At 41.1% G+C, this 72,089-nt stretch overlaps 3 protein-coding genes across 3 annotated transcripts in view; 2 read left to right on the top strand and 1 right to left on the bottom strand.

Moving 5' to 3' along the window:
- Window positions 1-11,543, top strand: part of LOC308168903 (kinesin-like protein KIF20A) — a gene marked incomplete at both ends in the record, with an annotated part of 12,037 nt that extends 494 nt beyond the window's left edge. Inside the window, 17 exons of the mRNA XM_080543545.1 lie at window positions 3-25; window positions 574-666; window positions 1,065-1,184; window positions 1,436-1,574; window positions 1,670-1,854; window positions 2,346-2,454; window positions 3,230-3,397; window positions 3,653-3,764; window positions 4,255-4,317; window positions 4,531-4,677; window positions 5,585-5,750; window positions 6,190-6,366; window positions 6,767-6,906; window positions 7,276-7,441; window positions 9,355-9,487; window positions 9,613-9,683; window positions 11,361-11,543. Coding sequence (XP_080399671.1) covers window positions 3-25; window positions 574-666; window positions 1,065-1,184; window positions 1,436-1,574; window positions 1,670-1,854; window positions 2,346-2,454; window positions 3,230-3,397; window positions 3,653-3,764; window positions 4,255-4,317; window positions 4,531-4,677; window positions 5,585-5,750; window positions 6,190-6,366; window positions 6,767-6,906; window positions 7,276-7,441; window positions 9,355-9,487; window positions 9,613-9,683; window positions 11,361-11,543 — 2,195 coding nt within the window. The remainder of the gene's footprint in view (window positions 1-2; window positions 26-573; window positions 667-1,064; window positions 1,185-1,435; window positions 1,575-1,669; window positions 1,855-2,345; window positions 2,455-3,229; window positions 3,398-3,652; window positions 3,765-4,254; window positions 4,318-4,530; window positions 4,678-5,584; window positions 5,751-6,189; window positions 6,367-6,766; window positions 6,907-7,275; window positions 7,442-9,354; window positions 9,488-9,612; window positions 9,684-11,360) is intronic.
- A 33,113-nt stretch (window positions 11,544-44,656) lies between these two features.
- LOC308168902 (thioredoxin domain-containing protein 6-like) lies at window positions 44,657-54,899 on the bottom strand (the record flags this gene model as incomplete). The annotated part of the gene is made up of 15 exons (XM_080543544.1): window positions 44,657-44,876; window positions 45,117-45,261; window positions 45,695-45,846; window positions 46,152-46,259; window positions 46,779-46,923; window positions 47,221-47,411; window positions 47,707-47,846; window positions 49,867-49,959; window positions 51,140-51,216; window positions 51,471-51,552; window positions 51,880-51,999; window positions 53,355-53,426; window positions 53,588-53,691; window positions 54,332-54,389; window positions 54,867-54,899. The coding sequence occupies 15 exons, from the start codon at window positions 54,897-54,899 to the stop codon at window positions 44,657-44,659; spliced, it is 1,740 nt and encodes a 579-aa protein (XP_080399670.1).
- Window positions 54,900-59,160: 4,261 nt separating this feature from the next.
- Window positions 59,161-68,699, top strand: rgs9bp (regulator of G protein signaling 9 binding protein; the record flags this gene model as incomplete). The annotated part of the gene is made up of 3 exons (XM_080543543.1): window positions 59,161-59,250; window positions 67,324-67,630; window positions 68,344-68,699. The coding sequence occupies 3 exons, from the start codon at window positions 59,161-59,163 to the stop codon at window positions 68,697-68,699; spliced, it is 753 nt and encodes a 250-aa protein (XP_080399669.1).
- Between the last annotated feature and the right edge of the window lie 3,390 nt (window positions 68,700-72,089).

Below are 72,089 nucleotides of genomic sequence, written 5' to 3'. Positions count from 1 at the left end.
AGGTACTCTCACTTTTGCCACGAAAGTGTGTGTGTGTGTGTGTGTGTGTGTGTGTGTGTGTGTGTGTGTGTGTGTGTGTGTGTGTGTGTGTGTGTGTGTGTGTGTGTGTGTGTGTGTGTGTGTGTGTGTGGGTGTGTAAAGTTGGTATTTATATTGTATCACCAGGCGCCTCCTAAACAAATGTTTAAACTGGATTGTATTTGTATGATTAAGGATTAATGTTTTATAAATTACGATCTGAGGATTCTTTCAAAGTAGTATGGAAATAGAGGACTTCTAGTTCACAATGAGGTATTGCAATCGCAAATTGAATAATGTTAAGATAACCCATAGGACAACTTTGTGCCATAGTAAACAATCCCTTCGGCAGCCACGATATGGGGAGCCTCTAACTCCACATAATACTGTAATGGCCCATTGATGCAATGTGATGAATTTAACTCATTGCAAGTTAATTAATTTAAACTAACTTTTTCCATTGTGAACCACAATTTTAACTGACCGCTACCCTGATGTGAGGTGATAACTGACATGATATGGACCCTGACTGGACATTATTATCTCTTGGTTTAGAGCAAAGTGTTGGATACCAGTGTGCAGCAACTGAGGGTCTACCTGCGTGTGAGGCCCTTCTCTAAGGTGGAGCTCTCCAACAATGAGGACCAGGTATGACTGACTGGGTTTGTACTTGAAGCCTAAAAGACAGCTCCAAAGACATTTATTTGATGAAATTGTGAAAATGTGGGGGAGAAATGTAACCTGTCTCCAGTGAAACCTACGGCCATTGGTACCTCCCATACTGAGAGGTGGTTGGGTAGTGAGTTGGGCTACAACAGTTCATGTAAGTTGTGCTTAGTGAGATTGAATTCAGCAGAGGCATGTTACGATTTCACTCTTAGCGAGCTACCATGACTACAAAAAGTTTGTTGGACAACATAAGATATGGATGACTGGTATATTGCAATGCCCGTTTAGTGTCGTCTTTTATGAATCAGAATTTCTGAAGTTTCAAACTATTTACAGGATGTCATGATCTATCTGTTAACACACCGTTTTCTCTCCAGGGCTGTGTGGTGCTTGAGGATGCCCAGACTGTATTGCTGCATGCTCCCAAGGGCTCTGCCACACTGAAGAGCAGTGAGAAGGGCATTGGCCAGGCACTTCATAAATTCTCCTTCTCTCAGGTGCGGTTAAATATCAATGTACAACTTTACACCAGGTTGTTTTTCATGTGTGATGGAGGTGGTTGATAGCTTTTCAGTTCAGTGTGACATTTTGGTGCTGTAGGTTGAATATGGAGTGCTATAGATGCACGCAATACAAATGCATGCAATAAAAATGTAATGTGTCTCTATGAAATTTATTCTACAGGTTTTATGATTGTTCAAGATGTTTTAAACCTTTGTTTTGAAAGTCTTGTTGTCATTGCTCCTAGATATTTGGGCCTGAATCAAAGAATGCAGATTTCTTTGACGGCACCATCAAAAGCCAAGTGCAGGCTTATCTGGAGGGGGAGAATGCTCTGGTCTTTAGCTATGGTGTGACTAATGCAGGCAAAACTCACACAATACAAGGCAAGCACACTGGGAACCATTATTCATTAGTTTCTAAGTTAATATGCCAGTACCTCTGCAATTTGGGGCTTCTTCTTAAATCTGGTATGTTGCAGGATCACAGAAAGACCCTGGGATTCTGCCTCAGGCGTTGGATTTAATTTTCCAGCATATCAAAGGGAGGCAGTATGAGGGCATGGATTTGAAGCCCTACCTCAACAATGATGCCCAATATCTTGACCCTGTGCAGGTCAAACAGGAGAGAAATGCCAAAGGAGCCATATTTGCTCAATTCAAAGAGGTGAACATGAAGTTTTTCCCTACTGTTTCTGTTTCTGGGATAATGGGAGCAGCAAAACATATTCTATTAAATGTTATTACTGTGGGAGCAAGTTTGGTAGTCAAATATAAACATTTGAGTGTTCCAGTGCTACACGTTTGTTTGTGTGTCTCCAAAACAATGAGTGTCATTGCTAACTGGCTGTGCACACTTTGCGACAGAGGCTGGAAATGGGTAATTCTCAGGGCAAGTCAGAGACATCTGGAGATATGTGCGATTTGACTGTTGGGCGACGCGACCAGAATAGGAACCAGCTCTATATTATGCAATTCTTTGAGGTGACATCTGCAAATACCACTCGGGAGTGAATGCCACTCTAGCTAGCTGTTGGGTTAGCTTATACCCAAATTGTGTTGCTTAGAAGGATCTTCATGTGGCGACTGATCGATATCTCGAGATAATTCTTGCTTTGTATGTGAACAACAACCCCCTCCCCCCCCCCACACACACAGGAGAACGAACACCTGAGAGATAGTGGAGGTTCATCCGACACAGCTACATCCTCTCCCATAAGCCTCTCCTTCTCAGTCTCCTACGATCACACAGGTACGTCACACAGGTGTGTCATTGTGTGTGTGATCTCACGGGTGCTATAGAATGGAGAACAGAAGAATCTATTTAATGTTTCCTGGGAAGGGGTCTCTAACTCCAGGAAGAACTGCTGGGTGTGCTGGCTTTTGTTCCAGCTCAGCACTAATGCACCAATTTCAATTAATTGTGGTCCAGATTGAAGTCTTGTTTAGTTGATTATTGCTTTATTCCCGCGGGCCCTGCACACCACGTCGTTTTCAAGGATTGATCCCAGTTATCAGGATTGGAATTTCAGAACCCTAGTTTGTAGGTCATCAATGATATTTCATTCCAGTTTCACTGAACAGACAGACCTTTCAGTAGCTATATATGTGACCTCTCTGTCCAATCCCCCAAGTCAGTGAACGGGTACTCTGTAAATGTAGGAGTGGACGTGAAGTTTTTCATTGCAGAGCTGCAATATTAAGAAACGATACAGATCCGTGTTCATCTACCGGAATAATACGGTCCTTCAACACTCTGCTACACAATATCATTACTGTTGTGATGCTTGTAAATGATCTGCAGGTCATTTAGTGGATAGATATTTACTCAAAGTAATCTTTTATTTATTATTGTTTAATTTAAATTGCTAAAACAGTCTATGGCATTGAAATAAACCTAGGAATGCACATTTTGGTTATTTTTGCTTTCGACTACCAGAGGTGGTGGTGTGTATGGGCCTTTTTGTTTCTGTAAACTGGTGTTAACTGGTATACCATCTGTGGGTCCCTGATTTCCCCATCTCATTTAGTTGAGTCGACAGATGCGTCTGCTGAGCGGGGCGGTTGCCAGTTTGCTCTGTGGGTGTCATTCTACGAGATCTACAACGAAAGTGTGTATGACCTTCTGCAGCTCCCAACTAGCTCAAAGTCCAAGAGACGCACTGCACTCAGAGTGTGTGAGGACAGTACAGGCAACTCCTATGTCAGAGGTGTGTGAGTGAAAGGTTTGATTGCACGACTTCTGCATAAATGGCAATGTATACTTTCAGTTTAATTCAGTGTTTGCTGAAAAACATATTCGGTACAATCACTATTGCACTGAAATGAGCACTTGCATGCACACTGTTAAATGTACTAGCTGCATGCCAATGTGTAGTCTAATGCTCACTATATTTAGCAATCTTGAAAGATGAGATATTTGACTTTTTTCCTCTTTTTTTTAAGTCATGTATTTCTTCTTTCAGATCTAAAGTCGATCAATATCCAGAACCCCGAGGAGGCATGCAAAATTATCCGAATTGGAAATAAAAACCGAAGTGCTGCATCAACTAAGATGAACCAATCATCAAGCAGGAGGCAAATACTTTTTCTACTGTCTTTATGATAAAGCCGCCATACTCTAGTTTTACTCTTAAAGGCACCATCCACAGTTGTGAATTAGCTGATCCACCATTCAGGGTAAACAACGTGAAAAGAAAATACTGGGAAACACGCCTCAAAAGTTTAGGTTTATTGCTAATATAAATTAGTGAGAGCAGTGTATAGCGTTACAGTACCTGAGTGCAGTATACATTTTCCTTGCTACTACATTCCGAACGGCTTATAAACAAGTGGTGCAGATTGTCTTTGCTGCTGTGTCAAACATTACTATGACTTTACCTCTGAACTAATTGTCTAAGGGCAGTCATTTAATGAAAATGTCTGTTACTGTTACAAGCAGCAACACAATGCTTTTTGCATTGTAAACAAAGTGGTGGGCCAGCCAATTTGCAACTGGATGGTAACTTTAATGAGGATGTATAAACAAAGTAAATTAAGTATAAAGGCATCTCTAATTTCCCTACAGCCACAGCATATTTACTATCAAGTTACTAAAAATTGATGGTACCCAGGTTCAAAAGATGTCGGAGTGAGTACACATCAGTTCATTCCCCCACAAACATAATTTCTTGTGTCAACTTGAACTATGGTGCTGTATGTACTGCTACTTGCTCAAGAGACCATTTGTAAAAAATTACAATAATAATAATAATAATAAAATAAAATAAAAAGATATGCCGCTTATTTTTGTAAGATTTATACTTTGAATCCCCAAAAAGCATGTTTTTGTATTTCCCCCTAGGCTTTCTCTTTGTGACCTGGCAGGCTCAGAGAGATGCAACAAAACAAAGACATTTGGAGAGAGGCTCAAGGAGGCAGGGAACATCAACACCTCTCTGCTCATCCTGGGGAAATGCATCACTGCCCTGCGAAACAACCAGGGTGACAGGTATAAATACCACTGCAAAAGATCATGACCGAACAACGGTAGAAGGCACTACCGCTAGCTACTAACGGTGTTGAAGTGGTAAATTCACTCAAGTTGAAATACCCTCAATCGTGCCATCAAATTGATGGCTATGCAAGGAAACAGTTACTGTTTTGCAGTAGCGTGACTTCCTGTTACAATAGTACAAACCACAAAAAAATAATATATTTCAGGATTCTTTCAAAGTGAAATCATTTTTTATTTTATTTTTTTATTTAAGGCTTTATGGCAACCATAGTGAAGGTAAACATCTGAAGACGGGCTCATTCATCTGTTCAGTATCTGGTACTTACAGAAACCCTTCAATAGGCTAGGTGCACGATCTCCACTACTTCCTGAAAGGCACCTTGCATGAACATATCCTGTCTCATCTATTGGTTTAATAGGCTAGGTGCACGATCTCACTACTTCCTGAAAGGCAACTGGTATGAACATATCCTGTCTCACTCTATTGGTTTAATTGATTAATCAGTTGTGCGGTAAACCGTTGGAACACACAGTGCACAGCTGATTAATCAATTAAACCAATAGAGTGAGACAGGATATGTTCATGCCAGGTGCCTTTCAGGAAGTAGTGGAGATCGTGCACCTAGCCTATTAAGGCTGGCCCTTATGTTTCGGATTTGTGAAGCCGTTTTGGATATATATATATTTGTGATGAATACTCATTGATTCTTGAATAATACTTATAGATGCCTCATGAGCTTTATGTTTGAGTTTTTTAATTACAGAATGTGGCTTTTGTAAAAACTAACTTTTAATTTGCTTTAATGCCACAATCCACTATTGCTAAAAAGTGACCCCGGTATTGGCACTCCAGCAGCGGCCACTAACGTTGTCCCCTTCCCTTCCCCTCCCCGCTTGTCAGGATGAAGAACAGCTACATCCCCTTTAGGGAGAGCAAACTAACCCGTCTCTTCCAGTCAGTTTTCTGTGGAAAGGGAAGAGCCTCCATGATTGTTAACATTAACCAGTGTGCGTCCACTTATGATGAAACTCTCCACGTCATGAAGTTCTCCGCTGTTGCCAAGCAGGTTTGTCACTCACTCCATATCAACCGTGGTTGTGTGGCTAATAAAGGCTCTCTATCGAACACAATAGCAGGGTTGGTCAGTTTGATTTGAAAGCGTCTCTTTTTCTGTTTGAAATTTCCGATTTAAATTTTTTGAAAATAAATGCCCTATTTGCAGACATTGAATTTAAATTCAACTGACAAGTTAAGCCCTGCATGAGCTGTTAAAGGGGCAATCTGGGATTCAAACAAACACTTTTTTGTAAACAGCAACGGTGGCCCTTGATACATGTAAACTCTCAATTTTACTTCTGCAACTTGAGGTGACACCAAATGATCTTTGCACATGGTTTCAGCACTCGCACCAGTGTTTAGCGGAAGAAAATTAGAGCTCAGAGTGTGCACTTTGAGGAGGAATCTTGGGAATTGGAACACAGCTCCTAACCTTTTGTTGCCTCTAGGTGGTCCAGGTCATTCCAACCAAATCTCTGGAGGCTTTGGCCCCTAGGCTAGTTGGACGGGATGGCAAACCTCTGCTGATGAACGTGATTGCTACCCAGGCTCTGGAGGACTACCTGTCTGAAGAGGAGCTGCTGGATGAGGAGGACGAGGCAGATATGTCCATTCTGCCCCAGGAGGTACTGTACCACTGCCTTCTGTTATTAATTAATTTATCTAACATGACTTTATGCAGTGAAATTGGTTCAGAAAGACCCATTTGAAAGTAATGTTGGCATACGCACCTCACTCTTAGGTTAGGCGAGTCACCAGACATGAAAAGAACAAAACCTGCACTAACGCTCCTTTTACAATGTTTATTGTGACGTGACAAACAGACGTGGTAAAAGAAACATCTGTGTGCAGGCCTTTTTGTTATTTTGTATAAAATCTTGATTTGAGCCAAAGAATGCAACTGACATTGGTTGGCTCAATTGCACGCCATGTACACAGTCAAAGAATTTCCTTGAGATCTGAATGTCTAAGATAACTTGTCTCAGGTGTTGCCAAACCCTTTGAATGAAGTCCTCCGTTTACTAGGAGCTCCTGAATGTGATTGAGAACCTCAGGACAAAGCTCCTGGATGAGCGGCGGAAAAATCTGGTCCAGGAGATTGAGATCCGCAAGGAGATGGGAGACGCCATGTTGCAGCAACTCATCGAGAGTGACGAAATCAACAAGTGAGTGTGCAATTAAGCATTTTGATACTTTGTTAAAGCACGGTATTATTATTATTCCCTGGAATTTGATGCACTCACACAAACACCTGTGTTTCAAGGTTAGGGTTGGTTTTTTCATGGGCATAATACAAGATAAAGGTGACAATAGTATAGGTACGACAAGATGAGGTAGAAATCAGAGGCCAGACTAATTGTAATGAATGGAATGAGGAATGGTATCAAACATACATTCGGTTTCAAACATGTGTTTTGATACCATTCCCTATTCCATTACATGCATTACAATAAGCCCATCCTCCGATCTCTACCTCCACCAGCCTCCCCTGACCTGTACATTCTCTTCCAACTGATGTGTGAATGTTTTCAAAGCTGTCAGGTGGTAAAACTAAAGGAGAGCTACGAGGAGAAGTTGGAGAACACGTTTGACATGTACAAGGACGCACTCAAGGCGCATGCCTACCAGTGTGCTTTGGAGCAGGTGGAGGATGACTATGTGCCACTTGATGAGTTCATCGCTGAGCAGGAGAAAGTGGAGGTACTGTATACACTCTGTAGACCCGTTCAACCAAATTCCTGGATCCACATCTATTTTGGGAAACACCACAATTCATCGGCCCTCCATTTATTAAATGAGTCGCACTCAAATCTGATTGTTAATTGTGAACCCATGTTAATTTCCATGCTCAGTTTGGGATTTATCCATTTCAACGTGATTGTATGGTGTGTTCAAATGTCACATCAACTCTGAGATGAGCATATGCTTATTTTTTTGGTCCATAATTTTAGCTAAATATTTATAGCCAGCAATGGGTTATGAGAGTGTGAAAAACTCAAGAATAGTTAGTCCACAGACATGATTAGCAAGTTTCACAGAATCTGTTTTTTCTGTGCTTTGTGTATATAGGCCTATCTTGCCATCTACTGGACATGGTAATGTTGCATTTTGTTTAGCCAAAAACGCATGAAGAAAGGTAGCAAAGACAACAAATGACAGCTTACATGTCCCTTGGTAAATGTGTTCACTTATCTGCATAACTTGTAATGCATTGACTAAATTCAACATCTCACAACAACTCATTAAATACTATTACTAACCTGTATTTAAGATGGAAATTATATACATCTTCACCTTATTTTATTGGTTATAGTGCTGTCAACTTCTAAATCCACCCTGAATCCAACCCTCTAGTGGGATCAAGATTATCCTGATTTCCTGCATTAAAACTATCCTGATCATGCATCAAGTTTTCTAATACGCAAAAACAGCATTCAATCTTGATTAAAGGTCCGATTGGATTACCAAATCCGAATCCCTATCTGAATGATCAGAATCAAAATATTATTTGTCATGTCCTTAAAAGTGTACTTTAGTAAAATAGTAGAATCGTATGCCAAGCATTTGGAAATGGCTTTCAGGTGCATGTCGCCATCTACTGGTGCCAATACATTTGGCACAATCACTTTACCCCTTAATTAAGTAGGGAAAGTCATAACATTCTGGGTAACAGTTTTGGAATTGGGGGAAGTAAAACATTTGAATGTGCTCATATATTTTACAAATAAGACCTACTTTTCTCTGACTATAGTTATCCCTGCAATATCTAATATTAATATATAAAAATATTACACTTAATCCCTGCCAAACAACAAACTAACAATGTAAACATTTGACAGGTATTTAATTTAGGGGAGTTTAGGGGACTCTCTTGTTCGTTCACTCACTTGACATTTGCTACAGTGGCTTTTCCAATGACAGACCAGTCTTACTCTGACAATAATTGACTTACATTTTGCAATTGCTCTTTAAATAGTACTTTGAAACTACTTAAAACATCTATAAAATAGTAAATTTAAGTTAACACATTTATACTTCAGTATACTATGGGGGTGGGGCTAGAGAAACGTAACAACACTCAAATATAGATGGAAGCAAGGTTTGACAGTGAGACAGAAGGCTGTTGAGCCAAAACTTTGAGGTGAATAAATGTCGCAGCAATCAGAACGACTTTCATTAAGTTGTCCATGAGATGGGTTTAAAAATATTAAAGCTGTAGATTGCTGGTTTACAGAGTAAAACAATGTTATTGAGGTTAGTGTTCTAGAATCAATGGGTATATTAATTGATTTGAAACTATTGTAGATTTTCCCCTTAAAAACCGCATAGACAATCAAATTCTCATGGATATGTCATCCTGGTCAAATCCTGGTCAAACCTTTGTGAGGACTAGTGTTCACTAGTGTGCACACTGCAAATGTGAAACTGCGCCTGTAAAATATCACCCAATTTGATTCCTTGAACAGTGTCTTCTGACTACGTGTCTCCTGATTACGGCTAGATCGGCTAAATGTTTGCGCAAGTGCATTGTTTGTGTGTCTGTTTTCCCCCAAAGGGATGTTACAGTTGCAAGTATTTTTGAAAATCTTGCCCACAACCCTTTTTCCTTTTAGGAACTGAAACACAAGCTGTTGGTCATGGAAAACAAGTTGGCAGGTCCTGGAGAGGGTCGATTTACAGTTCCAACCCAAGACAATTCAGTTCAGACGGAAGTCTCTCAGCTGTCTGTGCAGGATGGGTTAGCAGGTCAGCGCACCCCATCTTTTTACATGAGTACAGTACATCAGTTAGCCATGGAAAACTCATCAATACTCAAGTGTCAGCATGTAGTTATAAAAAGAATAATGCCATTGTAACTACTGTTTTCACAGATGCAGAGAGATGCAAACTTCTTTCTAAGGAAAAATGTGCAGTGGAGAAACTCTGCGAGGAGAAACAAAAGGTGAGAGACCAGGGGCCTCATTTATAGAAAGTACTTTGGATCAAATGTGATCTTACCTGTGTCGTAGGTAGAAAACCACGTCAAAGTAGTGATTCATAAAATGTCAACGTGAGTCAATTTGACCGTGGAAACGATCGTAGCTCTACGTCAGGTATTGACTTGACGTACGCACATTACCTACTGGTTAAGCAGAGTTATTACAGGCATGTGAGCCGCACTCGAACAGCCGAGAAAATTAGTTAAATTAAACTGATGATCAGGTATATTTGGTATTTTATAAATAATGCTTTCGTCCGTTTAGAAAAATGTGCTTACGTGCAAGTCAAAGATGACATTCAAGTACTTTTTTATATAAATGAGGCCCCAGATAGCCTTACATCCATCCTGCATGTCTTGGAGTCAAGTGTGCAAACATTTAGGTTTTGTTTTGGCTATGGCTTTTGGTTACAGATACAGATGTGTTGAAATTACCATAGGCTAAAAGTACTCAAAATAACTTATTTGTGAAATGTCATTGGATCACTTAAGACAAAAGTAATTGTAAAGGATGACGGCAGGCTTAAATTTGCTGAACCAACTAGTGCTACAGCCTACAACTTTGCTTGCTGTCAAACCACAAAGTGAAACAAGGAGGCTTATAATTTCACTGGCAGTGGCAAACCTGGTTGACTTAAACCGTAAACACACTAAATATTTATCATTGGCTAACCTTGTCCTCAGGCTATTGTGCACAGTGCAGATAAGCCTGGAATATCAACAACTCAAAGTTGATTAGTGCGATTGGCCTTAGAATTCTATAGGAGTGACCTTGCAGTAGTAAGTAAGCACATTATTGAATTTTAGCAAATCAAACTACTGCAAGGCGTGGCTCCAAATGGAGGGGGAACCCGGAAAACTATACTAGCTAGCTACAGACCACGGCTATTTCAAGCCTCATCTTCTAATTATTGAATCTTTTTTTAACAAAAAGTGTTATTAACAAAAAACAACTCTGCATGTGTTTTTGTTTCCCACTTCAATCCAGTTGATTATTCATATGGAAAAAAGGTTGGCAGAGCTAAATGACACACTTGAGGAGGCTGGAGAAAGCTTTCATGTGAAATCTGCGGAAATAGAAGCGCTGCAAAAGAAATCTTCAGACCAGGTAATACAGATACTTAATTGTCAATTAACCACTGTTGCAACCACCAATGTGTTGTTGACCAACATACACTTGACAATCAAGAGCTCAGTGGTTTACCGGTGAATTGTTTTCATTCATGATTTGAAGGGCTATAGCTTAAGTAAATGTTGAATTCATTATGTGTTTCCTAATTAGAGTGCTGCATCATTATCAGTGAAAGACCCTTAATGACTAAAATCCACAAACCTCTAAACAACCCTGGCAGCGGCACCATTCCTGGCATGTTGTCTTGCTCGTGCTGTTGGAATTTATTACCAGAAGAGTTCCCCCGAGAATTTGGCACTTTTGCGCTCATACTTTACGAAATGGGCACAGACCAGAGACAAGTTCTGGCTCTAATACATTTTCTTGGAGAGTTACAAGCAATTTTGGCACACATTCCACTTAGCCCCTCATAGGGCAAGATGAAATTAGTACCATCTATCAATTCTTTTAGTGGCTTGTTTTCTTTCTGTATTGAGTCTTGGCCTGAGTGGCATCTGTCTTGTCCCCAGGCACATGCTCTAGATCAAAAGGAGAGAGAACTGACCTCATTGAGGGAGGAGCTGGCTAAGCTTACCCCGAAGACCCCAGTCAATAAACCCAAACGGGGACTGTTGGCCAACATCAAGGAATCTGTGACATCCCCACGTACTGGTGCCATCTGCAGGACACTGAGGAAATCAGTCAGGAAATGAATAATTGAAAAAGAAGCCTTTTAAAGTAGAGGCTGCTCTGGTCTTTCCAGATTTTAAAATGCATTTTTTTCTAGCTGTAAGTGTTGTATTTATATGTGGCTTATGTTGAATAAAATCCAGTAGAGAATAACTGAAATGTTGATTTCATTGGAGGTGTATGTAGAGGATATTTACTGTTTGGGGGATTTCTATCTGGTGCCCTTAAAGTTGGGTCAGAAAGACCTTTTCTATTTGTGATTGATGTGAGTTTTTAAATGAATGATATAGCCATTGACTCTTGAAAATGTTAACTTTATAAATACCTCATGAGCTTCGTTCAACTGTATCATCCCATCAGAACCCAAACGAAAGCTTGTTTAAATAAAAAAATAAAATGTTGGGGGGGGCAAAAGACCCAATTCCCCCATACTTGGTGCCTATGAACATAGACATCATAAAAGACAATGCCCCCCCTCCATTCCTAGACAAATTGTCTCAATTATTAAGAGTCTTTATTCTGACAATAAGCCACCATGTAAAATGTTCAATGCCTATTGGGGTATATCACCAAAAATGAACTTTATGTTGTCCATGGCATGTTGGGTGTTGGATGAGCCGTGAACTGCATTCTCCAAGATGCTCTTGGCAAACTGTGCACGCAAAGAGTTGGGTTTGACTCTCTTGGCTTCCCCCGGATCTGTAGGGCCCATCATTTCCCTCCATTCTGCGACAGCGTTTTCTTTGCTCAAGATCATCATTACAGATGGACCTCTACAAAATACAAATACATATTTCTGCAAGTTATAGGACTTGTTACCTATTGCAGTCAGTGGTGCTACAACTTGGACTGTGATCAGGCAGATCATATGATGCCAATGGCGACATGTTAAAATACAGGCATTAAGATCTGGCAGGAAACTGCAATGTAGTTGACCTAGAACCTGAGCATACAGTATACATACTAAACAACAAACTCAAATGATTGTGAGTCCTGAGTTTCAAAAAACTAAATTGAACTCACTGTGACATGTAGTCAACCAGGTGATTGTAAAAGTCCTTCCCCTTGTGATCTCGGTAAAACTTCTCCGCCATCTCTCGTGTCATGTGTGTTTCTGTGACTTCTGATATGCTAAACCCAGCCTCTTTAATACGATTGATAATAGTATCTGAAATAAAGAACAACATGATTTTGTCCAAAGGTTATAATGCTTTTCATCTGATAAAATAACAGTGCCTTGCAGTAATGGTGAAGCATTTATTTATTTTTTTGGCTCTACACTCCAAAATGTTGGATTTTACATCAAACAACTACTGTGATGTTAAAGTAGAGATTGTCCACTTTCATTAGATGGTATTTGTGTTCATATTGACTTCACCATTCTGAAATCACAACCCTTTTTCAGAGTACCTAAAAGTAATGAAAAATCTTCTATCACGACGACTGCCAATGGCCCCTGGCCTGAGCTAGATTACTCTTCCTGCTACAACTGGTGAATTGAAGACTCAATTGCTTAGTCAAATGTATCGATTGTAAATCGCTTTGGAATAAGGCGTCTGCTAAATGCCAAAAATGTAAATGAATGCGGACACTTGTGTACCTTTGTGTTCCTGTGAGGAGTCAGGTTTGATCACTGCTAGTGTTCGCTCAGTGGGGAAAAAACGACTGAGATCTCTCTGTGCTTCATGAGGAGAGGAACTGCCGTGAAGCTGGTTGAGTGGTACATCATCCATGGCAAACTGGGCTCGCAAACTTGGAAGGAAACACAATTCCAATGAGACTGTTAACACAAAAGTCAGCTGATCCAAATAGTTTTCAGAAGTGTTCAAATCTACTGCTCCTACCAAGTTACCCCCCCCTCACATACAGTAGTTGCTTCCACTTTTCAAAGTAAGAATTGTGTGTACACCACAGTAAGTTGTGATCAAAAACACTGCATAGGTGCGTTCAGTTGAATTCAAGCCTTTATGGGAAGATTATATTTTGTAAAGTAACTAACTCGCAATGAATCCAACATCTATACACCATGTGAAAGTAACTATCCAAACAAGTGTACCTTTCGGGGGATTTTTCTTTGGCTTCATCCAAGACCTTTGGGCCCAGTAAGCCTCTCCAATGTTGTATTGCATCTTCTCGAGTCAAAGCCAAAGCTAAGACAGGGCCACTGCAATGCGATGGGTGGAAACAAAATATATTCTCAGCATGGTCATATTGCACTCTACAAAAAATAACTAGTGGCGATAACTCGTCTCACACTTTTGCAGGCAATGCTACATGAAGTAAGCAGCCATACTTAATTTGCATGGATGCAGCTTCTTGATTGTTTGTCATTAACCCTTAAGTGTTTTTAACTCAAATAAATTACTTCAATCATCTGAAAGCAAACACAATTTGAATGAGCTAACATTGTTGCAACGCTAACTAGTGTTTTGGCGGGTATTGTAAAATAACACAAAATTGTTTTTAATTGACCACAAGGCATTTCGCTGCAGAAGCTGAATATCTTAACATCTTGCTGCATCTGGAACTCAACACTGCCAAGTCAGGCAATTGAGTCACGATGGTGCACCACCACCGCATCCAGTTGAAAATAATAGTTTTATGCCAGACCTCAAATGTACTGTATACTACAGTTTATGTGGACCAGGCCTTAGCTAAGCAAATGATGGTGGGAGAACGTGTCACCTGGTCATGTGGTTTACCAGACAGGAGAAATAGTCTGTGCCCTCATGTTCCTTATAGAACTCTTTGACCTGCTCCTCAGAAAGTGTTACCTCCCTCTGCATGGCTATTTGGAAGCCAGATTCATGTATTGTCTTTAAGATCTCATCTGGTAATGTAAAAAATAAAATAAAATAAAAAGTGACAGGTTTTTGAATTAGAATAGTAGTCTTCACAGAAAGCCACAGTTGTAGCAACCAGACATTTGCTTGAATCAAATTAATAGAAACATACATTGAAAACAACACTGTAAAATGTACCATATTTTCTTTTTTTCAGTATGTAAAACACTGAAAAAAATACATTATGCCTGTCCTATTATCTAAAAAAAACATTCAATAAAACTGGAGGGGAGATAAAACAAAAAATTGTTCTGGGTTCATGTAAAACATAAGAGCAAGACAACCTTTTTTTTCCCTGAGGAGACTTGGACGAATTAGAGCCACCGTTTTTTGGATCCTGGTGTTGGAATCAGCAATTCCAGCTTGTGTCTCTGATGTAAAATCAAAAGTTGGGAAGAAGAAAGCAAGTTGCCTGCTGGCCACCTCTGTGCTGTTGTCTGAGAGGTCTAGATCCATGCCCTGGCCATCCTTTGACCTATGAGAAGTGACAAAATAGAAATATTAGAAGTATTTTAATTTCATTATTCTTTTATGATAAAAAAAAAAGTCATGAATGTCAAATGTATTGCAGCGCATACATCCTTATTCAAGTACTGGGATACATGGAAAATCGAAAACATTTTGGAGTTGGTCAAATTTAAAAAACACATAAAATGTTGGTAAATAAAAGATAATGTGTAATCTGCCATATACAGTATATGCCCATCTACTATAGATATATACACATCTACTGCTCCCCACCACCCCCAATCCCCCCAAACTGCAGTGGGAAGTCAAACCTCTTTGGTTGTATGAGCTCAGCATGGCCAGGATGGATAATATCTCTTAAAGCAGGAGACTTGTCCTCAGTAAGGTTCTTTCCCATTGACAAAATCAGTGCATGGACAGGCCCGCTTGACATTGCCTTTACAAACTCTTGCTAGAAAATGTAAAAAGAGGCAGTGTCACTCTTGGCAGTGTCAACAATAAGTATTTCCATGAATGACAATTATTACAATGAACAAAAGTTGATACATTTTCCTTTTGAGCATCAAACAATATTAAACCATGGAGGTTAGCATCATTTTCTTAAAGAGCAACTCCAGTGAAAAATCGATTGACCTGAGGTTATATCTAGTGAAATGTAGTAATCCTTACCCTAAAATACACACTAAAGAGTAAGAATTATAATTACACTACCGGTCAAAGGTTATAGAACCATTATATAGAACCTACATTTTTCCAGTTTCTATTTACATTTACACAGTTTAATGTATTGATGTACTCAATGAAATTAAAGCACAGAACAAATAAACAATGGGGATGAACCTTGTTTTTGTCGGGTAAAGTTTTTCTCTCTGCTGTTTCTTGTTGCTTGGGGGTTCCTCTTCAAAACACAGGAGGGTGCCCTGTGATATCCCTTGAGCACTGTCAGACATTAACCCCTTCATGCCTGACATGCCAAAATCCCTGATCAAGGTTCATCAAAAAAGCAGGCTTTGGCTCCCAGACTATTTTCCAGTTGGCCAAATGTCTTTTTGACTCCTCTGGAGGTAGACTGGAGGTCTTCATTAAGGCCTCTGGATTGGTTGGGTTGGTTGGTTGGGGGTGGCGGGGTTCTTTGATGAGGGGCGGGGTTACTGTGATGGCAGAGAACACTTATATTAGTGTGTACAGCAATTTGGAATAGCTAGTATCCAACACTTTAGGGATAGAGATCACTTTGGATCCCCGACATCTATAAGCTGTTTGCACGACTATGTGAGTATGTATGCTATCGTCTCTGTACCTCTCTTTCATAGAAGAGACTATGTGAGTATGTATGCTATCGTCTCTGTACCTCTCTTTCATAGAAGAGACTATGTGAGTATGTATGCTATCGTCTCTGTACCTCTCTTTCATAGAAGAGACTATGTGAGTATGTATGCTATCGTCTCTGTACCTCTCTTTCATAGAAGAGTACATAGCCAGTCTGCTCTCTCTTCTGACAGACAGACGCGCCGGTTGTCTCCACGACCTTCATGTCGCTATAGGAGAGCCAGCGGTCCGTCAGGTCCCCAGGGTCACCGTCAGTGTAGACCCCATCACTGACGTAGTGTCCTATAGAATCCCCAGAACACACAGTCAGGATGAGACACACACACATTCATGTACTCAGAGCTCACACAGAGGTGGTCATGACAACAATACGCTCCACATGTCCACACACACGTCACAAACTGCAGAATGGAAACACACCAGAGACACTCGTCATGTTGGGAGGCAGACGTCAGTGTTGTGACTGCTAGCAGAAGGGAGTCAGCGTGGTCGCTAATTAAAGGTAAATACTAATAAATGACTAAAGACAGCTTACCTGCAAGCTTTCAAAAACCTAGAGCCAAATGGGTTTGCTAGCAATCGTAACTGTGAAGTCTGTCTCCAAAAATGAGGAGAATCTCCAGTTATGTTTAGACTTTGTGTGTGTGTTCATCTCACCTGAGGTCGCAGAAGTGCCTAAGTGGCTCAACATTGAGACCATTGAGTACCTAGACTCAGGCTGGGGACAAGATCAATCCAAGCAGTTACACACACACAAACACAGAAACGCTAACACAATTCACAAAAAAAAGTTGACAAACATAGCTTGCTGACTGTCTCTCATCCATCCATCCATTTTTAAATAAAACAACATTTGCTTTCTCTCTTTTGCACTCCTTCTCACCATCTGGCTGCTGCCCTCTCTCCCTGCCTCTTTCTCCACTGTGCTCAGAGTGACTGAATCAAGAAAGGACAGGACACACACACATATATGGACCCTGTTCTATATCAAGTCTCCAGCTCCGACTGTATACTCTATAACCTGGTTTCACAGTTCTGTCCATATCTATTGTCTCTTGGTTAATTCTATCCTAAACTATAATAATAATAATAATAATAATAACTTTATTTGTATAGCACTTTACATCAAAGTGCTTTACAATAGGTAAGCAGCCATTTAAAACAATTTAAAACAACTATTTCAATTTAAAACACACAATTTCGAAGCACAAATACAATAGGTAAAAACAACAATTTTAAACAATTTAAAAACAACTATTTAAAAAAAAAAAGAAACAATTTCGCAGCACAAATATAATAGGTAAAAACAACCAATCTTTAACAATTTAAAAACAACTATTTCAATTTAAAAACACACATAATTACAACAGCACAAATACACAGCCTATGACATGTAGACAACAGAAAACAGGTGGGTCTTTAACTTATTTTTGAACACTTTCACTGATTCTGCCTGTCTGATATCCAGTGGAAGACGGTTCCAGAGAGTTGGTGCACGGAAGGAGAACGCACGCTCACCGATTGTCTAATGGTGTATAGGAGGTGGTGAGAGGAAGACAATGTACCTTTGGCAAGTGGGGGTGTCTGTGGCCCCCAGGCCTGGGTGGCAGGAGGGAGGGCCTGTGGTCCCTGGGTGGGGGGGAGGCCTGCAGTGTCTCCATGGGGGCCGGAGGTCACTATCAGCTCCCTGGAGAGACAGACAGGGTCCTCCACCTTGGCCATGGTGAACTGTGGAGTCACCCTGAACCTTTTCAGGTGGAGGACAAGCGTCCTGCAAACAGCATCAGGGATTATTAACCACTCTATAGTTAGAGCATTTTTTGGGGAAAAAATTTGTATCTTAATACATTTGGCAATTTGGCTGCCACTTTTATCCAAAGCGACTGACAGTACAGTGAGTGAATACGATTGTAGTACACATGATGTGTTCCCTGTGGGAAGCACCAGGCTCCACCAGAGCCACACAGGAGGTGAGTCTCATGTAACTGTAAGTGCAGTGCAGACATATCCAAAGGCCCACAGGCAGCATAGGGGTCACTCACCGAGGCGAGGTCAAGAACGACCACTTCAGGCCAGCCTCGTTACCCCCGCAGTCCTCACACCTGCACTCCAAGTCTGTCTCCTACAGGAGAAGGGAAGTGGAGAATAACACACTTGCCACATCTCATATGTATGACGTTAGAAAATATGAAGACTTGATTATTCAGCTATGGCACTGACCATCTGGTAGAGCTTCAAGCTGTCCTGCACTGAGCCTCCAGGTACCAGATCCAAGGAGAGCTGGGAGAAGTATTCCTGTTTAGAGGACTTCTTACCACAGCTGTGAAAAATAGGAGAAACACACACACACACACACGCACGCACGCATGCATCATAAAGTCACAAATATACGATTTAGACAGTGTACAGCTGGAAATGCAGTTCTGTGTTTGTTGTGTATGAATATTGCTATTCCTGTGTGTGTGTGTGTGTGTGTGTGTGTGTGTGTGTGTGTGTGTGTGTGTGTGCTTGTGCGTATGTGTGTCACCTGCGGCAGGTTCTGGTGCTTTCCATCTGGAATCTCAGGTGAGTTTCCACGGGGCAGGAATAGGTCTCGCCCCCAGCCAATGCCAGTGCCTGCAGTCCTGGGGCCAGAGCTGAGACCTGCGACACACACGAGCTGACGAACTCGTGGGCGTCCTAGAAACACAGGAAACACAAACACATACTGTAGCATTAGCAAACAAGACAGAAAGTTCACCAACAATTGGACAACTGTAGAGGATAGGTATATGGTAGCCCTCTGTAGAGGATAGGTATATGGTGCTCTCTCACCTGCTGACCACTCCCCAGGAACTCAGGTGCGTCGTAGGACACTGAACGCTTCAGTGCCTTGAGCAGGGTCATCTTGCGGCTCTTGTTGTTACAATCTCTGGCCACTCGGAGGTCCACTAAGAACCTGCAAAACCAAGTTTTTAGGTAGTAGGAATTATTAATTATTAATTAGCATGTATTGTTTACTGACCAAATTGAGTTACAGCTATTGTTTATGTGGGTGTGGGTGTGGGTGTGTGTGTGTGTGTGTGTGTGTGTGTGTGTGTGTGTGTGTGTGTGTGTGTGTGTGTGTGTGTGTACCTGAGGATGTTGGGGGCGGGGTCCAGACGCCACACTCTGTGCTGTCTGCAGATGTCCTGAAAGAAGCTGGTCAGGCTGAACAGACACTGCAGGGTGGCGTTCATGTAGCAAGTCTGCGACAGGTTTGGTAACCTAGGAAACAACGTGTGAGGAGGGAGACAAAGCTCATGAGTTGAGAAAACACATATACTTTGTCTGACCACATACTTTCACTCTGGTGTGTATTATTTAGTTATTATTTTGTATTACATAGTTGATAATAATAATGATAATAATAATACATTAGACTTATATAGCGCTTTTCTAGACACTCAAAGACGCTTTACAAACTGAAAAGATCGAGTAGTAATAATAAAAGAAACCAAAAAGAAATAAAATAAAGTATAGGTGCCTAATTAAGGTAGTGCTGGGGACACATGGGGAGGGGAGGGGAGGGGGAGAGGGTTAACTGGTGATGGCGAGCTTGAAGAGGTGGGTTTTGAGGGCCTGTTTAAATGTTGGGAGGGTGTTGGCCTGTCTGATGTGGTTGGGGAGGGCGTTCCAGAGGGACGGGGCTGCGGCTGAAAAGGCCCCATCACCCCAGGTCCAGAGCTTGGTCCTCGTGGTCTTGAGGGTGATTTGGTCGTCAGACCTGAGGCAACAGGAGGGGGTGTGGAGGGGGACGAGGTCGGCAAGGTAAGAGGGGGCCAGATTGTTGATGGCTTTGTAAGGGGTGAGTAGGATTTTGAATTGGATCCTGTATTTGACCGGGAGCCAGTGTAGGTTTTGGAGGACAGGGGTGATGTGGTCATGGCGGCGAGTGGAGGTGAGCAGGCGGGCAGCAGAGTTCTGGACGTATTGGAATTTGTTTAGGATGTTATTAGGCAAACTGTAGAGGATGCTGTGTTCTCCACAGTGTCCGACACACTACTTACCCTAAGCCGACGAGCTGATTGTAGGTGAGACTCCGGGAAGGGGCAAGGGGTCTGTGTCCCTCCTCTGTCTTGCCTCCTGGCACCTTGATGCTGGCCCAGTCCAGCTGAGGCACACTGGTCACCAGCTGGTGCCCAGGGCCCATTGTGGTCCTAAGTTAGGATGGGAGTTTAAAAAAGGATTCACTTAGTGGTGAATTAGGGGAAGAGGAGGACGTGTACTGACAGTTTAAGCATTGTACCTTTTAATCACTCCTGGCACCTTGACGCTGGCCCAGTCCAGCTGAGGCACACTGGTCACCAGCCGGTGCCCAGGGCCCATTGTGGTCCTAAGTTAGGATGGGAGTTTAAAAAAGGATTCACTTAGTGGTGAATTAGGGGAAGAGGAGGACGTGTACTGACAGTTTTAAGCATTGTACCTTTTAATCATCATGGTATGTTATATGTTTAAATAATAGTTCAAGTTAAAAATTAAGTTAAAAGATAACCCTAAGTCCTCAGAAGATGGGGCGTGAAAAAAATCAACAGAAACAAACAACAGTGAAACAAAACAGCTCCACACTCACGTGTCCAGGGAACAGGAGGCCCAGACGTCCCTGGAGAGAGAAGAACCTGGAGGGGAACCAAGAGGAGAGAGACTGGACCACAGATACACCCCATGTATACAACACATGATGACATTGCCTTGTTGTATAGAGAATACTACTACACAGCCTGGCTGGCATTTAAGCAGTATGCAACAACACTAATAGTCTATATATACAAGGAGTGTGAGAGAATGCCAAAACAAAAGACAGGAAGAGAGAAAAGGAAGGGAGATGTGCATACCTCTCATGTGGTGGACCTTGGTGAGGGCCACAGCCTCAACCATCGGGGCAGGGGTGGCCTCTCCTACCAGAGCAACGGTAAGCACTTCCTGCTGCTCAGGGGTCCCCTCTTCCACCACAGCAGTGACGAGCTTCTCAGGGGTCCCCTCTTCCACCACAGCAGTGGTGAGCTTCTCAGGGGTGATCTCTTCCACCACAGCAGTGGTGAGCTTCTCAGGGGTGACCTCTTCCACCACAGCAGTGATGAGCTTCTCAGGGGTGACCTCTTCCACCACAGCAGTGGTGAGATTCTCAGGGGTGACCTCTTCCACCAGAGCTGTGGTGAGCTTCTCAGGGGTGACCTCTTCCACCACAGCAGTGGTGAGCTTCTCAGGGGTGACCTCTTCCACCAGAGCTGTGGTGAGCTTCTCAGGGGTGACCTCTTCCACCAGAGCTGTGGTGAGCTTCTCAGGGGTGACCTCTTCCACCAGAGCTGTGGTGAGCTTCTCAGGGGTGACCTCTTCCACCACAGCAGTGGTGAGCTTCTCAGGGGTGACCTCTTCCACCACAGCAGTGGTGAGCTTCTCAGGGGTGACCTCTTCCACCACAGCAGTAGTGAGCTTCTCAGGGGTGACCTCTTCCACCACAGCAGTGGTGAGCTTCTCAGGGGTGACCTCTTCCACCACAGCAGTGGTGAGCTTCTCAGGGGTGACCTCTTCCACCACAGCAGTGGTGAGCTTCTCAGGGGTGACCTCTTCCACCACAGCAGTGGTGAGCTTCTCAGGGGTGACCTCTTCCACCACAGCAGTGGTGAGCTTCTCAGGGGTGACCTCTTCCACCACAGCAGTGGTGAGCTTCTCAGGGGTGACCTCTTCCACCACAGCAGTGGTGAGCTTCTCAGGGGTGACCTCTTCCACCACAGTAGTGGTGAGCTGCTCAGGGGTCCCCTCTTTCACTGTGGTGAGTGTGCTAGGGGGAAATAGTGAGATCATTTAATTCCAGCAAACAAGTGTGTGACAGTGGAGAGTGTACTGCAGTACTGCAACGTTATACATTATCACACAAGCTTCAAATAGTTCCATATAGCTTCCTGGTTAAACTTCATGATTTACACAATATTGGACTAACAACTGGTTGCTCCATTGTCCTCCTGGAGGGTTGGATAGTGGTAAAAACAGACTACAGAGAAAATGGCCAACCACACTACAGACAAAATGGCCGTCCAGACTACAGACAAAATGGCCGACCAGACTACAGACAAAATGGCCGACCAGACTACTGACAAAATGCCCCCCATCCTTCCAGCATCTCCCCTCCTCAGTCCTCCTGGAGGGTTGGATAGTGGTAAAAACAACCTGCTCCATTGGTAAAATGGAAAAGGAACTATTTGGCATTGGCCAATAGAAAATGGACTCCTTCATTGGCGCCCCTCTTCCTTATAGAACCCCCAATGTACTGTGTTTCCTTACATTTCTTTCCCTCTCTTTATATTGGAGTCTTGAGACCATATACAGTATAGTCATATATTATAGCCAGATATAAGCCAATACAACATTACAATCAGCTTGGATAGCATTAGAGTTAGCATGATAACTGGGGCTGTTTTACTGGTCTGAACAATAAACATACTCTACTTGACATGGTACTCCATACTAAATGAAAGGCTGTGTATGTGTGCTCTGTGTGCTCTATGCTCATTGCTGAATCATTGCTGACAAAGTATTTCTTACCTCTTTGGTTCCTCAGCTACATCCACAGCGTTTAGTGAGTGAACTCGCCGGCTCTGTTTTTCAGGAACACATTTAGATGGTTGAACAATGTAAAGTAAGATAATTACAGTGATAATTTAGGACCTCTTGATAGAGGCTGTAGCCTGTTCCCATATTGTACAGATGCTTCACTACTCTTCCTATTTTGGCCCCATGCACAAACAAATGGATCACTTTGACTGGAAAAGGAAAGTTAAAGACTTGCTTTAACAGAATAACTTATTTGGAGGACATTACCTCGCAATAAGACTGAGGCTAGTTGAGTACAATTATATTGTTTACTCCCTTTCAGTGAAACATAACCATACATTTTAGAATAGGTTTATATAATAATAATAATAATAATAACTTTATTTGTATAGGGTTTTTTCCTGCAAACGTTGCAGCTCAAAGTGCTTTAATCATTAGGCCTATATAATCTTAATTTAATTATTTTGTAATTTAAATGCAATATAAATTAATATCCATATAATATGCTCTATAACATTACCTTCCGGCGGAAACATCTGGGGAAACATCTACTCCAATTACAACAAGGCATCTTTCCTTAGCTAGCTGACAGCATAACCTGACAGCACGACACTTTGTGTAGTTATGAACTAGATACTGAGACATACCGGGACATATTACATAGAATGCCCAATGACATAGAATGCCCCATTATGACAGATATTGCAGGCCTAGTACAGCTGGAACCATGGAAACCTTCAGCTGTATGAAAAGAATGTGCCCCATATGACATCACTGATAGCCTGTCACACATCGGTTTGGGCATTTGGATTTTGTGGTAAAATAAACAAGTATGTTTCAGTCCAGGCAGAGTTAAACCGATGGTTTTCATCGTCAATTGTACGTGTCAGGGTGGAGAAAGTGGAAGACATGTTTGGAGTTGATATCGGACTTCTAGCTAGCCTACCACTAATATAACGTTGCTAGACACACTTTAACAAACAATGCCCTGATTGGGTTGACTGTTGCTAGGGTTAGGGTCGTCCAAATCAGTTAAGAAATAAGGAAGTTATGCCAATATTAGTTCAGTAAAAAGAGCATGGTTTTGTCCCCTGTTTTCAATGTAAATGGCCTAAAAACTGTGATCTTAGGTCAGACACCACCCCAGAATACGATATTTTTTTTCCTTTACTCCTATCATAATGAAACTTAACATAGTGAAAGCAAACATTTATAGAACATGTTTTTGTATTACAAGTTTTAATTACCATTAAATATGCAAATGAGGTAAATACTCCTTAAGTATGCGCTAATGTGCCTTGGAGAATGTCGGCGATTGGCAATGGCGACTTCTCTGAATACATCAACAAAACCCTATCACCATTTCGACAAATAAAACTGCATTTTATTAACAATCAATGCCAGAAATATAATCATTGTATTTTAAACTTGCTTAAAGTAGTCTTAATTTTAAAGAATAGAGCATTAAAAGATCGCTTATGTGACATGAATGACCGGTGAGAATGACTAAATGAGTTTCCTAGTCAAGACAGTCTGACTTCAGACTACTGTGTTGTTCAACCAACAACCTGAGCAGGACGTCGTACTGCTTTGCCATGTTTAGTGACAGTAGCCTAGGTCCCTCGGGAATCAAAAATACTTTCGCATATCCCTAAAATGCATTTAGTATTGTTGATGTTCCTCCGGCGATCTGTTGTGTTCCTCTGACCCCATGATGAAGCGCTGCGTGGGGGCGGCTCCAGTCCAGAGGAGAGGGGAGGGTCCACAGGAGAGCGGCTACAATGGAACATTATTTGGCACAAACGATTGGATGGAGAAAGAAAACAAATAAAGAAAGAAAGAAAGAAAGAAAAATCCGGAAAAAATGAAAAAATAGAAAGAAAAATAGCACTTGCTGAAGAAATTAATAAAGAAAAGATATTTCCCTACATTGCTCAAACGAGATATGATCAAAACAATGAAGAGGTTAATCATGATGGGTTATAGTGAGTGGCCGGCCCAAGACATAAATGGACTAAGCGGTCGCTTAGGGCCACAACCACTTGGGCCACAACCACTTAAGGGGGGCCACACTTTTTTTTATTTTAATGTTTTTTTGGAGGACTGGTGTTGGATGTAGCCTGTTGTTTTGTTGTTAATATAGTTAACCATTTTGTAGTGTTCACTTTATTTATTCGGAATATTTTGCACTCATATTGATTATTCATTGATATTTATTTGACTAAATATTTTAGTTTTTCATTGGTTATTATTCATTTGTCATTGTCTTTAGTTATATACCTTGTTATGTGCAAGTTTGTTACTTTTATAGTTGAGAATGTTGACTTTTATTGTTATTTAACTTCTCTCTCTAACTTCTTTAATATACAGTGGCTATAGAAAGTCAACACACCCCTTCACTTTTTCCACATTTTGTTGTGTTATAGACTCAATTTAAAATATATAAAATGTTTTTTAAAAAGGGCATCAATCCACACACAATACCCCATAATGCTGTGACACAATATACTGAAATCACCCGTCAATCCACATAAAAAATCTTGCTTAGGGCTACAAAAGTCCTAGGGCCGGCCCTGAGTGAAGCAGTAGTGACTGGTGAGAGGAAGAAAGGATGTTAAAAGGTTAAAAGGTAGTTGAAAGGTTAGATATATATAAGGTTGGAAAGATTAGATAGATGTTAGAAGGTCATAGATAGATAGATAGATAGATAGATAGATAGATAGATAGATAGATAGATAGATAGATAGATAGATAGATAGATAGATAGATAGATAGGGTGAGCCCGGGGTAGTTCAGTGGGGTGGGTACAGGGTTGATTCGTTGTTGGTTGAGTGGGTGAGAGTGCTAGAGTTGGTTGGTTAAGTGGTTGAGAGTGGTTTCAGTGGAGTAGAACTGGTAGCAAAGAGAGTGCATCGTTGTGTAATGATTATAAGAATGTGTTCTGCAGATCTCCTGTTGTTTGAAAAGTCCATGGCAGTTGCAGTAACAAAGGGGATCACAGAATGTTGGACTAAATCAACATTCCACCATGTTAACTGGATGAGAGGTTTTGGAGTTACAAAAAGCTTAATAGTTAAAACAGTTTTAAACTTGCACTTTCAACTTTGTAGAGGTCAAAAGGTTTACTAGGTATCAAAACCAAAATTCATAGCAGGAATTAGACTTCTGCACGTTTTACAGTTGGATTGATGTGACTAGCTTAAAAGTTGTAGGAGGAGTAGCAGGTGGAAGAATTTGTATAATAATAATAATAATAATAATAATAATAATAATAATAATAATAATAATAATAATAATAATAATAAGTTTAGTAGTTGGACTTGCTGAAGCAAGTAATATTCAGATGTGCTGACCTATAGTTGATGATTACTTTTTTAACTTATTAGTCCCAATTTCCTACCCAATTACAATTTGTTATGAATATTACAAATTCAAATAATAATACATGTTATGGTGTAGTTTATTTTTTCACCAGCAGATGACACAGTTGCATCTGTGTTCCTTTTTCCAAAGCCATCCACACATTAAGCACGTGGCTCTCAACCCAGTCCTCCCCCAGCCATTCCACATTCTATGTATTCTGTTCAGTCCACTACCATCTCACTTAATCTAACTAACCCAGGCAGAGGTTGAACCGACTCCTTCAATTAAATAATCCCTAGCACACAGCATGTGGGTGCCACATCGTACCTAACCCCACCGCACACAGATTGAAGTGCTGCTATTCACGAGTGAGATAAACGAGACATTTGTTTATCTGGAACTATGGCTTTATTATACAATTGGACTGACTAAATGCTCAGTGGAATGAAAAAGGTGCTACTCATTTTAGGGGCTGGTTCTCATTTTAATTTTACAGAAGCAGTGTCATAAGAAGCCCTTCATTAAACCTCATTGAGGGAGGAGCTGGCTAAGCTTACCCCGAAGACCCCAGTCAATAAACCCAAACGGGGACTGTTGGCCAACATCAAGGAATCTGTGACATCCCCACGTACTGGTGCCATCTGCAGGACACTGAGGAAATCAGTCAGGAAATGAATAATTGAAAAAGAAGCCTTTTAAAGTAGAGGCTGCTCTGGTCTTTCCAGATTTTAAAATGCATTTTTTTCTAGCTGTAAGTGTTGTATTTATGTTGAATAAAATCCAGTAGAGAATAACTGAAATGTTGATTTCATTGGAGGTGTATGTAGAGGATATTTACTGTTTGGGGGATTTCTATCTGGTGCCCTTAAAGTTGGGTTGGAAAGACCTTTTCTATTTGTGATTGTTGTGAGTTTTTAAATTAATGATATAGCCATTGACTCTTGAAAATGTTAACTTTATAAATACCTCATGAGCTTCGTTCAACTGTATCATCCCATCAGAACCCAAACGAAAGCTTGTTTAAATAAAAAATAAAATGTTGGGGGGGCAAAAGACCCAATTCCCCCATACTTGGTGCCTATGAACATAGACATCATAAAAGACAATGCCCCCCTTCCATTCCTAGACAAATTGTCTCAATTATTAAGAGTCTTTATTCTGACAATCAGCCACCATGTAAAATGTTCAATGCCTATTGGGGTACATCACCAAAAATGAACTTTATGTTGTCCATGGCATGTTGGGTGTTGGATGAGCCGTGAACTGCATTCTCCAAGATGCTCTTGGCAAACTGTGCACGCAAAGAGTTGGGTTTGACTCTCTTGGCTTCCCCCGGATCTGTAGGGCCCATCATTTCCCTCCATTCTGCGACAGCGTTTTCTTTGCTCAAGATCATCATTACAGATGGACCTCTACAAAATACAAATACATATTTCTGCAAGTTATAGGACTTGTTACCTATTGCAGTCAGTGGTGCTACAACATGGACTGTGATCAGGCAGATATGATGGCGACATGTTAAAATACAGGCATTAAGATCTGGCAGGAAACTGCAATGTAGTTGACCTAGAACCTGAGCATATACATACTAAACAACAAACTCAAATGATTGTGAGTCCTGAATTTCAAAAAACTAAATTGAACTCACTGTGACATGTAGTCAACCAGGTGATTGTAAAAGTCCTTCCCCTTGTGATCTCGGTAAAACTTCTCCGCCATCTCTCGTGTCATGTGTGTTTCTGTGACTTCTGATATGCTAAACCCAGCCTCTTTAATACGATTGATAATAGTATCTGAAATAAAGAACAACATGATTTTGTCCAAAGGTTATAATGCTTTTCATCTGATAAAATAACAGTGCCTTGCAGTAATGGTGAAGCATTTTTTTTTTTTTGGGCTCTACACTCCAAAATGTTGGATTTTACATCAAACAACTACTGTGATGTTAAAGTAGAGATTGTCCACTTTCATTAGATGGTATTTGTGTTCATATTGACTTCACCATTCTGAAATCACAACCCTTTTTCAGAGTACCCAAAAGTAATGAAAAATCTTCTATCACGACGACTGCCAATGGCCCCTGGCCTGAGCTAGATTACTCTTCCTGCTACAACTGGTGAATTGAAGACTCAATTGCTTAGTCAAATGTATCGATTGTAAATCGCTTTGGAATAAGGCGTCTGCTAAATGCCAAAAATGTAAATGAATGCGGACACTTGTGTACCTTTGTGTTCCTGTGAGGAGTCAGGTTTGATCACTGCTAGTGTTCGCTCAGTGGGGAAAAAACGACTGAGATCTCTCTCTGCTTCACCAGGAGAGGAGCTGCCGTGAAGCTGGTTGAGTGGTACATCATCGATGGCAAACTGGGCTCGCAAACTTGGAAGGAAACACAATTCCAATGAGACTGTTAACACAAAAGTCAGCTGATCCAAATAGTTTTCAGAAGTGTTCAAATCTACTGCTCCTACCAAGTTACCCCCCCCTCACATACAGTAGTTGCTTCCACTTTTCAAAGTAAGAATTGTGTGTACACCACAGTAATTTGTGATCAAAAACACTGCATAGGTGCGTTCAGTTGAATTCAAGCCTTTATGGGAAGATTATATTTTGTAAAGTAACTAACTCGCAATGAATCCAACATCTATACACCATGTGAAAGTAACTATCCAAACAAGTGTACCTTTCGGGGGATTTTTCTTTGGCTTCATCCAAGACCTTTGGGCCCAGTAAGCCTCTCCAATGTTGTATTGCATCTTCTCGAGTCAAAGCCAAAGCTAAGACAGGGCCACTGCAATGCGATGGGTGGAAACAAAATATATTCTCAGCATGGTCATATTGCACTCTACAAAAAATAACTAGTGGCGATAACTCGTCTCGCACTTTTGCAGGCAATGCTACATGAAGTAAGCAGCCATACTTAATTTGCATGGATGCAGCTTCTTGATTGTTTGTCATTAACCCTTAAGTGTTTTTAACTCAAATAAATTACTTCAATCATCTGAAAGCAAACACAATTTGAATGAGCTAACATTGTTGCAACGCTAACTAGTGTTTTGGCAGGTATTGTAAAATAACACAAAATTGTTTTTAATTGACCACAAGGCATTTCGCTGCAGAAGCTGAATATCTTAACATCTTGCTGCATTTGGAACTCAACACTGCCAAGTCAGGCAATTGAGTCACGATGGTGCACCACCACTGCATCCAGTTGAAAATAATAGTTTTATGCCAGACCTCAAATGTGCTGTATACTACAGTGTATGTGGACCAGGCCTTAGCTAAGCAAATGATGGTGGGAGAACGTGTCACCTGGTCATGTGGTTTACCAGACACGAGAAATAGTCTGTGCCCTCATGTTCCTTATAGAACTCTTTGACCTGCTCCTCAGAAAGTGTTACCTCCCTCTGCATGGCTATTTGGAAGCCAGATTCATGTATTGTCTTTAAGATCTCATCTGGTAATGTAAAAAATAAAATAAAATAAAAAGTGACAGGTTTTTGAATTAGAATAGTAGTCTTCACAGAAAGCCACAGTTGTAGCAACCAGACATTTGCTTGAATCAAATTAATAGAAACATACATTGAAAACAACACTGTAAAATGTACCATATTTTCTTTTTTTCAGTATGTAAAACACTGAAAAAAATACATTATGCCTGTCCTATTATCTAAAAAAACATTCAATAAAACTGGAGGGGAGATAAAACAAAAAATTGTTCTGGGTTCATGTAAAACATAAGAGCAAGACAACCTTTTTTTTCCCTGAGGAGACTTGGACGAATTAGAGCCACCGTTTTTTGGATCCTGGTGTTGGAATCAGCAATTCCAGCTTGTGTCTCTGATGTAAAATCAAAAGTTGGGAAGAAGAAAGCAAGTTGCCTGCTGGCCACCTCTGTGCTGTTGTCTGAGAGGTCTAGATCCATGCCCTGGCCATCCTTTGACCTATGAGAAGTGACAAAATAGAAATATTAGAAGTATTTTAATTTCATTATTCTTTTATGATAAAAAAAAAAGTCATGAATGTCAAATGTATTGCAGCGCATACATCCTTATTCAAGTACTGGGATACATGGAAAATCGAAAACATTTTGGAGTTGGTAAAATTTAAAAAACACATAAAATGTTGGTAAATAAAAGATAATGTGTAATCTGCCATATACAGTATATGCCCATCTACTATAGATATATACACATCTACTGCTCCCCACCACCCCCAATCCCCCCAAACTGCAGTGGCAAATCAAACCTCTTTGGTTGTATGAGCTCAGCATGGCCAGGATCGATAATATCTCTTAAAGCAGGAGACTTGTCCTCAGTAAGGTTCTTTCCCATTGACAAAATCAGTGCATGGACGGGCCCGCTTGACATTGCCTTTACAAACTCTTGCTAGAAAATGTAAAAAGAGGCAGTGTCACTCTTGGCAGTGTCAACAATAAGTATTTCCATGAATGACAATTATTACAATGAACAAAAGTTGATACATTTTCCTTTTGAGCATCAAACAATATTAAACCATGGAGGTTAGCATCATTTTCTTAAAGAGCAACTCCAGTGAAAAATCGATTGACCTGAGGTTATATCTAGTGAAATGTAGTAATCCTTACCCTAAAATACACACTAAAGAGTAAGAATTATAATTACACTACCGGTCAAAGGTTATAGAACCATTATATAGAACCTACATTTTTCCAGTTTCTATTTACATTTACACAGTTTAATGTATTGATGTACTCAATGAAATTAAAGCACAGAACAAATAAACAATGGGGATGAACCTTGTTTTTGTCGGGTAAAGTTTTTCTCTCTGCTGTTTCTTGTTGCTTGGGGGTTCCTCTTCAAAACACAGGAGGGTGCCCTGTGATATCCCTTGAGCACTGTCAGACATTAACCCCTTCATGCCTGACATGTCAAAATCCCTGATCAAGGTTCATCAAAAAAGCAGGCTTTGGCTCCCAGACTATTTTCCAGTTGGCCAAATGTCTTTTTGACTCCTCTGGAGGTAGACTGGAGGTCTTCATTAAGGCCTCTGGATTGGTTGGGTTGGTTGGTTGGGGGTGGCGGGGTTCTTTGATGAGGGGCGGGGTTACTGTGATGGCAGAGAACACTTATATTAGTGTGTACAGCAATTTGGAATAGCTAGTATCCAACACTTTAGGGATAGAGATCACTTTGGATCCCCGACATCTATAAGCTGTTTGCACGACTATGTGAGTATGTATGCTATCGTCTCTGTACCTCTCTTTCATAGAAGAGACTATGTGAGTATGTATGCTATCGTCTCTGTACCTCTCTTTCATAGAAGAGTACATAGCCAGTCTGCTCTCTCTTCTGACAGACAGACGCGCCGGTTGTCTCCACGACCTTCATGTCGCTATAGGAGAGCCAGCGGTCCGTCAGGTCCCCAGGGTCACCGTCAGTGTAGACCCCATCACTGACGTAGTGTCCTATAGAATCCCCAGAACACACAGTCAGGATGAGACACACACACATTCATGTACTCAGAGCTCACACAGAGGTGGTCATGACAACAATACGCTCCACATGTCCACACACACGTCACAAACTGCAGAATGGAAACACACCAGAGACACTCGTCATGTTGGGAGGCAGACGTCAGTGTTGTGACTGCTAGCAGAAGGGAGTCAGCGTGGTCGCTAATTAAAGGTAAATACTAATAAATGACTAAAGACAGCTTACCTGCAAGCTTTCAAAAACCTAGAGCCAAATGGGTTTGCTAGCAATCGTAACTGTGAAGTCTGTCTCCAAAAATGAGGAGAATCTCCAGTTATGTTTAGACTTTGTGTGTGTGTTCATCTCACCTGAGGTCGCAGAAGTGCCTAAGTGGCTCAACATTGAGACCATTGAGTACCTAGACTCAGGCTGGGGACAAGATCAATCCAAGCAGTTACACACACACAAACACAGAAACGCAAACACAATTCACAAAAAAAAGTTGACAAACATAGCTTGCTGACTGTCTCTCATCCATCCATCCATTTTTAAATAAAACAACATTTGCTTTCTCTCTTTTGCACTCCTTCTCACCATCTGGCTGCTGCCCTCTCTCCCTGCCTCTTTCTCCACTGTGCTCAGAGTGACTGAATCAAGAAAGGACAGGACACACACACATATATGGACCCTGTTCTATATCAAGTCTCCAGCTCCGACTGTATACTCTATAACCTGGTTTCACAGTTCTGTCCATATCTATTGTCTCTTGGTTCATTCTATCCTAAACTATAATAATAATAATAATAATAATAATAATAATAATAATAACTTTATTTGTATAGCACTTTACATCAAAGTGCTTTACAATAGGTAAGCAGCAATTTAAAACAATTTAAAACAACTATTTCAATTTAAAACACACAATTTCGAAGCACAAATACAATAGGTAAAAACAACAATTTTAAACAATTTAAAAACAACTATTTAAAAAAAAAAGGAAACAATTTCGCAGCACAAATATAATAGGTAAAAACAACCAATCTTTAACAATTTAAAAACAACTATTTCAATTTAAAAACACACATAATTACAACAGCACAAATACACAGCCTATGACATGTAGACAACAGAAAACAGGTGGGTCTTTAACTTATTTTTGAACACTTTCACTGATTCTGCCTGTCTGATATCCAGTGGAAGACGGTTCCAGAGAGTTGGTGCACGGAAGGAGAACGCACGCTCACCGATTGTCTAATGGTGTATAGGAGGTGGTGAGAGGAAGACAATGTACCTTTGGCAAGTGGGGGTGTCTGTGGCCCCCGGGCCTGGGTGGCAGGAGGGAGGGCCTGTGGTCCCTGGGTGGGGGGGAGGCCTGCAGTGTCTCCATGGGGGCCGGAGGTCACTATCAGCTCCCTGGAGAGACAGACACGGTCCTCCACCTTGGCCATGGTGAACTGTGGAGTCACCCTGAACCTTTTCAGGTGGAGGACAAGCGTCCTGCAAACAGCATCAGGGATTATTAACCACTCTATAGTTAGAGCATTTGTTTGGAAAAAAATGGTATCTTAATACATTTGGCAATTTGGCTGCCACTTTTATCCAAAGCGACTGACAGTACAGTGAGTGAATACAATTGTAGTACACATGATGTGTTCCCTGTGGGAAGCACCAGGCTCCACCAGAGCCACACAGGAGGTGAGTCTCATGTAACTGTAAGTGCAGTGCAGACTTATCCAAAGGCCCACAGGCAGCATAGGGGTCACTCACCGAGGCGAGGTCAAGAATGACCACTTCAGGCCAGCCTCGTTAACTTTACCCCACAAGATCAAGGTTCATCAAAAACGCAGGCTTTGGCTCCCAGACTATTTTCCAGTTGGCCAAATGTCTTTTTGACTCCTCTGGAGGTAGACTGGAGGTCTTCATTAAGGCCTCTGGATTGGTTGGGTTGGTTGGTTGGGGGGGGCGGGGTTCTTTGATGAGGGGCGGGGTTACTGTGATGGCAGAGAACACTTATATTAGTGTGTACAGCCATTTGGAATAGCTAGTATCCAACACTTTAGGGATAGAGATCACTTTGAATCCCCGACATCTATAAGCTGTTTGCACGACTATGTGAGTATCTATGCTATCGTCTCTGTACCTCTCTTTCATAGAAGAGACTATGTGAGTATGTATGCTATCGTCTCTGTACCTCTCTTTCATAGAAGAGACTATGTGAGTATGTATGCTATCGTCTCTGTACCTCTCTTTCATAGAAGAGTACATAGCCAGTCTGCTCTCTCTTCTGACAGACAGACGCGCCGGTTGTCTCCACGACCTTCATGTCGCTATAGGAGAGCCAGCGGTCCGTCAGGTCCCCAGGGTCACCGTCAGTGTAGACCCCATCACTGACGTAGTGTCCTATAGAATCCCCAGAACACACAGTCAGGATGAGACACACACACATTCATGTACTCAGAGCTCACACAGAGGTGGTCATGACAACAATACGCTCCACATGTCCACACACACGTTACAAACTGCAGAATGGAAACACACCAGAGACACTCGTCATGTTGGGAGGCAGACGTCAGTGTTGTGACTGCTAGCAGAAGGGAGTCAGCGTGGTCGCTAATTAAAGGTAAATACTAATAAATGACTAAAGACAGCTTACCTGCAAGCTTTCAAAAACCTAGAGCCAAATGGGTTTGCTAGCAATCGTAACTGTGAAGTCTGTCTCCAAAAACGAGGAGAATCTCCAGTTATGTTTAGACTTTGTGTGTGTGTTCATCTCACCTGAGGTCGCAGAAGTGCCTAAGTGGCTCAACATTGAGACCATTGAGTACCTAGACTCAGGCTGGGGACAAGATCAATCCAAGCAGTTACACACACACACACACACACACAAACACAGAAACGCAAACACAATTCACAAAAAAAAGTTGACAAACATAGCTTGCTGACTGTCTCTCATCCATCCATCCATTTTAAAATAAAACAACATTTGCTTGCTCTCTTTTGCACTCCTTCTCACCATCTGGCTGCTGCCCTCTCTCCCTGCCTCTTTCTCCACTGTGCTCAGAGTGACTGGATCAAGAAAGGACAGGACACACACACATATATGGACCCTGTTCTATATCAAGTCTCCAGCTCCGACTGTATACTCTATAACCTGGTTTCACAGTTCTGTCCATATCTATTGTCTCTTGGTTCATTCTATCCTAAACTATAATAATAATAATAATAACTTTATTTGTATAGCACTTTACATCAAAGTGCTTTACAATAGGTAAGCAGCCATTTAAAACAATTTAAAACAACTATTTCAATTTAAAACACACAATTTCGAAGCACAAATACAATAGGTAAAAACAACAATTTTAAACAATTTAAAAACAACTATTTAAAAAAAAAAGGAAACAATTTCGCAGCACAAATATAATAGGTAAAAACAACCAATCTTTAACAATTTAAAAACAACTATTTCAATTTAAAAACACACATAATTACAACAGCACAAATACACAGCCTATGACATGTAGACAACAGAAAACAGGTGGGTCTTTAACTTATTTTTGAACACTTTCACTGATTCTGCCTGTCTGATATCCAGTGGAAGACGGTTCCAGAGAGTTGGTGCACGGAAGGAGAACGCACGCTCACCGATTGTCTAATGGTGTATAGGAGGTGGTGAGAGGAAGACAATGTACCTTTGGCAAGTGGGGGTGTCTGTGGCCCCCAGGCCTGGGTGGCAGGAGGGAGGGCCTGTGGTCCCTGGGTGGGGGGGAGGCCTGCAGTGTCTCCATGGGGGCCGGAGGTCACTATCAGCTCCCTGGAGAGACAGACAGGGTCCTCCACCTTGGCCATGGTGAACTGTGGAGTCACCCTGAACCTTTTCAGGTGGAGGACAAGCGTCCTGCAAACAGCATCAGGGATTATTAACCACTCTATAGTTAGAGCATTTTTTTGGGAAAAAAATTGTATCTTAATACATTTGGCAATTTGGCTGCCACTTTTATCCAAAGCGACTGACAGTACAGTGAGTGAATACGATTGTAGTACACATGATGTGTTCCCTGTGGGAAGCACCAGGCTCCACCAGAGCCACACAGGAGGTGAGTCTCAAGTAACTGTAAGTGCAGTGCAGACTTATCCAAAGGCCCACAGGCAGCATAGGGGTCACTCACCGAGGCAAGGTCAAGAATGACCACTTCAGGCCAGCCTCGTTACCCCCGCAGTCCTCACACCTGCACTCCAAGTCTGTCTCCTACAGGAGAAGGGAAGTGGAGAATAACACACTTGCCACATCTCATATGTATGACGTTAGAAAATATGAAGACTTGATTATTCAGCTATGGCACTGACCATCTGGTAGAGCTTCAAGCTGTCCTGCACTGAGCCTCCAGGTACCAGATCCAAGGAGAGCTGGGAGAAGTATTCCTGTTTAGAGGACTTCTTACCACAGCTGTGAAAAATAGGAGAAACACACACACACACACACGCACGCATGCATGCATCATAAAGTCACAAATATACGATTTAGACAGTGTACAGCTGGAAATGCAGTTCTGTGTTTGTTGTGTATGAATATTGCTATTCCTGTGTGTGTGTGTGTGTGTGTGTGTGTGTGTGTGTGTGTGTGTGTGTGTGTGTGTGTGTGTGTGCTTGTGCGTATGTGTGTCACCTGCGGCAGGTTCTGGTGCTTTCCATCTGGAATCTCAGGTGAGTTTCCACGGGGCAGGAATAGGTCTCGCCCCCAGCCAATGCCAGTGCCTGCAGTCCTGGGGCCAGAGCTGAGACCTGCGACACACACGAGCTGACGAACTCGTGGGCGTCCTAGAAACACAGGAAACACAAACACATACTGTAGCATTAGCAAACAAGACAGAAAGTTCACCAACAATTGGACAACTGTAGAGGATAGGTATATGGTAGCCCTCTGTAGAGGATAGGTATATGGTGCTCTCTCACCTGCTGACCACTCCCCAGGAACTCAGGTGCGTCGTAGGACACTGAACGCTTCAGTGCCTTGAGCAGGGTCATCTTGCGGCTCTTGTTGTTACAATCTCTGGCCACTCGGAGGTCCACTAAGAACCTGCAAAACCAAGTTTTTAGGTAGTAGGAATTATTAATTATTAATTAGCATGTATTGTTTACTGACCAAATTGAGTTACAGCTATTGTTTATGTGGGTGTGGGTGTGTGTGTGTGGGTGTGTGTGTGTGTGTGTGTGTGTGTGTGTGTGTGTGTGTGTGTGTGTGTGTGTGTGTGTGTGTGTGTACCTGAGGATGTTGGGGGCGGGGTCCAGACGCCACACTCTGTGCTGTCTGCAGATGTCCTGAAAGAAGCTGGTCAGGCTGAACAGACACTGCAGGGTGGCGTTCATGTAGCAAGTCTGCGACAGGTTTGGTAACCTAGGAAACAACGTGTGAGGAGGGAGACAAAGCTCATGAGTTGAGAAAACACATATACTTTGTCTGACCACATACTTTCACTCTGGTGTGTATTATTTAGTTATTATTTTGTATTACATAGTTGATAATAATAATGATAATAATAATACATTAGACTTATATAGCGCTTTTCTAGACACTCAAAGACGCTTTACAAACTGAAAAGATCGAGTAGTAATAATAAAAGAAACCAAAAAGAAATAAAATAAAGTATAGGTGCCTAATTAAGGTAGTGCTGGGGACACATGGGGAGGGGAGGGGAGGGGGAGAGGGTTAACTGGTGATGGCGAGCTTGAAGAGGTGGGTTTTGAGGGCCTGTTTAAATGTTGGGAGGGTGTTGGCCTGTCTGATGTGGTTGGGGAGGGCGTTCCAGAGGGACGGGGCTGCGGCTGAAAAGGCCCCATCACCCCAGGTCCAGAGCTTGGTCCTCGTGGTCTTGAGGGTGATTTGGTCGTCAGACCTGAGGCAACAGGAGGGGGTGTGGAGGGGGACGAGGTCGGCAAGGTAAGAGGGGGCCAGATTGTTGATGGCTTTGTAAGGGGTGAGTAGGATTTTGAATTGGATCCTGTATTTGACCGGGAGCCAGTGTAGGTTTTGGAGGACAGGGGTGATGTGGTCATGGCGGCGAGTGGAGGTGAGCAGGCGGGCAGCAGAGTTCTGGACGTATTGGAATTTGTTTAGGATGTTATTAGGCAAACTGTAGAGGATGCTGTGTTCTCCACAGTGTCCGACACACTACTTACCCTAAGCCGACGAGCTGATTGTAGGTGAGACTCCGGGAAGGGGCAAGGGGTCTGTGTCCCTCCTCTGTCTTGCCTCCTGGCACCTTGATGCTGGCCCAGTCCAGCTGAGGCACACTGGTCACCAGCTGGTGCCCAGGGCCCATTGTGGTCCTAAGTTAGGATGGGAGTTTAAAAAAGGATTCACTTAGTGGTGAATTAGGGGAAGAGGAGGACGTGTACTGACAGTTTAAGCATTGTACCTTTTAATCACTCCTGGCACCTTGACGCTGGCCCAGTCCAGCTGAGGCACACTGGTCACCAGCCGGTGCCCAGGGCCCATTGTGGTCCTAAGTTAGGATGGGAGTTTAAAAAAGGATTCACTTAGTGGTGAATTAGGGGAAGAGGAGGACGTGTACTGACAGTTTTAAGCATTGTACCTTTTAATCATCATGGTATGTTATATGTTTAAATAATAGTTCAAGTTAAAAATTAAGTTAAAAGATAACCCTAAGTCCTCAGAAGATGGGGCGTGAAAAAAATCAACAGAAACAAACAACAGTGAAACAAAACAGCTCCACACTCACGTGTCCAGGGAACAGGAGGCCCAGACGTCCCTGGAGAGAGAAGAACCTGGAGGGGAACCAAGAGGAGAGAGACTGGACCACAGATACACCCCATGTATACAACACATGATGACATTGCCTTGTTGTATAGAGAATACTACTACACAGCCTGACTGGCATTTAAGCAGTATGCAACAACACTAATAGTCTATATATACAAGGAGTGTGAGAGAATGCCAAAACAAAAGACAGGAAGAGAGAAAAGGAAGGGAGATGTGCATACCTCTCATGTGGTGGACCTTGGTGAGGGCCACAGCCTCAACCATCGGGGCAGGGGTGGCCTCTCCTACCAGAGCAACGGTAAGCACTTCCTGCTGCTCAGGGGTCCCCTCTTCCACCACAGCAGTGGTGAGCTTCTCAGGGGTGACCTCTTCCACCACAGCAGTGGTGAGCTTCTCAGGGGTGACCTCTTCCACCACAGCAGTGATGAGCTTCTCAGGGGTGACCTCTTCCACCACAGCAGTGGTGAGATTCTCAGGGGTGACCTCTTCCACCAGAGCTGTGGTGAGCTTCTCAGGGGTGACCTCTTCCACCACAGCAGTGGTGAGCTTCTCAGGGGTGACCTCTTCCACCAGAGCTGTGGTGAGCTTCTCAGGGGTGACCTCTTCCACCACAGCAGTGGTGAGCTTCTCAGGGGTGACCTCTTCCACCACAGCAGTGGTGAGCTTCTCAGGGGTGACCTCTTCCACCACAGCAGTGGTGAGCTTCTCAGGGGTGACCTCTTCCACCACAGCAGTGGTGAGCTTCTCAGGGGTGACCTCTTCCACCACAGCAGTAGTGAGCTTCTCAGGGGTGACCTCTTCCACCACAGCAGTGGTGAGCTTCTCAGGGGTGACCTCTTCCACCACAGCAGTGGTGAGCTTCTCAGGGGTGACCTCTTCCACCACAGCAGTGGTGAGCTTCTCAGGGGTGACCTCTTCCACCACAGCAGTGGTGAGCTTCTCAGGGGTGACCTCTTCCACCACAGCAGTGGTGAGCTTCTCAGGGGTGACCTCTTCCACCACAGTAGTGGTGAGCTGCTCAGGGGTCCCCTCTTTCACTGTGGTGAGTGTGCTAGGGGGAAATAGTGAGATCATTTAATTCCAGCAAACAAGTGTGTGACAGTGGAGAGTGTACTGCAGTACTGCAACGTTATACATTATCACACAAGCTTCAAATAGTTCCATATAGCTTCCTGGTTAAACTTCATGATTTACACAATATTGGACTAACAACTGGTTGCTCCATTGTCCTCCTGGAGGGTTGGATAGTGGTAAAAACAGACTACAGAGAAAATGGCCAACCACACTACAGACAAAATGGCCGTCCAGACTACAGACAAAATGGCCGACCAGACTACAGACAAAATGGCCGACCAGACTACTGACAAAATGCCCCCCATCCTTCCAGCATCTCCCCTCCTCAGTCCTCCTGGAGGGTTGGATAGTGGTAAAAACAACCTGCTCCATTGGTCAAATGGAAAAGGAACTATTTGGCATTGGCCAATAGAAAATGGACTCCTTCATTGGCGCCCCTCTTCCTTATAGAACCCCCAATGTACTGTGTTTCCTTACATTTCTTTCCCTCTCTTTATATTGGAGTCTTGAGACCATATACAGTATAGTCATATATTATAGCCAGATATAAGCCAATACAACATTACAATCAGCTTGGATAGCATTAGAGTTAGCATGATAACTGGGGCTGTTTTACTGGTCTGAACAATAAACATACTCTACTTGACATGGTACTCCATACTAAATGAAAGGCTGTGTATGTGTGCTCTGTGTGCTCTATGCTCATTGCTGAATCATTGCTGACAAAGTATTTCTTACCTCTTTGGTTCCTCAGCTACATCCACAGCGTTTAGTGAGTGAACTCGCCGGCTCTGTTTTTCAGGAACAAATTTAGATGGTTGAACAATGTAAAGTAAGATAATTACAGTGATAATTTAGGACCTCTTGATAGAGGCTGTAGCCTGTTCCCATATTGTACAGATGCTTCACTACTCTTCCTATTTTGGCCCCATGCACAAACAAATGGATCACTTTGACTGGAAAAGGAAAGTTAAAGACTTGCTTTAACAGAATAACTTATTTGGAGGACATTACCTCGCAATAAGACTGAGGCTAGTTGAGTACAATTATATTGTTTACTCCCTTTCAGTGAAACATAACCATACATTTTAGAATAGGTTTATATAATAATAATAATAATAATAATAATAATAATAACTTTATTTGTATAGGGTTTTTTCCTGCAAACGTTGCAGCTCAAAGTGCTTTAATCATTAGGCCTATATAATCTTAATTTAATTATTTTGTAATTTAAATGCAATATAAATTAATATCCATATAATATGCTCTATATTAACATTACCTTCCGGCGGAAACATCTGGGGAAACATCTACTCCAATTACAACAAGGCATCTTTCCTTAGCTAGCTGACAGCATAACCTGACAGCACGACACTTTGTGTAGTTATGAACTAGATACTGAGACATACCGGGACATATTACATAGAATGCCCCATTATGACAGATATTGCAGGCCTAGTACAGATGGAACCATGGAAACCTTCAGCTGTATGAAAAGAATGTGCCCCATATGACATCACTGATAGCCTGTCACACATCGGTTTGGGCATTTGGATTTTGTGGTAAAATAAACAAGTATGTTTCAGTCCAGGCAGAGTTAAACCGATGGTTTTCATCGTCAATTGTACGTGTCAGGGTGGAGAAAGTGGAAGACATGTTTGGAGTTGATATCGGACTTCTAGCTAGCCTACCACTAATATAACGTTGCTAGACACACTTTAACAAACAATGCCCTGATTGGGTTGACTGTTGCTAGGGTTAGGGTCGTCCAAATCAGTTAAGAAATAAGGAAGTTATGCCAATATTAGTTCAGTAAAAAGAGCATGGTTTTGTCCCCTGTTTTCAATGTAAATGGCCTAAAAACTGTGATCTTAGGTCAGACACCACCCCAGAATACGATATTGTTTTTCCTTTACTCCTATCATAATGAAACTTAACATAGTGAAAGCAAACATTTATAGAACATGTTTTTGTATTACAAGTTTTAATTACCATTAAATATGCAAATGAGGTAAATACTCCTTAAGTATGCGCTAATGTGCCTTGGAGAATGTCGGCGATTGGCAATGGCGACTTCTCTGAATACATCAACAAAACCCTATCACCATTTCGACAAATAAAACTGCATTTTATTAACAATCAATGCCAGAAATATAATCATTGTATTTTAAACTTGCTTAAAGTAGTCTTAATTTTAAAGAATAGAGCATTAAAAGATCGCTTATGTGACATGAATGACCGGTGAGAATGACTAAATGAGTTTCCTAGTCAAGACAGTCTGACTTCAGACTACTGTGTTGTTCAACCAACAACCTGAGCAGGACGTCGTACTGCTTTGCCATGTTTAGTGACAGTAGCCTAGGTCCCTCGGGAATCAAAAATACTTTCGCATATCCCTAAAATGCATTTAGTATTGTTGATGTTCCTCCGGCGATCTGTTGTGTTCCTCTGACCCCATGATGAAGCGCTGCGTGGGGGCGGCTCCAGTCCAGAGGAGAGGGGAGGGTCCACAGGAGAGCGGCTACAATGGAACATTATTTGGCACAAACGATTGGATGGAGAAAGAAAACAAAGAAAGAAAGAAAGAAAGAAAGAAAAATCCGGAAAAAATGAAAAAATAGAAAGAAAAATAGCACTTGCTGGAGAAATTAATAAAGAAAAGATATTTCCCTACATTGCTCAAACGAGATATGATCAAAACAATGAAGAGGTTAATCATGATGGGTTATAGTGAGTGGCCGGCCCAAGACATAAATGGACTAAGCGGTCGCTTAGGGCCACAACCACTTGGGCCACAACCACTTAAGGGGGGCCACACTTTTTTTTATTTTAATGTTTTTTTGGAGGACTGGTGTTGGATGTAGCCTGTTGTTTTGTTGTTAATATAGTTAACCATTTTGTAGTGTTCACTTTATTTATTCGGAATATTTTGCACTCATATTGATTATTCATTGATATTTATTTGACTAAATATTTTAGTTTTTCATTGGTTATTATTCATTTGTCATTGTCTTTAGTTATATACCTTGTTATGTGCAAGTTTGTTACTTTTATAGTTGAGAATGTTGACTTTTATTGTTATTTAACTTCTCTCTCTAACTTCTTTAATATACAGTGGCTATAGAAAGTCAACACACCCCTTCACTTTTTCCACATTTTGTTGTGTTATAGACTCAATTTAAAATATATAAAATGTTTTTTAAAAAGGGCATCAATCCACACACAATACCCCATAATGCTGTGACACAATATACTGAAATCACCCGTCAATCCACATAAAAAATCTTGCTTAGGGCTACAAAAGTCCTAGGGCCGGCCCTGAGTGAAGCAGTAGTGACTGGTGAGAGGAAGAAAGGATGTTAAAAGGTTAAAAGGTAGTTGAAAGGTTAGATAGATATAAGGTTGGAAAGATTAGATAGATGTTAGAAGGTCATAGATAGATCGATAGATAGATAGATAGATAGATAGATAGATAGATAGATAGATAGATAGGGTGAGCCCGGGGTAGTTCAGTGGGGTGGGTACAGGGTTGATTCGTTGTTGGTTGAGTGGGTGAGAGTGCTAGAGTTGGTTGGTTAAGTGGTTGAGAGTGGTTTCAGTGGAGTAGAACTGGTAGCAAAGAGAGTGCATCGTTGTGTAATGATTATAAGAATGTGTTCTGCAGATCTCCTGTTGTTTGAAAAGTCCATGGCAGTTGCAGTAACAAAGGGGATCACAGAATGTTGGACTAAATCAACATTCCACCATGTTAACTGGATGAGAGGTTTTGGAGTTACAAAAAGCTTAATAGTTAAAACAGTTTTAAACTTGCACTTTCAACTTTGTAGAGGTCAAAAGGTTTACTAGGTATCAAAACCAAAATTCATAGCAGGAATTAGACTTCTGCACGTTTTACAGTTGGATTGATGTGACTAGCTTAAAAGTTGTAGGAGGAGTAGCAGGTGGAAGAATTTGTATAATAATAATAATAATAATAATAATAATAATAATAATAATAATAATAATAATAAGTTTAGTAGTTGGACTTGCTGAAGCAAGTAATATTCAGATGTGCTGACCTATAGTTGATGATTACTTTTTTAACTTATTAGTCCCAATTTCCTACCCAATTACAATTTGTTATGAATATTACAAATTCAAATAATAATACATGTTATGGTGTAGTTTATTTTTTCACCAGCAGATGACACAGTTGCATCTGTGTTCCTTTTTCCAAAGCCATCCACACATTAAGCACGTGGCTCTCAACCCAGTCCTCCCCCAGCCATTCCACATTCTATGTATTCTGTTCAGTCCACTACCATCTCACTTAATCTAACTAACCCAGGCAGAGGTTGAACCGACTCCTTCAATTAAATAATCCCTAGCACACAGCATGTGGGTGCCACATCGTACCTAACCCCACCGCACACAGATTGAAGTGCTGCTATTCACGAGTGAGATAAACGAGACATTTGTTTATCTGGAACTATGGCTTTATTATACAATTGGACTGACTAAATGCTCAGTGGAATGAAAAAGGTGCTACTCATTTTAGGGGCTGGTTCTCATTTTAATTTTACAGAAGCAGTGTCATAAGAAGCCCTTCATTAAACCTCATTGAGGGAGGAGCTGGCTAAGCTTACCCCGAAGACCCCAGTCAATAAACCCAAACGGGGACTGTTGGCCAACATCAAGGAATCTGTGACATCCCCACGTACTGGTGCCATCTGCAGGACACTGAGGAAATCAGTCAGGAAATGAATAATTGAAAAAGAAGCCTTTTAAAGTAGAGGCTGCTCTGGTCTTTCCAGATTTTAAAATGCATTTTTTTCTAGCTGTAAGTGTTGTATTTATGTTGAATAAAATCCAGTAGAGAATAACTGAAATGTTGATTTCATTGGAGGCGTATGTAGAGGATATTTACTGTTTGGGGGATTTCTATCTGGTGCCCTTAAAGTTGGGTTGGAAAGACCTTTTCTATTTGTGATTGATGTGAGTTTTTAAATTAATGATATAGCCATTGACTCTTGAAAATGTTAACTTTATAAATACCTCATGAGCTTCGTTCAACTGTATCATCCCATCAGAACCCAAACGAAAGCTTGTTTAAATAAAAAATAAAATGTTGGGGGGGGCAAAAGACCCAATTCCCCCATACTTGGTGCCTATGAACATAGACATCATAAAAGACAATGCCCCCCCTCCATTCCTAGACAAATTGTCTCAATTATTAAGAGTCTTTATTCTGACAATCAACCACCATGTAAAATGTTCAATGCCTATTGGGGTACATCACCAAAAATGAACTTTATGTTGTCCATGGCATGTTGGGTGTTGGATGAGCCGTGAACTGCATTCTCCAAGATGCTCTTGGCAAACTGTGCACGCAAAGAGTTGGGTTTGACTCTCTTGGCTTCCCCCGGATCTGTAGGGCCCATCATTTCCCTCCATTCTGCGACAGCGTTTTCTTTGCTCAAGATCATCATTACAGATGGACCTCTACAAAATACAAATACATATTTCTGCAAGTTATAGGACTTGTTACCTATTGCAGTCAGTGGTGCTACAACATGGACTGTGATCAGGCAGATGATGCCAATGGTGACATGTTAAAATACAGGCATTAAGATCTGGCAGGAAACTGCAATGTAGTTGACCTAGAACCTGAGCATATACATACTAAACAACAAACTCAAATGATTGTGAGTCCTGAATTTCAAAAAACTAAATTGAACTCACTGTGACATGTAGTCAACCAGGTGATTGTAAAAGTCCTTCCCCTTGTGATCTCGGTAAAACTTCTCCGCCATCTCTCGTGTCATGTGTGTTTCTGTGACTTCTGATATGCTAAACCCAGCCTCTTTAATACGATTGATAATAGTATCTGAAATAAAGAACAACATGATTTTGTCCAAAGGTTATAATGCTTTTCATCTGATAAAATAACAGTGCCTTGCAGTAATGGTGAAGCATTTTTTTTTTTTTTTGGGCTCTACACTCCAATATGTTGGATTTTACATCAAACAACTACTGTGATGTTAAAGTAGAGATTGTCCACTTTCATTAGATGGTATTTGTGTTCATATTGACTTCACCATTCTGAAATCACAACCCTTTTTCAGAGTACCTAAAAGTAATGAAAAATCTTCTATCACGACGACTGCCAATGGCCCCTGGCCTGAGCAAGATTACTCTTCCTGCTACAACTGGTGAATTGAAGACTCAATTGCTTAGTCAAATGTATCGATTGTAAATCGCTTTGGAATAAGGCGTCTGCTAAATGCCAAAAATGTAAATGAATGCGGACACTTGTGTACCTTTGTGTTCCTGTGAGGAGTCAGGTTTGATCACTGCTAGTGTTCGCTCAGTGGGGAAAAAACGACTGATATCTCTCTCTGCTTCATCAGGAGAGGAACTGCCGTGAAGCTGGTTGAGTGGTACATCATCGATGGCAAACTGGGCTCGCAAACTGGGAAGGAAACACAATTCCAATGAGACTGTTAACACAAAAGTCAGCTGATCCAAATAGTTTTCAGAAGTGTTCAAATCTACTGCTCCTACCAAGTTACCCCCCCCTCACATACAGTAGTTGCTTCCACTTTTCAAAGTAAGAATTGTGTGTACACCACAGTAATTTGTGATCAAAAAACACTGCATAGGTGCGTTCAGTTGAATTCAAGCCTTTATGGGAAGATTATATTTTGTAAAGTAACTAACTCGCAATGAATCCAACATCTATACACCATGTGAAAGTAACTATCCAAACAAGTGTACCTTTCGGGGGATTTTTCTTTGGCTTCATCCAAGACCTTTGGGCCCAGTAAGCCTCTCCAATGTTGTATTGCATCTTCTCGAGTCAAAGCCAAAGCTAAGACAGGGCCACTGCAATGCGATGGGTGGAAACAAAATATATTCTCAGCATGGTCATATTGCACTCTACAAAAAATAACTAGTGGCGATAACTCGTCTCGCACTTTTGCAGGCAATGCTACATGAAGTAAGCAGCCATACTTAATTTGCATGGATGCAGCTTCTTGATTGTTTGTCATTAACCCTTAAGTGTTTTTAACTCAAATAAATTACTTCAATCATCTGAAAGCAAACACAATTTGAATGAGCTAACATTGTTGCAACGCTATAGTGTTTTGGCAGGTATTGTAAAATAACACAAAATTGTTTTTAATTGACCACAAGGCATTTCGCTGCAGAAGCTGAATATCTTAACATCTTGCTGCATTTGGAACTCAACACTGCCAAGTCAGGCAATTGAGTCACGATGGTGCACCACCACTGCATCCAGTTGAAAAGAATAGTTTTATGCCAGACCTCAAATGTGCTGTATACTACAGTTTATGTGGACCAGGCCTTAGCTAAGCAAATGATGGTGGGAGAACGTGTCACCTGGTCATGTGGTTTACCAGACACGAGAAATAGTCTGTGCCCTCATGTTCCTTATAGAACTCTTTGACCTGCTCCTCAGAAAGTGTTACCTCCCTCTGCATGGCTATTTGGAAGCCAGATTCATGTATTGTCTTTAAGATCTCATCTGGTAATGTAAAAAATAAAATAAAATAAAAAGTGACAGGTTTTTGAATTAGAATAGTAGTCTTCACAGAAAGCCACAGTTGTAGCAACCAGACATTTGCTTGAATCAAATTAATAGAAACATACATTGAAAACAACACTGTAAAATGTACCATATTTTCTTTTTTTCAGTATGTAAAACACTGAAAAAAATACATTATGCCTGTCCTATTATCTAAAAAAAACATTCAATAAAACTGGAGGGGAGATAAAACAAAAAATTGTTCTGGGTTCATGTAAAACATAAGAGCAAGACAACCTTTTTTTCCCCTGAGGAGACTTGGACGAATTAGAGCCACCGTTTTTTGGATCCTGGTGTTGGAATCAGCAATTCCAGCTTGTGTCTCTGATGTAAAATCAAAAGTTGGGAAGAAGAAAGCAAGTTGCCTGCTGGCCACCTCTGTGCTGTTGTCTGAGAGGTCTAGATCCATGCCCTGGCCATCCTTTGACCTATGAGAAGTGACAAAATAGAAATATTAGAAGTATTTAAAAAAAAAAAAATCATGAATGTCAAATGTATTGCAGCGCATACATCCTTATTCAAGTCCTCATTCAAGTACTGGGATACATGGAAAATCGAAAACATTTTGGAGTTGGTAAAATTTAAAAAACACATAAAATGTTGGTAAATAAAAGATAATGTGTAATCTGCCATATACAGTATATGCCCATCTACTATAGATATATACACACCTACTGCTCCCCACCACCCCCAATCCCCCCAAACTGCAGTGGGAAGTCAAACCTCTTTGGTTTTATGAGCTCAGCATGGCCAGGATCGATAATATCTCTTAAAGCAGGAGACTTGTCCTCAGTAAGGTTCTTTCCCATTGACAAAATCAGTGCATGGACAGGCCCGCTTGACATTGCCTTTACAAACTCTTGCTAGAAAATGTAAAAAGAGGCAGTGTCACTCTTGGCAGTGTCAACAATAAGTATTTCCATGAATGACAATTATTACAATGAACAAAAGTTGATACATTTTCCTTTTGAGCATCAAACAATATTAAACCATGGAGGTTAGCATCATTTTCTTAAAGAGCAACTCCAGTGAAAAATCGATTGACCTGAGGTTATATCTAGTGAAATATATTAATCCTTACCCTAAAATACACACTAAAGTGTAAGAATTATAATTATACTACCGGTCAAAGGTTATAGAACCATTATATAGAACCTACATTTTTCCAGTTTCTATTTAAATTTACACAGTTTAATGTCTTGATGTACTCAATGAAATTAAAGCACAGAACAAATAAACAATTGGAGATAATTAAAAAAAAAAAAAAAAACATGGAATTGTTCTGTTTAACACAATTTAATCAAAATGAACCAAACATTGTGACATTGCAAATTATTTACATTATTGGGTGACATTTTGACACTATATAGTTTACATTGGGTGCCCAATACGTCGATCGCGATCGACCGGTCGATCGCAAAGGTAGTATGGGTAGATCGCATGGCATTGAACAAAAAGAAGAAAAAAAAAAGTTCGCCTATCATCCATCCTCACTATGGCTTTTGACACTTGATTGACATACAGGTAAGCCAGTCTGCGATCTGATCTTTTCACCTACACCTAACACGCGGTTCACCACGCATGCGCAGTCAACAGCACCAACTACAAAATACAAAATACCGGCGAGACTAATTACCTAGTTAGCCTTCCAATTTCTACTATTTACTATATAATACTAAATAAAGGCTATACAAATGAGTGGGGAAGCTGGACCAAGTAAGAAACCAATAACGTATAACTTCCATCCAGAATGGGAGGAGGACTTTTTTTACACGATGTGATATTGGAAGTGCGTCTGTCTGATCAGCAAATCTACGATGGCTATTTCGAAGAAGGGAAATGTGGCAAAAGAGCGAAAACGTACGGCTGCAACGATAGCTTCTTATCGCGTCAGTCACGTTCTTGTTAAACACAAGAAGTCATTCCAAGACGGCGAAATTGTGAAAAAAGTTTCTCGAGGCTGCAGATTGCCTTTTCGATGACAGATCCACAGTGGCTGATGACACCTTGCAACCAGCTCCTACAGCCCTGACTATTAGAAACTAGCTGCCTCCTCCCAGTGCCAGGTCTCCCACTAAGGTAGAGAAATGCATTTATTTCCTCCTTTCAAACTAGGGAACTACCTGTTTTGTATCTGGTTTACTTTTCTGTTTGTTGGAACAGTAGTTGGCTATGGTACTGCAGACTGGCTGTCAGTGTGTGAGTGAGAGAAAGTGACTGTGTGTGTGTGTGTGTGTGTGTGTGTGTGTGTGTGTGTGTGTGTGTGTGTGTGTGTGTGTGTGTGTGTGTGTGTGAGCGAGAATAGCAAAGAGAGAGTGAGAGAGAGAGAGGGAGAGAGAGGGAGGGTTTGTGCTATGGCTCCCTATGCAGACTGGCAAATGTGTGTGTGTGTGTGTGTGTGTGTGTGTGTGTGTGTGTGTGTGTGTGTGTGTGTGAATGTGTGTGAGCGAGAATAGCAAAGAGGGAGGGTTTGTGATGGTCTTCTCCTGTGGCTGTGTGACAGAGAGAGAGAAAGTGTATTGTGAGTTTACTGTGCAGGCTGGGAACTGTGTGTGTGTGTGTGTGTGTGTGTGTGTGTGTGTGTGTGTGTGTGTGTGTGTGTGTTTGTAGTACGTGCATGTACGTTTGCGATGTTGAAACTAGACTGGTAGATCTTGGCAGACTGGCTACTTGAAAAGTAGATCTTGGTTCCAAAAAGTGTCAGCACCCCTGGCTTACAAGTACTAAAGATCCATTTCAGCTCAGATCGATTGTTAAATAGTCAGTAGTCAAATTAGTTTTCAACCATTTCTTTCATGGAAATGAGACTGGATTTGCCACTGGAGTTCCTCTTTAAATTCAATGCATGTGTACATGTGTATTATCATAGATTAATTCACCCACCTCTCCACTTTTCTCCTTATAGAAAGCTTGAATCTGTTGTTCAGTCAATACCCTCTCCTCCTCCGCAACAATTGAAAAACCAGCATTTAAAACCTACACATGAACAAAAAATGTAAGATTCCTCCAGCCTCCTCCATTTCATAAAGAAATAGAGTAAAACTCTGGTCCTGGAAAGCTGACGATTGTGTGGGGTTTTCTTCCAATCCAGTCCTAACACACCACAGCTTATCAAGACCTTTACATTTAGTTGATTAGCTGAGTCAGGCTACAATATACAGTGGCTATAGAAAGTCAACACCCCTTCACATTTTCCACATTTTGTTGTGTTAGACTCAATTTAAAATGTATTAAATAAATAAAAATTGGCATCAATCCACACACATCCAAACCCCATAATGACAAAGTGAAAACAAGTTTTTAGAAATGTCTGCAAATCTATTAAAATGTAAAAGAAATACCTTATAATATAATATAAGTCTTCACACCCTTTGACACTCTTATAGGTAGCTAAATAGCAAAAATGTCATCAACAAATCACTAAGTTGATCAATAAGTTGAATTCTTCTTAATGCAAGGATAATAGTTAATGTAATTTTGGAATCAATACCTTTGTTTTTATGGGGACTCTGATTTGCATAGATTGCATTTGCATCAATTAATCAATCAACTTGTTAGCTAATTGTAAGAGTGCCATAGCAAAGGCTGTGAAGACTTGTGCACATGAGGTATTTCTGTGTTTCAATTGTAATACATTTGCAGACATTTCTAAAAACTTGTTTTGTGTGTGGATTGATGCCATTTAAAAAAAAATACATTTTGGGTCTATAACACAACATGTGGGGTATGTCACAAAGCAAGTAATACATATTAGGGGCGGCTGTGGCTCAGGATGTTGTGCTGCGTCTAATGATCACAAGGTCAGCAGTTCAGCGGTTCAAACCCGACTGGCCACGTGTCCTTGAGCAAGGCAACCTCTAATTGCTCCAGGGTCGCTGTCTGTGTCTACCCCTTGCCTAGAGCATAACATACCAAATTCCAACAATTGACTGACAAGTTCATTGCATGGCAATAAAAACAATTATTATTATTATTATTATTATATTAATTATATTAAAGGAGATCTATTATGTTAATGTAGGTCTCTGGGTTCCCCAAAACATGTCACTGAAGTTTTTTGCTGAAAATATCTATTGAGTAGAATGATTTGGGAAATTACTTGAGTTGTCATCTTTTTCCTAGAACATCATACACCTGGCTCACTACTACTACTTACTTTTTTGGTGATTTCCTCCACTTGGCCTCCTGCTACAGCATCTGGCTTAATGATGACCACATGGTAAGTACCATGGTCTAGGTATGACAAAGATAAAACACAATGCTTGACGAAACAAACAGAAATTTTGATAGCATTTAAAGTACCACCTTAAATCATGTGGCTAAATTTTTTAAAACAATAGACCAATTATGAATTTAATTCAATTCAATTCTACTTCCTGTAATTCCAATTTGAATTTCAATTCAACATCCATGGATTCTAATTCAATAAAAAATGTAACTCAAATTCAAGAACCAGTCATTCTCTACTCTATTCAGAATTGACATACCATGAATTTCTATGTTGTCATTTTGAGTCTGTGAAGGCTTCTTTCTTGCTTGCTGATTGTCCTCTAAGAATATTTCTTGAACCTTCTTGAAGGTTTAATAATGGATAGAAATGCTCATTAGTTGTGTATACCAGAACAGAACATCAATAGTTGCCATTCCCATTTGTCATAGATGAAGACAGAAGTGTAGCACAGAGCTTGAACCAAGCTTCCTTGGTATAGCACTCGTTTCCTTGGCTACATCTCAACAACTCATGCTGTGTTCATGACATGTCGGAACTAGGAAACTTGGACTTGTACTCAAATTATTTTCCCGTTGATTTTCCTGAGAAAAATGTTGCTGGTAACACTTTCTATTTCCAAAACCTATGCGAACAAACAAACAAACAATAAACAAATAACCACTTACGTCAGTAACGTATTTTGAGCCCAGTTCTTGTTTTTTCTTTTCTTCATCCACCAGCTCTAAAACAGTCTTTTGTAGAAGAGGCCCATTGACTCCTCTTACTATTGACACCAACTTTCCACCCTAAAACAGTAGAAAGAGGCCACAGGAAAGAATTACATATGTATTTCAAGTGGTTCTTCAGTCTCTTACTGCAAGCAAGAATTACATTAAATCACCTCAAACATTACTGTCCATCAACAATCCCCAACCAACTTAAAGGGATTATTGACCTTTTTTTTTACCACAAAATCATTGCCCAGATCACTTTACAAATGGCATGCGAAAACAGCTTCCAAATTCATTCTGTAGATCAAAAGCTAGGTATCGCTAGTTTGAGGATTTTACCTTGAGTGACATTTGGTAGTAATCACATGTTTTTCTTAAGAGCCAGGAGACAGCCAGAAGGGAGTGGGGTGCCCAACAGGCAGCCAGGAGGTGGGTGAGCGTCAGAAACTGGCAGTATCGAAATACCGTTGTAGCCTAACGTGCTCTATCCTGTCTCCTCAGTAACGGCCGGGTGAGGCCAACCGAGTGGCCCCGGCGGGAGACCCCCCAGACGATAGGCAGCTGCCCCAAAACCCAGACAAGACATACCTGGGCCCCTCTCCCCTCTTTTCCCTCGAGACAAGGAAGAACCTTAATAACTAATCAATACCGCTTTTCTCTTTTCTCTCTCTGTTTTATTACACTGAACAAAAATATAAACGCAACACTTTTGTTTATGCTCCAATTTTTTCACGAGTTGAAATCAAAGACCTAAGATTTTTTTCTATGTGAAGGCCTATTTCTCTCAAATTGTGTTCACAAATTTGTTTAAATCTGTGTTAAGTGAGCACTTCTCCTTTGCCGAGATAATCCATCATGATCCACCTGACAGGTCCAGATGCTGATTAGCCCGCATGATTATTGCACAGATGTGCCTTAGGCTGGTCACAATAAAAGACCACTCTAAAATGTGCAGTTTTATCACACAGCACAATGCCACAGATGTCGCAACGTCTCCAAAGGCGTTTCAGATAATTGGAATTGGACATTTTGGAGGCGGCTTATGGTAGAGAAAAGAACATTGAATTCCTCGGCAACAGCCTTGGTGGACATTCCTCAGCATGTCAATTGCACGCTCCCTCAAAACTTGCGACATCTTGACATTGTGCTGTATGATAAAACTGCACATTTTAGTTGTACCAGCAGTACTCACCTGTCTGTTCCCTCTGTCCCTCTATCTTATTTTTCTGGCATTGTGTTTTTTTCTTCTTCTTTTTGTGTTTAAAGTATTTTAAAATAATACACACAGCAATTGATGCAGATCTTATTGTGTCGCTTTCCTGCTTGTGCACTCAGGTTTTACCTTTGTGTGCCATCAGTCTACTTATCTACTTGACTCTACTTAACAATGAAATGTTGATTTATAATATTATGAAAAAGAAAATACTTACAGTATAGAGAAGGAATACTGGTAGACATTTCCCTCTTAGTGATGTTAACTCAAGTAAAGAGTCAGCCTCTGCCTGAAAGTGTGTAAAGACCACATTTGATACATGTAATGCAGTTTCCTCTGCCAAGAGGGGCATTGATGCAGATAAGCCCACACATAACATATAAACTACACCCCAATGGAAAACATACTCCATACAGGAAAACATAGGCACTTTGTGGGTTATTCTCTCACCACACCAAAGCGCAACAGATCATCTCCGTATTCTGTCCTTAATTTTCTGAAGATATTCTGCACAGCCTTGCATGGCCCACACCATCTCTGGTAGATGTCTAGAACTGCAAACGGAAAAAAAGTTGTATTTAATTTCAAAATGACCTAAAAACGGTAAACAGTTTAGGCAAAATGCTGTTTGATCCTGTGAACTTTCCATGAGGCTTAAGCCCTAAATTGCTGCTTGCAGCTTTAAATTATTATTATTATTATTATTATTATTATTATTATTATTATTATACTCTGGTACACTGCAAAGCATGTCTGCCATAAATGATGAGTAAATGAGTAAAATGGGAGTTTTAAAAGAACTGCTTTATAAACAAATAAAAAGTAATGACAGGTGCTTCTTGTCAAAGACTCCAAACCCACAGACAGATACAAAAGACAATGGTGAGTGGCATGCATGCATCTAAATTGTGTCACCATTGTCGAGGACAGGGAGGAGTGTCGCCTGGACAATCATCGTCCTATTATCAAAGGTGAAGCAGGACTAGGTCAACATGTTCTAATTAAAGGACGGTTTATCATCAATCCAAATACCCAGGGGCACTTATAATGAGTTACTTGTTAAATGTAGGCTCCCCCTGGGTACAAATATGTAGATCACTATAATCAATATTACAGGATCTAACATCATAAATGTTTGTCTCTGACATTGGAACATTTTCAAAGGACAGGAGCATGTTTGTGAGAATCACCCACCAAGAAGTCCTGGAGCTGACAGTGCTTCCTCCCACTGTTCTTCATTACTAATTTCAATCTAAGTGGACAAATACACACACACACACACACACACACACACACACACACACACACACACACACACACACACACACACACACACACATTATTCAAATGTATTTAAATAGTTTGTCATTCTGCAATGAAAGAAATTAAAGTGCAATAACTTACTTTATTCAAATCCAAAGAAGAAAGAATTAAATTACCTTGATGATTCTCCTTTTTTATTTTTTAAGTCGAATGTACAGTATGTAACTAGCTAGCTAGTAGCTACCCACTAGCTACCTATACTAGACTAGATTGTAGATATTAATTGAAGATTGGCAACTATTAGACAACTAAGACAAGGTTATGGTATTCTGACTCATTTAGTATGTAGCCTATGTATAAGCAGCGTATTGGGTATGATGGAAATAAATAAGTCTTGCTAGTTGCCTCTATAGCTAGCTACATGCATCACTAGCTGTAACTAACTAGCCATAATTGTTATAGCTACCTGAATCTGGACTTCTTTCTTCCTCCCCGCCATTATGTGATAAATGATAAATGATAGTATGTTGGTGGCTGTAACCTTTCTACTTGATGTGATGTACGTGTATGAATACACAGACAGGCAATTGGTCTGCGTACGTTTTCGACCAAAAAAGATTTCGTCGTGCGATTCCGCCTGAAAACTAAACTGACACTAACACTATTTGAATAACGTCACGTCTGCCGTTGGAACGCTACAACTGTCGTCAACTCGTGAGCTTAGAATGATAAGATTCTATCTCCGTTTAGAATGATAAGGTTCTATCTCCGTTTAGAATGATAAGATTCTATCTCCGTTTAGGGCAGTTCAGAGATATTGAGCGTCAACGTTTTTACATTCCAAAAGTATGTTCTGTGAGATCGAACCTTTGTATTTTATGAATTACTAACTCAAAAATGTCAACATTTAAAAAAATAACACCACACAGGCATTAATAAACACCTAATGGATCAGATTATGTAAAAAAAACAAAATTTTGACCAAAAATGGAGATAGAACCATATAATTCTAACGTCACGAACTGTAATCAGGTTCAACATGTCAGTTCCAGGCAGTGGCGTCAAGCTGCCGTCTCTGAATAAGTAGTATAGAAGTTCTGCCATAAACGCTTTTCTTCATAATGATCATTATAGTGAAATCACCACTTGCGTTCCCCGGGCGGCAACACGTGGATGTCATGCAACCTACAGTAGTCTCCAACGGAATAATACGTTCTGGGGGATTGTTTCTGCAGGCAATGAAATACGTGTTATCTGACTACACCAGCGTTTGACCACCTGTTTTGATGTAAGATGAATCAAAGATACGTTGCGGAATTACCTATATTACGACTTGCGTGGCGGTTAGGCTAGTATTACGCCCACTGGCGGAGTCATGGGGGGGCAGGGGGGGCGACCGCCCCTCCTGGTGCCCCCACGGTTGAAAAACGTCTCTCTTAAGTGCCCTTTAGAGTGGCAAAAATGCCCTTTTGAGTGGCGAAAATTAGAGGATGTGCCCTATTTGGTGCCCCTCCAATGGTCTAAATTGGACCAAGTGCCCCCACGGTTGAAAAACGTCGCACTAAAGTGCCCTTTTGAGTGGCAAAAATGCCCTTTTGAGTGGCAAAATTAGAGGATGTGCCCTATTGGCTGCCCTTCCAATGGTCTAAACTTGACCATGTGCACTGATGGGGTCCCATGTTGTGCAGTAGGTGCCCTTTTTTTCTTTTCGCCCCTGTCCTTCAATCAGCCTGAGTCCGCCACTGATTACGCCTAAAGCCCTTACCTTACCTGGAACTTTTGCTGGTCCTCACCAGACCCGTGTTTGCTGCTTTACCTCCGCGGCACGTGTCTCAAATAGTGGGTTTTCTGTTCTACAGATTTTCAGAAGTGTGCTTATGAGAACTATCTAATTTACATTAGAATCGGGCCTTTACATATTTTTGGCTATTTATGGAAGTGTCAAGTAACAAGTGTGCGCATTAGACACCATGCTGTATAAACACATGACACAGTGACCAGAAAACATAGCCGAACGAAGGTGGGAATTTATGGAACGCATTCATGGAAATAACTGATATATATATATATATATATATATATATATATATATATATATATATATATTCATAGTTTTCATATTCCCACGTTCAATTGGAAACACCTATCCAGTCCATTCAACATTGGTTAGCCTTCGCCCTTTCCGTAAAACATTTAACTAATAGCTATCACTATGAAACTTCCCCAGTTATTCACTTACATTAAGACAATTATTTTTTGTATTACAAGTTTTCTGAAATTGTATGTTTAAATATGCAAATGAGGCGTTACCTAATTAAATATGCCCTAATTTGCATAACATTCAAGAACTTAAATCTGAACATTGGATAAAGCCAGGTAAAAATCTCGTTGACATAGAGGCAAAGGCTTGATTAATTTGTTTGTTAAATTGGATGCCTGTTAGTTGCCACTATTATGAATGTATAACAAGAGATGTAATTATACTTCAAAATAAGCTCTTTAATAGCTGTAACTTGAATAGTTATAATAGAACAATTGAACCACTTTAAACCTATGTGATGACTCTGAATCAGTACATTCTGCCTCACTAGATTCTGAATATACTATACTGAATACTATCCCCCAGCACTGCGCCTCCTGAGACACCTGCCTCTCCCCCATGCTGTGCCTCTTAAGACTTCTACTGCCCCCCTTGTACTGTCTCTCCAGTGCCCCCCTTGTACTGTCTCTCCAGTGTCTATATAAAAAGAAAAATTACATTTTATATCACGACGACTGCCAATGGCCCCTGGCCTGAGCTAGATTACTCTTCCTGCTACAACTGGTGAATTGATGATTCACTTGCTTAGTCAAATGTATCGATTGTAAGTCGCTTTGGAATAAGGTGTCTGCTCAATGCCAAAAATGTAAATGTAAATGTTATAGTTAGCCATGAGTTGTTGTACTTGCTTATACAGTAGCACGCATTCCAATGCATAATAGGTGCAATATAACCAACATATTACGGTATACTTCTATTACGGTTCTCTTAATGTTTTGTATGTGGGTGCATTATAAAAACTGATTATTCTGTCATTGTTTTCATGTGAATACATCTTTACAGCAAAGTCACGTAAGGGCATTCATGGGTGATGCACTGTGTTCCTCAAACGAACCTAAATTGACAGGGTAAAAAGCATACTGGCCATTATCAAAGCCTTGGGGGAAACATACTACCAGAGAAGCTGATAAGATAAAGGTGCCCTCTGCAGTTTACACATTTCCACCAGCTAAGTGCATCTCTCTCTCATGGCTCAGTTGTCTATTTGATCATGAAAGAGGATGTTATTTAGCTATGGAACCAGCAACATTTCAATGTAAGTATATACAGTATTAGTTGTACAACAATATAAGAATGTCACTTCAAGTTTCACAAGTGACCTAACATTTGTAACAACATTAAAGAGAGTTAAGTGTTACGTTGTGGTTATAATGGTGGAAATGTAGCATACTGTACCAGTCAAAAGTTTGGACACACCTTCTCATTCAATGTTTTTTATTTTATTGATATAGTATTTTCTACATTGTAGATTAATACTGAATACATTAACACTATGAAAGAACACATGGAATTATGTAGTAAACAAAAAAGTGTTAAACAAACCATGTAATGAATATGTTTTATATTTCAGATTCTTCAAAGTAGCCAGCTTTTGCTTTCTTTGTGGTTTTCTCTCACCTATTCTAGAAAAGAGAATTCTGGGCGGTGTTCACAGTTTCCTTTTCCACTGAAACATTCACAGTTTCCTTTTCCACTGACACACACACACACCAAGCTGATTGAGAGAATGCCAAGAGTGTGCAAAGTTGTCATAAAAGCTAAAGGTGGCTATCTTTTTTTTTTTAATCAAAAATCTAAAACATATTCTGGTTTGTTTAACACTTTTTAGTAGTTTTGATGTCTTTGATGTCTAAGAAAAATAAAGAAAAAATTGAATGAGAAGGTGTGTCAACATTTTGGACTGGTACTTTATACCGTATTTGCAGGAATGTTGGTATTGGTGTATTATTATTACTATTATTGATTAATAACATTATGCCATTGTTCTCAATGTACTGTACTATTGATGCATACTTTTTGACTATTACAATTTTAAGACTTGCACATTACGGTAGTTGTAATGGGGATCATTGGTAGTGCTCTATAATGAAGTAAGTGATGCATGCTGTATTAATCAATGGGATTCCTATTTGTTGAATAAACCCTGCAGCTGGATTTCACGGCAAAGGGACACAAACAGCCCCTTTTCTCTCCTTGACCTCAGCACCAGCCGTCAGTCAGTGAAAGGGGCGTTTTCGTGAAGGCCAAGGTCCTGCACAGTAGCACTGTGCCTTAGTGTGGGTGATGGATAATGAGATTAGCAATTCAGGCAAGCTTGCGTCAGTGCAAAGGGGTCAATCGCTGGATTATCACACTTGCTTAGGACTAAGACACCAGTATCCCACAGTCTTTTTCGCTTTCACTTTTTCTACACCAGATTTCTGGGGGAATTATTAGGTATATTATGATGTCATGTTTGACATCTTTGGTGCTGCAACATTGCTGAAGATTAATTTTGCTGCATGACTGGGGAATGGGATTGTACCTGTCCCTGCCGCGGAGCGTTGAATGAAGGGTCTGCCTGTACAGTAAGTGCAGGGGCAACCAGCGGACCGAAGGACGGGTGGGCTTTGCTCTCCCCTGCTTTGACGGGGTTTGCAGCTCTTGACAAGCAGCCCCCATGCCACTTTCAAACAATAAAGTGGGCGATGATGGCACATCAGCATCAGCCCTGGAAGAGGGAAAGGCTCTCACTGACTCTTTAATAAAGGTAAGATTCTCAGGTGCTGATCTGACACTATTGTATATACTGTATTTAATATACTTCCCCAGATCGGTGATTTGGTACCTGAATATATCATAGAAAATAACTCTACCATTGTAGTGTTGGTTTTGTCCATGTACTTGAAAGTCTAGGTGGGGATTAGTCGACTTATCAGATAAGAAAATGGTGATACACTTCTGGAAAGTAAACAAAAAACAAGCATACAAAAGCTTGGAACATACAACATTACATCTTTCTGCTTAAGTTCAGTTGTGCTGATTTTATATATTTTTTGTAGAATATAATTCAAGAAATCTTGGTTAAACAACATATGCCATAATAATAATAAATAAATAAATGAACCACTGTCTTGCTTTACTGTCACTGAACATGCACAGATATAGTATCCACTTCAATATCGATGCATTGATATTCTATCTGTACTATCGCTCTGGAAGCTGTTCTATTGTATCTCTTGTGCAAAGATATATAAGGCACTTCCTAACAAATATTAGCATGACAAAAACATTTACCCTGTGGGTAAAAAAGCACTTTCATTCAAAAGACTGGCCCAGTTCAGTGCATGACCAAGTCCATTATAATAGCTCTGTTGCAGGGAAAGGGTGGATAAAATGACTAACTAAGATTCCATATCTCACAGTGACATAATACGACGAAATACGATTTTGATGCCATTTTTTAGATATCGGGTATAGTAACTACTGCTTTTTAGAAAAGCAAGTAGGTTACCAATGCAATATAATAAGTCTGCTCTGAAGATTGTTCATTATGACTGAAATTGTTTATGGATTGTATATTATTAATGTACTTGAAAATCATTATACTTGCTGTCAGATTTTATGTTAAAATGGCTGTGCTCAGTGTATTCAGACTTTTATGTGATATAGAGAATTCACTCAAACTGAATACTCACATAATGCCTGTTTGCATTTAACTTGTATCCTGTTCACAGTTTATTTGGAATTAATGCTAAATAACATTGCTAATATTCATCAATAGGATGAGGGTGTTCAACTAAACAATGTTGAGCATTTTTATTGCCTTTCCTTCTACTTTATTTAATGTTAAGGGATTCGATCCTGAAGTAACAATCATATTTCTAGTCATAAAGGCCTGTGAACTAGATGTCCTACTGAAGCATTTGTACCAGTAATGGATTATAACTTGTATTGTTTCCACACTTTTGAGATTAGAAACTGAAACTGAACAATAGAAAGTGACACAGTGCCACAAATGTCCAGCAATATATATGGTTGACCTTTGCTGCAAATTTGCCATAATTTCCCATCTACCTTTTAAAATTAAATTTTACCTGGTAGGTTTATATGGCTGTGATGACGATCCTAGGTGCTTAGGCTTATCTATGAATAGATATATGACACACAGATTATTAGTCATATTTATCATGTAAACCACTTAGATAATCCCTTAGGCTTTAGCTCCAATGACCCATTAATAAACGGTCAGATGATGATTTAGATCTATGAAACTGTCACACTTGGCTAGTTAGGCCTAAAAAATATATTAAAGGCTCTGCAAAAAAATACATATTGTGACCCCAAAGTGTATTCGTTATATCCTGATGAAGTCCCCTTGCAACCAATGGGTGCTTTATGTAACAAATGGGAGGGAATGTGCACTCCCTAAAGGCCAAAAAGGAAAGTGCAGTACTCAATTTCTGCTACAGTAGTAATACTCTTTTCACAGGTTTTGAGTATGAGAAATTAACATAATCTGGACCAATTAGTGTAGATGTTATTTGCATACATTTCAGAAATGACTAGGACATTGTGTATGGAGCAGAACAAATAACTGACCCAGTTTTAGGTATTAATAGTTATCCAATTAGATATCCTCAGTTCCCCACAGTACAGTTATAACCACTGACATGTTATACTATGCAGTGTACTATTTGTCTAGTAATCAATGGTATGGTGCAGTATAGGTACAGTGTAATTTAGACATAATAATAATAATATAGGTTTGGTGTTCGACAGTGCAAACAAAGGACACAACTTAATACCACTATTCGGACCACGTCATAGACAGTATAACAAAAAAAAAAATATGGAGATCGTGTATGGAGTGGCTAGGTGCTGAACCATCTGGGCTTAAAAAGCTTCATATTTAAAGATACACTACTGAAGTGTATTCGCTTGTTGTGACACCTCAAACTTTGGAGGGGGGTAGTACAATGTGGACACAGGAGATACACATTTGATGCATTTCTAGTTCCATTTCATGCATTCCAATGAGCTTATCCTATTTCTACCTCCACCAGTCTCCCCTGATATACAGTGCCCTGTGTAAGAAATGGGACAGTGAAGTCCTTTTTCTTTTGTCTCTATATTCCAAGTTTGGATTTGAAATCAAACAATTACTATGAGGTTAAAGCAGAGACCGCCAACGTTTATTTCTGTACATGTTTGTTTCACCATTCAGAGATTACAACACTTGTTATACTATAGCCATCCTAATGTCAGGGTAGCAAAAGTAATGGAACATAATGTCCAAATTAAGCACTCATGTTTAGTGTTTGGTCGACAAAGCTTTGCATGTAATAACTGTCTGAATTTTGTGACCCATTGACTCCACCAGACACTGGGTATCTTCTCTGGATATGCTCAGGCAGGCCTGTACTGTAGCCATCTTCAGTTGTTGTTTGTTTTGAGGTATTTTTGTGTAGAACCTTATTATCAGGAAAATAAATGCATGTTCAATTGGATTTAAATTTAAAGATTGATTTGGCCAGTAAATAACTTTCCACTTTTTGGGCTTGAAAAACTCCCTATAGTTGCTATTGCAGTACGTTTGGGGTCATTGTCTTACTATAGGTGACACGGTCTGGTGAAAAGGTCTGCATGTCGACAATGCTCAAGTCGTGCAAATGACCAAAACGTTTTTTTTTTGCATATTACGAAAGGTTAAGTGTGGAAGTGCCCACTCAATATAACAGACAACAGTTTTTGTCACGTATCAGAGACTGAACCCAAAATCAGACACGGGACAGGCAGGTAAGGTCTAAGCTAGTAGCTTTAATAAGAGGTACAGGCGGGGCAGGCAGGCGAGTAATCAGGCGGGCAGGGGTCAGTAGGCAGGTGATTAGTCAGACAGGCTGGGGATAGGCAGGCAGGCAGACAGGTAGTCAGACAGGCTTGAGTCGGCAGGCAGGGAGTCATCAATGATTGCGGGCAGGTGTGCCAATCCACGCAAGTAGAGAACACAGAGGCGGAGTTGTGACCCCCCCCCCCTCCGACAAGCGCCTTCAGGCGACCACTGGCCTCGTCCGGGTGCAGACGATGGAGACAGGGCGCTGGGACAGGTGCCCCAGGACCTGGGCAGGAAACAGGACCGGGACAGACAACAGGACCGGGACGGGAGGCGGAACAGGAGACAGGACCGGGACGGGAAACAGGACCAGGACAGACAACAGGACCGGGACAGGAGACCTGGCCGCGGCATGAGACAGGGCCGGGACTGAACCTGGACAGGAGACAGAAACTGGAGCCCGGGTCTGGGACTGGAAGCGGGACTGGAAGTGGGTCTGGTAACTAGATGGTGCTTTACAACAAAGGCGGCATGGACCATGACCACCTTGGCACTGGAAGCTGGCTTAGGGCTGGTGGCAGGACTGGGGCTAGGGGTGGACAACGGGCCTTGGGCTGAGTGCAAACAATGGGTCTGGCAACGAAGGATCCAGGACATAATCTGACCCGAAGACCAATCAAACTGTGGGTTGTGGTTCTCTAGCCACTGGTGTCCCAGAATAATGGGCTCATACGGGGAACTGATCATGAAGAAACTCACTTCCTCCTGGTGGTTGCCAGGCACTGTCTTGGAAGTAACTCGTCGAGGAGGCTTCCATCCAGAGTGCTGGCCTCTAATGGCTGATCGAGGGGAATAGTAGAGAGACCCAACTGCTCCACTACCACAGCATCTAAAAAGCATTAATCTTCCCCTGAATCGATTAGGGCAGGCAGAACAGTGGACTGGCCCTTCCAGACGATAGTGGGGGGCAGCTGGTGCCAAGGGCCAAGGGCAGAGTGATACAGGTAAGATGGCGCGGCTCGCTATGATGCCCCCTTCTCCCGATGAACTTGCTCGTCTTGACGGACGGAGAGGACAGGAGGCTAGGAAATGGCTGGGCTGGCCACAGTACAAACAGCTGTTGCTGTCGATGCAACGTTTGTGTTCTACCTGACCGAGGCGGAAGCAACCCAGCTGCATAGGCTCAAATCCCGGTGATGGCTCTCGTCTCGGAGGTTCTCTGGGCTTGTCGACCTCCATCGACCGGGCTCGGCTAGTAGAGTCTACCGGGGGCGGAGCTCACTGGGAGGCAGGGTAATCGTGGAAGTGATTCTTACGCTCTCTCCTCCATTCATGAAAGCGATTGTCAATGCCCACAGGGCGGGGCCCCGGAGGAGACCGATGAGGAAAGATATCCTCGCTCAATCCAAGGCATAAGACTGGAACCGCTGCTCAAACACAAGGTTGCATTGCATCAAGAACAACTAGCAGGAACCCGGCTTCCCGTCATACCGTTTCGGAGCAGGGACCCAGGGCTCCTTGACCGACGGAGATGAATCACAATCAGAATCAGAATCAGAAGACTTTTATTGCCATGACATGTAAACATGTTAGGAATTTGGTTTGGAACAATGGAGCACGGTTTACAGCAGGACAGGTGCAAGACAGTGCAAACCAACATCAAAGTGCAAGAGTCATAATTAATATAAATATAAAGTGCAGAGATCAAGTGTTCAAGTGTTCATATCCAGACAGTCCAAAGCTCTCTGGGTGGGGGTGGAGGGAGGGTAGATAGATAGGGGTCAGGTCAGGGGGGGGGGGCCAGCGGCATTTAGGAGCCGGATGGCTGTGGGGAAAAAGCTGTTTGTATGTAGGGCCTTCACAGTTTTTAGGGACCGCACCCTCCTGCCTGAGGGGAGCGGGGCGAAGAGACCGTGTCCTGGGTGTGCGGGGTCAGCCATGATCTTCCTGGCCCTCCCCAAAGCCCTACTTTTAAACAGGGCCTCAAGGGGGGGCAAAGGGCAGCCAATCACCCTCTCCGCCGAGCGTATCACCCGCTGCAGCTTGGCCTTGTCCTTGGCCGCTGCAGCGGGGAACCAGATGATGATGGCGGAGGTGACGATGGACTCAATGATGGCCGTGTAGAAGTTCACCAGCGTGGTCTTAGGAAGGTGGAATTTCCTGAGCTGCCTCAGGAAAAACAGTCTCTTCTGGGCCTTTTTTGTGAGGGCGTCGATGCGGGGCCCCGACTTCAAGTCCCGAGAGACTGTCACCCCAAGGAAGCGGCAAGACTCCACTGTGGTGACTGGAGTGCCTCCCAGTATGATTGGAGAGGGAGGGGGTGGGTTCCTCCTGAAGTCCACTATCAGCTCCACTGTCTTAAGAGCATTCAGCTCTAGGTTGTTCCGGGTGCACCAGGAGACCACCAAGTCAATCTCGCTCCTGTAAGCAGATTCATCCCCCCTGGAGATGAGCCCTACCAGGGTGGTATCGTCCGCGAACTTGAGGAGCTTGACCGACTGGTGGCTGGAGGTACAGCAGTGGCGATGGGGCAGCTGGGGTAGGAGGAGCAGGTGGGGAGCTGACAGCCGCCACCGACTGGTCCTGGATAGGGTAGCAGTCATGTCGCAGAGATTCCCCACAACATCCTGCAGGATACTGTCGTGCTGGCCGAGGAGAGTACCCTGGGCGGTTACAGCCCGGCTAACTGCATCCATGTCTGCTTGTTTCATTCTGGTCAAAACTGTCACGGTCAGAGGCTGAACCCAAAAGCAGACACAGGACAGGCAGGTAAGGTTTAAGCTAGTAGCTTTAATAAGAGGTACAGGCGGGGCAGGCAGGTGGGTAGTCAGACAGGCAGGTCTGTAGGCAAGCAGGGGTCAGTAGACAGGCAGGTAGTCAGACAGGCTTGAGTCGGCAGGCAGGCAGTCATCAATGGCATACGTTCCGGTGTTGATTGGCAGCAGGTGCAGGGCTTTAGTAGAGCTGAGTTGATTGTTCGATTGCGGGCAGGTGTGCCAATCCACGCAGGTAGAGGACATGGAGGAAGAGTTGTAACAGTTTTAGGATCACTAAATACATATAGTTTGTGAATTGGATTCACAGTATCGTCTGCTGTAGGGTACTTGGTAAGTGATACATGGCTTTTAAACAAACTTACATTTTAGGACGTGTTCAAAAGCAAGGACTGTGTGATCATCTAATTATGCGTAGTTATGTGTTTTTAGCATGTTGATGTTCTATCAGCATGTTGTGTTGTGCTAAACATGCAGTTAGATGTTTATAGCGATGTTCCTTTTTATCTGCTAGCTATTAGCAGCTGTTCTGTGTGTGTTTTGATTCAGATCGAGTATTCTCCGATATTTGGTCTGAGGTATACCAACATTCAAATAAGCATATCTTCTTCAACTATTTTCAGATTTCAATGTCACATCATTTAACACCAGAACAGCCGTGCCGTTTTTACCTACTAAAAGAGCCACCTCTTTAGAATGTAAATCTGCTATTTACACACAACGACCTCTAGTTGGCCGCTTGTAAATTTGCCTGCTTCCCAACACAGAAAAACAGCAAAATAGCTTTATACTTGGGGCGCTTAGGTGGCGTAGTGGGTTAAGTGCTGACCATGTAACCACATATCCTGCATGTCATCCCTCCTCTCTCTCTCTCACCCATCCTTCCTGTCTAAATCTTCACTGTATCTGTCAAATTAAAAAAAGAAAAAGCTTTATACTAGCTTATCCTGATGTGATTTTGAAAATGTAAGGATACTGGGTGGTAGAACGCACATATCTAGGAAAAGTCATGAAAGGAGGGTCCTGATATAACATGTTTTTTTTTTTACTCACATGACCCCTCATGGCTGATTAAGTGTTAAAAGTGTACAATCTCAGTCATAATCTGGAAAAAGTAATCTTCTAATTTGTAAATTGGAATAACTGCATCAAATCTCATCCTGCTTCAGGGGGCTGTTCCACGAAGTGTGAGATAATCCAGACTAGTTTTGATTCCATGAATGAATTCCATGAATGAATGTGGCTCAAATAATTAGCTGCTTGGTTGCTATGCTACCAATCCTTCAGAACAAACATGGTAGCGACCAGGGCTGTGTTCGAAATAGTATGAAAGGCTTCAAACACCATTGTAATGTTATGATGAGTGATGTTAAAAACATGTAGGCCTACAGTACAGGCCAAAAGTTTGGACACACCTTCTCATTCAATGCGTTTCCTTTATTTTCATGACTATTTGGTACATTGTAGATTCTCACTGAAGGCATCAAAACTATGAATGAACACATAGGAATTATGTATTTAACAATAAAGTGTGAAATAGTTTTAAATATGTCTTATATTTTAGGTTCCTCAAAGTAGCCACCCTTTGCTTTTTTGTTGTTAATAAAATATATAATAATAATATTAAATATAATATGTGTTAATAATAATATGTTATTATATATATATTTAATATTATTATTATATATTTTATTAACAACAACAATTTTTTATTTTATTAACAACAAAAAAGCAAAGGGTGGCTACTTTGAGGAATCTAAAATCTAAGACATATTTAGAGTTATTTCACACTTTTTTGTTAAGTACATCATTCCACATGTGTTCATTCATAGTTTTGATGCCTTCAGTGAGAATCTACAATGTAAATAGTCATGAAAATAAAGGAAACACATTGAATGAGAAGGTGTGTCCAAACGTTTGGCCTGTACTGTATATACATTTACATACCTAAGACAGACAAAAAACATATTTTCCATGAGGGACTTGCTGATCCCCTGACTCAGGAGGGAAGTTGGTACTGTATGTCAGCACAAGAACAAGAACCCACCACAGCAATGTTGAAGCAGTTTCCTAGTTTACTAGGAATAATTAATAGTATTAACCAATAATAAGTATTTACAACATTGCTACTGCATAAATACCTAAAATACCTCAATGCCGGTTCAATCTTCTTTGCTTTTCTGATTGATTTCCTATTTAAGTGACCCTGATGTGTTTTCCCTATCCCCTGCTATAGGTGGTGGCATGCTACCGGCACCTGGCGTCATGTGTGGGTGGGTGCACAGACAGCTTGCATCTGCGTGATGAGTTGAGGCAAACCAGGGAAAAGGCCCAACAGTTAGCTGTGGCAAACCGTCACCATCTTACTGCCCGGCTACGGGATAAAGCCCTGCCCCAGGAGGAGCGAGGGCAGACGGAGTTGCTGTGGGTGGCCTTTTCATCCAGCCTGGAACTCCTACATGCGGACATGTGTAAAGTCTTCAGCATAGGTTCTAACTTCTCCGTGGCCAATACCGCTGCCTTAGTGCAGTCTGGCCTGCAAGGTAGGTAGACATGTGCCCCTTCTGTGGTCAAAATGTGATGAGGCTCAGTTTGCCTGTACTAGCTTGCTTTGTGTACACAATGGCTAGGTAAAGATGTGGATGCACATATCTAGACAAATAACGTCAAAAAAGGTTATATACATAACATAATATAGTACATACAGTCATTCATATCTCATAAAACTACTGGTAACACTATACTTAGAGCGTACAGTTATCAGACATTTTCCATTGGCCGACATTTTTTCTTCTTCTTGAGGCATCAACAAATGTACAATTTGGGTTAAAGGTGCAATCTGTAACCATACATATCCTTAGTGGCAACAAAAGACAAATGGTTAATTTTGTCTACTTTCTGTGCTATGTTGGAATGTGCTATTAGATGCACGTAAATACTCCTCCTACTCGCCCTGTCCAGAAACAACCCCTCACCCTTCTTCCCTAAACACATCTGTATCTTCTAAAAGCAGTGGATGGGTATTAGCAAGATGGTATTGCTTATTAATAGATGACAGATGACATTTCCATCTATCTATCCAATTATTTTCACATCTACATAACAATAATTTCACATCTACATAATAATCACATGCATATCATTTAGATAAATAATCTATGTGTCTAGGGAGAAGGAATAAAAGAGTTTCAATTGTATTTACTTAAACAGGGCCTCTGCTTTTAGTTCTTCTCATCTTATCTCCCACAACATCCAGGTGGGACCACAGAGGTGGTGGCGCGAGCCCTAAGCCAGGCAGACCTGAGCCGCCCCACGGAGCTCCCAGAGAGTGTGGAGAAGCTGGAGCAGAGTCAGCTGGAGCAGGAGATTGCCCAGGTTGACTGCATGATTGAGGACATGGAAGACAAGGTCAACGTCCTCCGCTGGATGGTGGAGTGCCGTGGGCCACAGTGCCCCGACCCGGTCAGCATAGACAGCGCCGGGGCGGCACTGATCTCTATAGACGAGGAAGAGGGTTCTTCTTCCTTCGATCGGAGTCGAATGGCAATGCTGGTGTGTGGCACGATCATAGTGGCGGCTGCGTTATCCGTCTCTGTGTTCTATTTCACATGAGGCATATCCCCCAGTGGATTTTCTTGTTGTTTTATTTTCTTCAAGCATCTCCAAGCTGTGTGATAACCTTAAGCTGCCATACATTCCATCCTCTTGACATCAAAAGAAATGGTTGCCAGAGGGAACTGGGGTTATTGAGAGTCACTTGCATATTTCTTGACTTATTTAGCAATTTGGATGCTTTGACAATTTATTTGAAGCTGCTATGTTTGTTAGAAATCTAATATTAATAGTCAATATAGTTTAGTTGGTGCTAGGTAACAGATGCAATGATAGTACTTACAATGTACCATAGTGGAATTAAATTGAACCATGAATGCTCCGTATTGCTGATCTTTTAAGCTGCACTTCATAGTACTTTATAGTACAAATGTTAATACATTTGACTGGAATGCATTGAAAATAAAAGTTAACATTACCAGTTAACACTGGTTAAAAGACCACCTACATTTATTTCACTCTTAGCATTGACAATCTATGTACAGGAGATCTTTGTGCATTTTCATGATTACAATGAAAATAACTAATATTAGTCTGTTGACCTCTTGTAAATATCATTCTGCTCTTAACAGTTTCACATTAATATTCTCAATATTTGTACATCTATGTCACTTAATACAATAACCAAACATATATTTTATCACTTGTGTAATATTTTGTGTATAGCCCTATAGTGTAACTAGAACATTCCTCCTAATTGACATTATCTGTAAGGATGCCAGAGAATTGTTGGTCCTTTCCCATTAGATGTTGGATGTCTATGACTTCAAATGAGATTTTGATTGTGATCCTTGTGATCAAACTACGATTACCAGATCACCTATGGGAGGGCAAAACAAAAACTGAATTCATACCAAAATAATAGTAGATTAGATTTCCGTATGTTTAAAGTGTGCAGAAATATTTTGTGTGGGTATTTGATTGTAAAAAAAAACATTTGGCGCGAGAAATAAAATATTGATCGAAGGAATGATATCTGTCAGTGAGGCGTACATACTACAGTGTGACTGGCACCATCTTCCCAGTCTCTCACAAACCCCATTATAAATCAAGCGTTGAGTATCTCTCTAATATAAATAATCTCTGTTCCGCCTGAGAGCCCACCCCCACTTTCTCAATTTCAGTCAATTTATAAAATGGGCATCCTCATTGACCTCAATGTTATTTTTTGAGGAACTTCTGGGCGGAACCATGGGTTTTGCTACGTATTACAGGACTGTCAAGCTACAGTATAAAGGGATACAGGGAGACTTCTTAGACAAATACAAACATTGTACAAGACATGGATGAGAAGTTGTAGGCAAAGTTTTGTGGATGGACTATTGCACTATGCATTATTGAGTTAATCATCAGGTTTAAGACACAATTAATCAAAATGTTCTGTTATAAATGAATTTATACCAAAGATGTGGAAACCTTAAATACAGCATGTGTTCAGTGTGTTATGTTAATATGCAAAATATGTGAACACCAAAGCTGGGGTGTAAAAGCTGGACAAACCAATTGAGACAAACCATCTGCTTACGTAAGAGAAAATGTCTGCTTAACCTTCTGTTTATGTAAGAGAATTTCAAGTTTTGACTGAATCAATGTAAGGGTTCAGTACATTTTTAAAAGTATATCTTGCTAAACTGGTATATCATATGGTCTTTATAGTGTTATCCAAATATTGTATAATTGCTGTAGTAGTATGATACAATACATTTGTATTAAATTTGTGTAAAAATGTGTATTTATATCTGTCAACTACAGTATAATTAGCATTAGTGACCTGTAATGCATATATTTTTTGTTGATGATTATATAGTATATATATATATATAATAGTATATACGTTGCTATTAGTTTCCTCTGTCTGTGGATTATCACAAGTGTGCATTGTGCACTGACTATTGACTGTTGATGGACACTAGAATTAGGTATAATATCAAAGGGGTGCATCTGTAAATACAACATCAAAGAACACTCATGGAGAGTCATATTTTCAATAAAAACGAAAGACCATTCATTGCCTTTTGTCTCTCTTTATCACAAGGACACATTATCATCATCATCATCATCTGACATAATGATTTCAGTCTTCAAGGGCAGTAGAGAATTGCATACTTTACTCTTCCCTGCATATACAGCAAACACATACCGTATATGATGTATCCAGTGTTGTGCTTTTTTCAGAGAAGGCCACTTTTGTTTCTTTGTATACACATGATAACCAGGTGTGGTACATCAATGGTACAAAACAAACATCATCTGCAGTTAGTTACTCTTTTGACATTGTTAGACAATTGTTGGCTAAAGCGAGAGAGTTTGATTTGGTGTCATATGAAAGAAAAAGTAGTGTGAAATTATTACATTTGGGGCAGAAAGAGACAAAGCATGTGTGCACTGACAGATGCAGTGAATGTCTAGTGTAGGCAAACACAACTGTGATTCCTAACCCTGTACAGACCATAACCTCTCTCCTTACCATTGAAGACTCTGATGTAATATACGAGGGAGGGCGGTTGAGTGATACGATGATTGACACATACCTTCACCTTGTCTGTGTTAATATCCCCTACTTCTTTTGTAAGACAAGAGTTATAGTGCCTCTGGTGTGACAACATCAGTGTTCTACCTAATGTGCCAAGAGCTGCTTTTAACTGTTGAGCGTGAACATTGAGAGTGATAAGTGATAATACCTGTCAATGTGGAATCCCACTGGGCAGTCATAGCTATAGACATTACATAGACAAACAGAAAAAAAAATGGGTACAAATATAACTTAAGTTGTCAAAATGATGTATTAATTGAAGCAGTATGAAAGATATTTAGTGGCAATTCTTCACCCACTACAAAGATACCTTACTCTGCAGTACTTGGCATTGAATGGCTTAGTTGCAGATGTCATACTGAAGTTCTATCATCTGTGTCCCTATTTCCAGAAACAGATAGATGGCAGATGGCAGTTGTGATATCTGCTTGTTTGTTCTCGAAAGCAGTCGTATTTAGAGAAAACATGAACACATTTGTTCACAATGGTCTTTTGTGTGAGTCATCAGAAGGAAAATTACTTAATTTAAAGACGTCTAAGCCGTCATGAAATTAAGCCTTATGGTTTCAAATGAAATGTATAGTTTAATATATATAATTTGACTATGAATTGAGCAAATGAGGATTTAAAGTTGAACTTATTTCAATGAATGTCATAAACAAGTGACGTATTTTGTCTTTCTAGGGGCAGTGGTGGTTAATAACGATCCTCATCAACGGACTGCTGGAAATGAGTGAACCTACTTGTTGCTGGAGCAGACCATACTGTACAATTCTTTAAATTGCTATGCTATTGCGATTTTGAGCTTGCCTTGCAGACCTTTTTTAATATTATTATTTCTATGATGATTTCTATTT

The sequence above is a fragment of the Nansenia antarctica genome (genome assembly GCF_963989245.1).
Source record: "Nansenia antarctica genome assembly, chromosome: 12".
NCBI classification, from domain to species: domain Eukaryota; kingdom Metazoa; phylum Chordata; class Actinopteri; order Argentiniformes; family Microstomatidae; genus Nansenia; species Nansenia antarctica.
The sequence above is the reverse complement of the archived record's forward strand: the minus strand, read 5'-3'. Positions and strand labels throughout refer to the sequence as shown.